The 52,091-nt window shown below is 41.6% G+C and overlaps 2 protein-coding genes across 3 annotated transcripts in view; both read right to left on the reverse strand.

The window, feature by feature from the left end:
- Positions 1-1,244: 1,244 nt before the first annotated feature.
- LOC110527666 (eukaryotic translation initiation factor 6) lies at positions 1,245-16,039 on the reverse strand. 2 transcript variants are annotated; one of them, XM_021609096.2, is made up of 7 exons: positions 15,894-16,039; positions 15,334-15,470; positions 14,253-14,338; positions 13,849-14,024; positions 8,207-8,383; positions 7,757-7,938; positions 1,245-2,070 (listed from the first exon to the last, which is right to left on the reverse strand). In XM_021609096.2, exons 2-7 carry the CDS (start codon positions 15,438-15,440, stop codon positions 2,061-2,063), a joined length of 738 nt encoding a protein of 245 aa, XP_021464771.1. In that variant the 5' UTR covers positions 15,441-15,470; positions 15,894-16,039; the 3' UTR covers positions 1,245-2,060. The 2 variants fall into 2 exon arrangements, with proteins under 2 accessions (XP_021464771.1, XP_021464772.1); XM_021609097.2 differs by lacking the exon at positions 15,894-16,039 and adding an exon at positions 15,776-15,877.
- A 28,765-nt stretch (positions 16,040-44,804) lies between these two features.
- The window catches only part of fam83c (family with sequence similarity 83 member C), an 8,841-nt gene continuing 1,554 nt past the window's right edge, over positions 44,805-52,091 (reverse strand). The window contains exons 2-4 of the mRNA XM_021609098.2: positions 51,255-51,422; positions 50,814-50,938; positions 44,805-47,829 (exon numbers count right to left, since the gene is read on the reverse strand). Of these exons, the coding sequence (XP_021464773.1) occupies positions 46,845-47,829; positions 50,814-50,938; positions 51,255-51,422 (1,278 nt within the window). The 3' untranslated portion in view covers positions 44,805-46,844. The remainder of the gene's footprint in view (positions 47,830-50,813; positions 50,939-51,254; positions 51,423-52,091) is intronic.

Consider the following 52,091-nt stretch of genomic DNA (forward strand, 5'->3'; position numbering starts at 1 on the left):
AAATGGGGACTCGGACAGTTCCAAAAAATTATTCAAAAAAATGTATATATAAACTGGGTCGAGGGCACCCTGCTGCCCTAAGCGACCAATAAGGTCATTTATTCCTGCCTTACTTCATTGTTAAATTAGAGTCATGAGTCACCAGACCTGATCACAGAGATGCTAAATCTACTCTAAAATTTGAGGTATTGGTGCCTCTACAGCCCGAATGGGCCACTTTGATGTGAGTGGGTGCCACAAAAAATTTTTACTCATGAGGGGCCCTAAGCGAAAACATTTTGGGCACCTGGCACGCAAAACATTTTAGCAGCCCACCCCCCTTGATAGAGGGCAAAAAAAGTTTTAGGGTACATTTCCTGTAGTACATATTTTGTCATAGGGCGTAGAGAAAATGTTGCAGTTTTAAAGCGAGTTTTCTGCAATTCTACACGTTGCCATGGGGCGGAGAGAAACATTTGCAGTTTTGAACCCCGACAGTCCCCACCCCCCAACATTTTTGTTTGTTTGGAAATTGATCGCAGATGCCCATCCAGGCTTTAGGGCATTTCAGACAGCTGAAGAATGTGTTTTATGATTGATTACATTTAGCTTCTTGTGTATATTGTATTTTGATGTGTATTGTGTTATACAGGGCTTATGACAAATACCTGTCTCAACTTTGACTTAAAATGCAAAAATTAACATGTTATTCACTCCAAACTGTTGTAGTACTAGGAGTGGGTCTAAAGATGCATTCCTAGTACATGACATTTACTCACAAATTACTGCCAATAGCTTAGTGTTAAGGTATGTGCTGCATGCATATAAAGAAGCTATATACTTTATAGTGCATTTTATAACGTACAAATTAAATGAGATGTCACTGTACTGGGAGTGGGTCTAAAAAAAAATAAAGAAAGTAATGTGTTTTCAATGTAAGTTGTCAGCAGAGGGCACCAAATACCCATGTAGGTGGACTGGGGAGAGTAAAAAAACAACCTTTATCAAACCATATCACTGAAGTTCAGCGCTATAGTGCGATTTCCAATAGAGCTAACTTATGCAATCCCCAAGAACATGGAAAGATTACCTTTAAATTTCGATCATGCTATAACGCTGATCTTCGGCGCAACCGATTCAATCCAGCCCTAAAATAATGTCATCACTCAAAGGTTTGACCACAACCACAAAGTCTCATTCAAGGTCAAGGTTAGAAAATCAAAGCTCAATTGTCAATAAGAAACAGTGTGACAAATACAACATGATCTTATAGGGTAATCCATTTTTTGTATATTGCAAAAAATCAGCAGGGAATATCTCCACATCTCAACCACGTGTTTGCCATGCAAGGCTTAACTGTAATTGATTTGCAGGCAAACTTAATGTACATTTTCCATTTCACATTGGGAACATTAACATTTCTCTAGTTTCCCACAGCAAGGAAACCACCTTAACACCAGTTTCAAAATGGTTAGAAAACGATGAACGAAAACCTGGCATTCAAATTTGACATTTTATGATGCTGTTTTACAGAAAAATCGACATTTCAATAACCAAACATGGTAATTGGACAAAGTTAGAGATTTTCCGGTACTTATGAAAGTAGCCCCCAAAAATTGCGTACTACGTCACATACAGTGCATTCGGAAAGTTCAGATCCTTGACTTTTTCCACATTGTTAACTTTATAGCCTTAATCTAAAATGGATTAAATAGTAATCAATCTAGAACTCCAATTGCTAGGGTGCTGGCCCATATGGGGGAACATGTAAGGAAAATGGTGCAGCACACCTTCAAGAAAAGAGTTGCTTTCAAACTAAGGATTATGTGGCTAATTGAGGTAAGAAAGTATTCTTCTCATATATTATGCATGATCTACACAGACACATCGAGCCCAAAGCGGGAGGTAAATTTCCTAGTACCGGAGCATCTCTTTAAGGAATTGGGAAGTCTAGCATTGACATACCATACACATTTCCAATGCTAAACGTGGAAGGTGTTAACCATATCAAATGACAGCAAGTGTTCTGCAACAGATTTTCAGGGATGACTCAAACCTTTCATTGAAGGCAGAATGGCATCTTATGCGAGGCTGAAAGAGAGAAATAATTTTATATTAGAAATGGTGCTGCAGCAGTATAGCATTTTATCTGCACTGGTAATTGAATGTCTGAAAGTCTCCATCAGCATCTTAATGTTATTTTATAACTTCCCATTGAAAAACGATATCCCCAGTATAAATGCAGTATTGTATACACACTTAAGAGTAACTGACACTTTGACCTACTGTGCAGAAATTAAACAAACCGATAATGTCAAAAATATAACATTTGCCATTTATGCTTCAAAACCAAATTGGAGGTTTAAAACTAGGTTCCATCACGCGCCTAGTAAGTTTATTGTTAGCAGAATTATATGGATGCAGTCACTGCATGATTAATAAAATTCACTAATAAATCACTAGGTAGTCCAAAAAATATTCCTATCAGGTTGTACATCACAGCTAGTACATTTTCTGCTGCTTCCAGCCATTCAGACGATGCACCGTTTCAGTTTCACTTACTCAATATCTTGGACAAAAACAGATGAAAAAAGCAGTGATTGGGAATCAACACAGTCAGTCTTGCTATGCAGTATGTGACCAAGGCTATAGCTCAGGAGTTCCCAACCTAGGGTGCGCCAACGTTTTGTGGGGCGGGTCCTTGATTTGAGGGGTAAAAAAAATATACTTTACAGTTCACGATTGTTTATACCGATCTAAAACAATGCATAAATATTTCTAGCTTTATGCTAGAAAACAGCTGTAAAATGCCAGGGGAAGACACTACTGATGAACATGGGAATATCTTTGATTTGTCTCCATGACATTTAGAAGCTGAGCTACAACCTTCTTTAGAAGGAGCCAAAGAAATTGGACTTTGCTTGGGAAGTAATCTTCCTGTCCCTATCAATTGATCAAATCACTTTCTGTAAAAGAGAATATGTATAAATGAAATCAAGCTGGTGTTGTATTTAATGTAGGTAGGGTGTTAGGTGACACGACAAACAATGGAAGTTATGTGAGAAAAAAAACAGCAGTTAACAAATCCGTTTTCACTAAATGTCAATGTGGTTGTCAAAATACATAAATAATAAGTGACAGTTGTTTCCCATTTATAAAAATTCTAATACTGGTATGATATTTACGCAATATGAGCCAAATGTAAAGTAAGTGCTGCGCAAAGAACGTTCAAATCTGCGGGACAGCCCTTTTTGTCAAACCCGCGGTCTTCATATTTGCTCTTTGCGAAGGGTATTCCTCATCCGTAATGTGACACTGTATCGCCAAGAAGTATGGGAAAGTCCTGAGGGTGTTTCACGGCCATCGGACATCTTTTGACTGGAATCATTCCGATTTTTCAGAGACACGAAAAAAACAGCAGCAGTTACAAAGTAAAGCTTCGTAGCTAAGTTTTGATGAATGGGTTGTCAGGGATTGGTCCAAATTCACGTTTCACAGTGACTATCTGGTGTGACCACCATTTGCCTCATGCAGCGCGACATCTCCGCATAGAGTTTATCAGGCTGTGGAAGGTTGTCCCACTCCTCTTCAATGGCTGGGCGAAGTTGCTGGATATTGTCGGGAACTGGAATACGCTGTCAATCCAGAGCATCCTGTACTTGCTCAATGGGTGACATGTCTGGTGAGTATGCAGGCCATAGAAGAACTGGGACATTTCTCAGCTTCCAGGAATTGTGTACAGATCCTTGTGCCATGCATTATCATGCTGAAAATGAGGTGGATGAATTGCGCGACAATGGGCATCAGGACCGTCACGGTAAGTCTGTGCATTCAAATTGCAATCGATAAAATGCAATAGTGTTCATTGTCCGTAGCTCATGCCTGCCCATACCATAACCCCACAGACACCATGAGGGACACTGTTCACAACGCTGACATAGGCAAGCTGCTCTCCCACACAATACCATACACATGGTCTGTGGTTGAGGCCAGTTGGAAATACTGCCAAATGCTATAAAACAAGGTTGGAGGAGGCTTATGGTAGAGAAAGTAACATTCACTTCTCTGGCAATAGCTCTGGTGGACATTCCTGCAGTCAGCATGCCAATTGCACACTCCCTCAAAACTTGAGACATCTGTAGCATTGTGTTGCGTGACCTTTTATTGTTCCAAGCACAAGGTGCACCTGTGTAACAATGATGCTGTTCAATCAGCTTCTTGATATGCCATACCTGTCAGGTGGATGATTATATTGGAAAATGAGAAATGCTCACTAACAGGGACGTAAACAAATTTGTGCACATTTTAGAGAAATACGCTTTTTGAAGCATATGGAACATTTCTGGAATCTTTTATTTCAGCTCATGTTGCGGTTATTTTTTTGTTCAGTATAGAATTTTCACAAATTCCAGACTCCACGTAATTTCTAAACATCCTATGAATTTATAAAAACAGGAAAAGTAGCGCACCTATGTGCTTACTGGTCACACAATGTGTAATTCTTCCCGAGGGTGCAAGTTCAAACCCCCAAGCTGACAAGGTACAAATCTGTCGTTCTGCCCCTGAACAAGGCAGTTAACCCACTGTTCCTAGGCCGTCATTGAAAATAAGAATTTGTTCTTAACTGACTTGCCTAGTTAAATAAAGGTAAAATAAAAATAAATAAATATTAGGGATACTCAAGTACTATTTGAGAAGGTCCGGTCACAAATTTCCTAGGTGGCAAAGGTCTGTTTGGATATTGTAATTTATCGGTGTAGTAACAAACCCCCACATCGCAAACCTCACCCCTCGTTGGCAGAGCAAACATTGTGCCATTTAAAGCTAATTTCCTGAGATTCTACACATTTTGCCATGTCTTGTGTGTTCATATGATACCCGAGTGACTCAACAAAATCAAATGGGGTCCACTTGGGGTCAAGGCCCATAGACACAATCCGGCTATGATGAACTACAAAGTTTAGATAGCTGGTTAGCCTAACTTACCTATCTAACATGGATTAATAGTTAATCAACTGGATATTTCTGATAGAGATCTAAGGTCTTTCAGTGAATGGACAGAGAAACTGGGGCTGCAGGTAGCCTAGTGGTTAGAGTGTTAGACTAGTAACCGAAAGGCTCTCTCTCTGATTTGGTCCTGCCGTAGATACCTACATGTACGCTACGGTCACAAGACGCAGGCCTCCCAATTGTCCCTAGAATTTCTAAGCAAACAGCTGGAGGCAGGGCTTTCTCCTACAAAGCTCCATTTTTATGGAATGGTCTGCCAACCCATGTGAGAGACGCAGACTTGGTCTCAACCTTTAAGTCTTTACTGAAGACACATCTCTTCAGTGGGTCATATGATTGAGTGTAGTCTGGCCCAGGAGTGTGAAGGTGAACGGAAAGGCTCTGGAGCAACGAACCGCCCTTGCCGTCTCTGCCTGGCCGGTTCCCCTCTTTCCACTGGGATTCTCTGCCTCTAACCCTATTACAGGGGCTGAGTAACTTGCTTACTGGTGCTCTTTCATGCCGTCCCTAGGAGGGGTGCGTCACTTGAGTGGGTTGAGTCACTGATGTGATCTTCCTGTCTGGGTTGGCGCCCCCCCTTCGGTTGTGCCGTTGCGGAGATCTTTGTGGTCTATACTCGGCCTTGTCTCAGGATGGTAAGTTGGTGGTTGAAGATATCCATCCCTCTGACCCCTCCTGTCTCAGCCTCCAGTATTTATGCTGCAGTAGTTTGTGTCGGGGGGCTAGGGTCAGTTTGAAATATCTGGAGTACTTCTCCTGTCTTATCTGGTGTCCTTAGTGAATTTAAGTATGCTCTCTATAATTCTCTCTTTCAAAGGACCTGAGCCCTAGGACCATGCCTCAGGACTACCTGGCATGATGACTCCTTGCTGTCCCCAGTCCACCTGGCCATGCTGCTGCTCCAGTTTCAACTGTTCTGCCTGCGGCTATGGAATCCTGACCTGTTCACCGGACGTGCTACCTGTCCCAGACCTGCAGTTTTCAACTCTCTAGAGACAGCAGGAGTGGTAGAGATACTCTTAATGATTGACTATGAAAAGCCAACTGACATTTACTCCTGAGGTGCTGACTTGCTGCACCCTTGACAACTACTGTGATTATTATTATCTGACCACGCTGGTCATTTATGAACATTTGAACATCTTGGCCATGTTCTGTTATAATCTCCACCCAGCACAGCCAGAAGAGGACTGGCCACCCCTCATAGCCTGGTTCCTCTAGGTTTCTACCTAGGTTTTGGCCTTTCTAGGGAGTTTTTCCTAGCCACCGTGCTTCTACACCTGCATTGCTTGCTGTTTGGGGTTTTAGGGTGGGTTTCTGTACAGCACTTTGAGATATCAGCTGATGTACGAAGGGCTATATGAATAAATTTGATTTGATTTTGATTTGAACGAATCCCCGAGCTGACAAGGTAAAAATCTGTCGTTCTGCCCGAACAAGGCAGCTAACCCACTGTTCCTCGGCAGTCATTGTCAATAATAATTTGTTCTTAACTGACTTGCCTAGTTAAATAAAGGTTAAAATAAAAACTTCCCACGCAGTACCAAATTTCAAAATTGCACCTTGTGCATTATACTATTACAACTGTCAACAGCAGTAAGATGAAAGCCCGACAGTTCCAAAAATAAATATATATAAATAGGGACCCGCATTGACCCCGTTCTGGGTCCGGATCTGTACCACGGTCCACCTGTGAGTCTGGTTATATGAATAATTTTTATTTGATTTAATAGTGCTAAAAACAGTGACAGTTCCTCTTGTAAAAAAGATAAATCGTTTTTCTGAAGACATTCTGAGCATTCTGTACATTCTGAGAAATACCTCCCCAAAAACCAACAAAGGTGATTTGTTATGTCATCAGCCGCAACCTAGAAATGTTTGGCCTACAACCCCATTTTGATATCAGAAAATGTTAATGTGCTCAAAGGTCATGAAGTTGACTGGATGTTTCTGCAGCTCCTCAACAACTTCAAAGTGCAGCCATCGCCTGCATTGTGGGAGGCTCTATTGTCAACCAATCATTAGGTTGTTTTTGTTTGACCCACACGAAAGTGACCAAAGATGTGACTGAAACAGGAACCAACTTTGCTGCAATTCATGTATACAATAATGGATATGGATTTTTTTGTTGTTGTAGGATACACACATATGATTTCAGTTAGTCTGTGTTATGGAGGATAGAGCTATATGCTTTTATATAATTAAACTTTTAGAAAACAATGGCACTACTTTGACACTGCCATGTTGATCTGAGCCTTGCCGTTTGAAAAACACAGTGGCCGACTAAGTTGTCGCAAATGCACCTCCCCCGACTTCACTCATTTACTTTCGTCTAGTTGGCCGAGTTCGCCTAACAAGTCAAAAGCCCTCATTGTCAGGTAAATCACATAATAAGAGGTGAAAAGGAGGCTGTATGGCAACTTTAATAGCCTAGTCAGAAAATAGATTCAGTCTAGTGTTGAACACAGCTGAACGTGAGCAAATTGCTCATGGTTTTATGAAAATCGGATCTCTAAAGGGATGAAAGCAGGGGCCTCAAACATACAGCCCCAAGGGCCAAATGCTGCTTCAAAAACGAAAAGCTGTGACATAAGACGACTTCGCATTATAAATGGATGGAGTGGCTGTGCCTGTCTCTCGGGCTCAAACTTAACCCTGCCTTTTCAGGTCATTACATAGATTGTTTTAGTGGAAAAAGGAAATGAAGCAACCTCTAGATGATGCCTAAAATTTGTGAGTTCTCATGGTGTCAGAAGTGATCACTCACCTGTCAATTAGAGAGTCTCTCATCGTGGTAGCGATTGCACTGGGCTGCGCCTCGCTCAGTCTGAACACACTCTCGATGACGGACAGCTCTGTGCTGGTGGTGTCCAGCCCAGTGAAGGCACACCAGTCATTTACCACCATCCCTGCGGCGATGACCTCGCTACCACGGTTCACTGTTCCAGCCTGTGGAGTGCCAGAAAAGGGGAGATTTGGCAACAACTCAAGAACTCAGCAACAACTTGATGCAATGTGCCCCCCTGGGCACTTAAGTAGATCAAAAACATGTAAACAATATGGCGAAATGTCCACTTTGCCTATCAGAGGGCAAGGTAGATCTATTACCACATTGCTTATATGTATCAGATTGATTCAGATCCACATGAGCCTTGCAGTCGGGGCTAGGGACAATGTAAAAATGAGCATAAGCACCACTATGACAACTACCGCTCACCACCAGAGGCACTTGGAGTAGGGAGGAGAGCTCATCCTGGTCTTCTATGGAGGTTTTGGGGTGTACCAGTCCCCCCTGATTGCTGAAGGCACAGTAGCTCCCCACTAGAACTTGCTCTGCTACTGTCTGACGGAACACCTCCACCTTCAGACTGTCCGCCAGGATCTCCTCAGTCTCCTAAACAAACATGGGAAGTGTGTTAACATCCCCTACATCAGACAACGTACTAGGGATGAGCATGAAAAAAATAATGAAATGCATTACGCCCTTATCTATGGACTAAGGCACGGTCAAAGGTACTGCATCGCAGTGTTGCGGCATCAATACAGCCTGGGGTTCGATCCCAGGCTGTGTCGTTCCCCGGAGTCCGACAGAGAGGTGCAAAATTGGCCCAGCATCATCCGTGTTAGGGGAGGGTTTGGCCAAGGTGGCTTTACTTGGCTCATCGCGCTCTAGCGACTCCTTGTCGCAGGCCAGTGCGCTTGCAGGCTGATTACAGGGGTCAGTTGAACGATGCAGCTGGATTACGGGTTAAGCAAGTGCTTGTTAAGAAGCGTGGCTTGGCGGGTCATGTTTCTGAGGACACATGACTTGACCTTCACCTCTACCGAGCCCATTGGGGAGTTGCAGCGATGACAAGATCATCATCACAAAATTGAGGAGAAAGAAAAGGTGGTAAAAAGGATTTTAAAAATACAACTAAATCAAAAACAACAAAACTAGGGGAGTGGATCAGAAAACCTGATCAACCATCTTTGCATGGTTGATCAGGCTGTTGATTGTGGCCTGTTGTCCCACTCCTCTTCAATGGCTGTGCGAAGTTGCTGGATTTTGGCTGGAACTGGAACACGCTGTTGTACACGTCGATCCAGAGCATCCCAAAAATGCTCAATGGGCGATGTTTGGTGTGTATGCAGGATTTTCAGCTTCCACAAATTGTGTACAGATCCTTGCGTCACGCTGAAACATGAGGCGATGGCAGCGGATGAATGGCACGACAATGAGTCTCAGGATCGTCACGGTATCTCTGCGCATTCAAATATCCATCGATAAATGCCAATTGTGCTAATTGTCCGTGGCTTATGCCTGCCCATACAATAACCGCACCACCACGGGGCACATGGTTCACAACGTTGACGTCAGCAAACCGCTCGCCCACACACCATACACGCTGTCTGCCATCTGCCCAGTACAGTTGAAACCAGGGTTCATCCATGAAGAGTACACTTCTCCAGCATGCCAGTGGCCATCGAAGGTAAGCATTTGCCCACTGAAGTCGGTTATGACCCCGAACTGCAGTCAGGTCAAGGCCCTGGTGAGGAACGGCGAGCACGCAGCTGAGCTTCCCTAAGATGGCTTCTGACAGTTTGCGCAGAAATTGTTTGGTTGTGCAAACAGTTTCATCAGCTGTCCGGTTGGCTGGTCTCAGACGATTCCGCAGGTGAAGGTGGTGGTCCTGGGCTGGCGTGGTTACACATGGTCTGCGGTTGAGGCCGGTTGGACGTACTGCCAAATTCTCTAAAACGATGTTGAGGCAGCTTATGGTAGAGAAGTGAACATTCAATTCTCTATCAAGAGCTCTGATGGACATTCCTGCAGTCCAATTGCACGCTCCCTCAAAACTTGAGACATCTGTGGCATTGTGTTGTGACAAAGCAGCGCATTTTATTGAGTGGCCTTTTATTGTCCACGGCACAAGGTACACCTGTGTAATGATCATGCTGTTTTAATCAGCTTCTTGATATGCCACACCTGTCGGGTGGATGGATTATCAAGGGAAAAGGAGAAATGCTCACTAACAGGGATGTAACAATTGTGCAAAAAATTGAGAAATAAGCTCTTTGTGCATATGGAAAATGGCTGGGATCTTTTATTTCAGCTCATGAAACCAACACTTGACATGTGTTTATTTTAGTTCGGTGTAGTTGGCTATTTAGCAGTCTTATGGCTTGTGGATAGATATTCAGGAGCCTGTTGGTGTCAGACTTGATGCACCAGCACCGCTTGCCGTGCGGGGGCAGAGAACAGGCAGTCTGTGGCTTGGGTGAGTGGAGTCTAGCGATTTTCCAGGCCTTCCTTTCAAACCGCCTGATATTGAGGTCCTGGACATCAGGGAGCTCGGCCCCAATGATGCAGTGGGCTTGGAAGTGGGTCTAGGGTAGTGTTTCCAAACTCGTTTTGGTTTTTGCCTTTACAGTAAAGAGCCGATTCAAATTATCAAAGCGAGATTATTAGTTGAATCAGCTACGTAGTGCTAGCGCAAAAAAACAAAAACAAACGTGCACCCCTTGGGGTTCCGAGGACTGAGTTTTGGAAACTGCTTGTAAACAGGAACCATGAGTACAGAGTCATGATCTAATTTGCAGAATAGGGGACGAGGTAGGGCCTTGTATGCTTGCTTGAGGGTAGAATAACTGTGATCTAGGACTGTAATTGCTCCTAGTGCCGAGGGAGACGTGTTGATGGAAGTTGGACATCATGTGTCTTAATGATGCAGAATTATTATTATTATTTTTAAATCGCCGGCAACCAGAAAAGCGGCCTCTGGATGTAAGTTCTCCTGCTTGTTTATAGCCTCGTACAGTTCGTTAAGTGGCAGCTTATTATTTTTCTTGTCCAGGGGTGGAATGTATACAACAGTCACGATAACAGCTGAAAACTCCCTTCGGAAGTAGAAGGGTCGGCATTTGAACATGTATTCCAAGTCGGTGAAAAATGGGTCGGCTCTTCCACCGCACTCAAGACAGCACACCAGTTGTTGATGAACTCCTTCCCCTCAATTTCCTTAACTCCCCTGTCCACATGGTGAATAAAGAATCCATCAAGTTGGATAGCCATGGGGTGTATCTTGTCCGAGAGCCATGTTTCATAAAAGCAGATAATATTGCAGTTTCGAGTGCGGTTGGTAGCAAATCCACGATCGGAGGTCACCCATCTTATTATCAAGTGACTGTACATTAGCCAGTAGAATTGAAGGAAGAGGTGGCTGGTTTTCCCATCTACTTAATCTTGCCAGAATCCCCCCTCTTGCCTCTAACGCCAGCGTTTAGTCTTGGGTAGCCTGAAAATTGGGTCATAATTACAGAAAGAGCTCAGGGCAGATGAGTCGAAGTCATCTTACTCTACATAGGCAAGATATTTTGCATTTTGCCTACCATTTCTGCATAGCAGCTTGTGCACAACACTAAAATGCAGGATATTTGAGGCAAGGGGCATTTCAATATAGCCTATTCGCATTTTATGACCTATAGTCAATTAGCTGGGAGGGAGGGGTCTATGTCCCTGGAGTTGGAAAATGTCTGACAGAAGTGCATCAATGGTAGCTTTCTGTGTTTAATCACTCTTTATTTCATCCCTCCATCCCATTAATTTTCCCAATGACAAACAATGTCAATATACAACAAATTGTTGCTCACTTATACCCTTTAAACATAAATCATTGGAAAGCTTCGATCCATCATACACATTTTCGTAATGCTCAGGTCAACAGAACTTTGACTTCCAGGAAACATATCAGAATTACCTGTATAAATTGCATTTAAAGGGAAACCCCGATACATGTTAAACAAATGGTTGAACAAATGGGTCTGAAAGGTCATGGAATTACCATTCAAATTGTATATAATTATCTTCTCACATATAATATAACATACATATATATATAATATAACCAATCGCCCTTATTGTGCAATTGACAGAATCTTCAGAAAATCAGCAATTTGGACAGCTTTTTGGGCAAATCCTTACCAAAATTCTGTGAATAATTTAACATATTTATACATCTGGCTCATTTGGTTGAGTATTCTACATCAGTATGAACATTAAGATATTTCTGGGCATACTACAATTACATTTCACACAGGTATGGGAATGTGAAATTGTCCAATAAGACCACATTGTGTTGCTTGGCGACCCTATTGGAAAAAGGATTCTGTGGGGTTAGTGTGTGAATTCTATGGCCCTGTATTTACAAATCTTTATAAAACCCTGTTCCATCTCTGTGTATGCAATTTGGTACCTCGATCACCAGTTACAATCCAAAAACATAGCTGCCCCATTACATTTAATTCTATGGGTAAGCTTCCAACATTCTAACGGCAATGGCACAAGAGAGCTCGACAGCTTGTAGTCATAAAACCCGGAAATGAGTTACCTCTTGTTCATTCAGCCATCCCTATGGGAAAAATGAATGGCAAACAAAACATACATCTCCTAAGGCTTTGTTCAACACAGAACTTAATTCTGGCGTTTATCCAAAAACAGCACTAATTCTCTCTATAGGCTTTGTCCAACGAACCATGGTGGAGTTAGTGCTTACAAAAAGACACCATTACAATCTCTCTCTAGATAGGCAATTTTTAAACAATTGTTGTAGCTAGCTGTTTTCAAAGTTGATTATATTATACATAATTTAAAAAGGTAATTTCATGACCACTTGTCAAAAAAAGTTTTAAAAAATTTATACTGTAATTATTAGTAGCGCGCCCCAGTTTGAGAACCACTGACTTAGCCTATACTCACTGTCCATAAAGCTTATAAAAATACTCATTGAATAAAAATCTAAAATTAAAGACAAATTGGCATTTCAGATTTCAAATAGCCTAAATACACAGGCAAAAATGGTAAGAAGTTCAATAATAAGTATGAGTAATAACAGTAGTGTTCTTAATTAGTCTATATTTCAGCCCATTGTAAGGGATGGGAATTGTTACGACTTATATTAGCTATTGTGGGAAAAAAAACAGACAAATCTCCTTAAGACAAGATGACAGCCAAAATCTGCCCCTACACCCAACCTAAAATTATCTTTCAATGTATTGTCCCCCCACTAGAATCAGTTAAGACATTTGGGTTCACAATCTGATTGGGCAAAATAATGTTCACAATACAGTTCCGACAAATCAGGTCACCCTACCAAATGTCCTGCTGAATGCTGCCTTTTCGATGTTACAGCCTAATGAACCTAGTGCTAAATTGCCAATGGTGAATACATTGCCAATGGTGAATAATGTAGCCTATGGATTTAGGCTCATGCAAGTGGATTGATTAGCTAGTACCAGGCTATATTATCACATGCTGTCAAAAGGAAGCATTCTGCGACAGGGACAGTAGTGACAGCAAATTCATTTGTTGACAATTATGTTTGCAAAACAGTGCTACAAGTTTCCTGTGCTGCTCTTTTGACAAATGAGTTCATGAACTTTGTTCAGCTGAGAACAAACGTGCCTATCCAGTCTGCCGTGGCTGCCTTCGCCACGCTAATCGTGAGGGACGTTTCTTTACGAACGCGCATCCAATCTCTTTGGTCCCAGGAACCTTAACAAAATCACAAGCTTCAATCTGCCGCGGTTCACAGTGCGGTGGCAGAAAATGGTGGATCTCCCGGGTGAAGCTTCCGAGGTTACAACGCTAATGATGTAGAATTGCAGGCGCAATATGCTTCCATTTCAAAGTGATTTGGAGGCACAGTTGAAAGTTGACACACTGAATTAGAAAATAAAAGCAGTACTTTTTTCAACCCCTGAGAAATAAGTATGGCATGGGAAGAGGGTCAAATGCGTGTCTCACGTTTAATGCGTGAGAGTTGGCAGCACTGCAATCATACATGACAAACAGAGGTATGAGGTGTTGTTTTTTCTCACCCTGTCCAGATCAGGATGCACCAGGGCCACATAGTCATTACAGGCTATGACATTCCCCAGTGCTGAGAGCCGCTCCTCGACCCTCTGGATCTTCACCGTGTCTGGAAGACAATTCCTAATGTGCTGCAGCTCCTGGTCAGTAGTGTTGTTGGGCACCAGGAGTCCATGACGATTCCCTGAATAGCACATTTATTGTGGAAGTAGTTGAGCAGGGTTTAAAATTTAGCACATTCGTTGTGACAGTCAAATATCCAAATAATTTTCAGAAAATAGAAAGCGCAGTATTGGTCTTACATAAAGCATAATTGAGTATTCCACTCTCCTGTTGAACTGACGACATTGCTTTGTGTTTCTTTGTGCACTTGCACAAAGCCTAGCTGTTTGACCTACAGAGCTATACTCACCCACACACATTCTTCCAATTATCCGACATCCTGCTATTGAGGCATGTACAACTGGGATGGTTTCTGACAACTCGCCTTCAAAGACACTGAAAACATAGATTTCATGTTACCATGACAGCAATAGAGCCACACAGTGGAGGTGTCAATACTCATAAAACCTAGCGGTCAAACAAGGGAAATGGTTAAAATCATTTTTCACCATTCATTTTTTTCCCCATACGGGATTTTAGAAAATTAAAATAAGGGCTGTGTTTTGTATAGACTTACCCTGGCGTGACGTTTTTATAACCATGTAAATCTCTCTCGGACAAGGTCACTTTTACCTTTAACTAACATTAGATATTTCATACAGAAATTCTTACCTTTGTCTTGACAATTGGAACCATTTCCCTGATTGACCACTAGGGTATTGTGACTCATACTGTGGTACTCTATGCTCATTTAGTACAACATTCCCTGGAGAAAGCTGACAATACTGTATGTAAGCTTTCAATACAATTTTACTTGTCCATTTATTATGGAATTTACTCTTATGCTCTGTCCTCTTGATCAAGACAGGTGAGTGTCCACCGCAGTGCTGATTCATGAGCGTGACTCAGAAATCAAGTGTGCTTTGAATGACACCCAACTCAAGTTGCGACAGTGCAGTAATATCTAACACACAAAACTAAGTAAAGAGATGGAATAAGAATATATACATATAAATATATGGATGAGCGTTATAAAATCTGTCCTTCTGCCCCTGAACAAGGCAGTTAACCCACTGTTCCCCAGTAAACCATCTTTGTAAATAAGATTTTGTTCTTAACTGACTTGCCTAGTTAAATAAAGGTTACATTACATATATACTTTTAAATGTAAGTGCTTTAATATGTTTGGACCCCAGGAAAAGTAGCTAATGAGGACCCCTAATAAATACAAACACTGGTGCCTTTCTATTCGAAAATTAGGTTAGTATCGTCAAGGTTGGTTGAAAATAAATGTACCATCTCAAGCTAGTTAGCTATGCCGCTGGAAGTTCGATCTGATCAGCTAACGTTAGCTAGCAAGCAACGTCTGGAAAAGATGCTACATATCTTACCTATAGAAATTCTCTGACCCACCAATTGCAACTAGGCAATATGTGTTTGTTAATTTGGCGAAGCAGCCTATTTCGTTGTTCTTCTCGAAAGATGCCCTGACAGCCATGTTGAAGTTCACAGTTGAGGAAGAACTTTCCTGAAACAAAATAAAATACCCGTTAATATTACACCATTCCTACCTTGTTACCGTTAGCTGACTATCAATTAGTTACTTCTAGCCAAGCCTAGCTACTCAGTTAACTCATCTCAGTTAGCCCAATTTGCTGATTATAATATGTACTGTAGAGAATCCGAAGATTATACAACAGCTACAAACACATGACAACTACCACCCCATAATTTAAACAAATGAAGACGCAATGCATATGGCTAACGTTAGCAACCTAGCTAGTGGGAGTGGAAATTGCCTCAAGTTTACAAGTTCAGTAACGTTTACTGAACTCATTTTCAAGAAAATCCAAGACCACGGGCTGGTTCCCATACACACTACAGTTATTGAGCTACGTTTGAATGTTTGACATATCGGATTAGCTATGCAAATAACAATAACTTCACCTACTCAAGGTTTGTGGCCTCAGCAAACGTGGACTTCTTATTTTTCCTCACACGTGTTCACTTCCTTGTCAACGTCATGACGTAAACCCCCAACAATGTGTTTGGCCCTTTCAATGCCGTGTTGAAAACTACTGGGAACTCGGAACACTCCCGACTTCAGTAAGTTCATGACAACTGGAAACTCAGAAAACACGAGTTTCGACACAGTCCCGTGCTCTCGTTCTCTGTGGCCGACATAAGTAAGACGTTTAAGCATGTTAACCCTCGCAAGGCTGCCGGCCCACACGACATCCCTAGCCATGTCCTCAGAGCATAGCTATCTGGAGTGTTTACGGACATATTCAATCTCCATATCCAAGTCTGCTGTCCCCACTTACTTCAAGATGTCCACCATTGTTCCTGTACCCAAGAAAGCAAAGGTAACTGAACTGAATGACTATCGCTCCGTAGCACTCACTTCTGTCATCATGAAGTGCTTTGAGAGGCAAGATAAGGATCATATCACCTGCACCTTACCTGACACCCTAGACCCACTTCAATTTGCATACCTTCCCAATAGATCCCACAGACGATGCAATCCCACTGCACACTGCCCTATCCCATCTGGACAAGAGGAATACCTATGTAAGAATGCTGTTCATTGGCAATAGCTCAGCCTTCAACACCCTAGTACCCTCCAAGCTCATGATTAAGCTCGGAGCCCTGTGTCTGAACCCCGCCCTGTGTAACTGGGTCATGGTGAAGGTAGGAAACAACACCTCCTCTATGTTGATCCTCAACACAGGGGCCCCACAAGGGTGCATGCTCAGCCCCCTCCTGTACTCCCAGTTCAGCAATGACTGCGTGGCCATGCATGCCTCCAACTCAATTATCAAGTTTGCAAACGACACAACAGTAGCCTGATAACCAACAATGAAGAGAGCCTACAGGGAGAAGGTGAGGGCCCTGGCGGAGTGGTGCCAGGAAAATAACCTCTCCCTCAACATCAACAAAACTAATGAGCTGATTGTATACTTCCGGAGACAGCCGAGGGAGCATGCTTAGGGTCACGAGTCATGAAGGCAGTCAAATTCCACGTGACCAATTAGTCATGGTAATTAGGCTTCTCCAAGCTCTGATGCTGCTGATGGTCATTAGTAGTCTACTAAACTTGCTAACAGCCTGGTACTCAGCACTCTATTGTCCCTCTAATCACTCAGATATCAATGCAAATGTAATCGAAAATCTAATCAAGCACTTCATGAGAACCCATGAGCTCATGTTGCGTAACATTTCTATAGGCTATGCAATTGCGTGAGAAAACAGAGTGATGGCCTCTATTAAAAAGAGGAGGATCCCATCAGCTTTCTATAGGCTATTATATTTATTTCTCAACTTTCCTAATATTAAGTACATTGCTTCTCTTTACAGTAGGAGCATAGCCTACCTGGTCGGCATAAAAATGAACCACGTGAAAAGCGTCCTCCATTCGCTATTTAAGTGCACAGATACATGTTTTCCCCTTCCACTGTTTCGAGACAGGTGTATGATAATGGTCCACTCTAAATCAAAACAAATTTCACATATTTATTATTTAGTATATTGAAAGACGAGATTAAATCAAGAATAGTCTGATGGGTGACAATATTAGCCTATCACTTGTGAATTACATATTCTCTCTTGCGAATGATGCCCAGCGTAATGCAAGAAACAATGCCTTTTTTTTTGTGACTTTTTCGAATCATAGTTGCACACCTCATGTAGCCTAGCCCATAAGCCTTTATGTTTTGATAAGGTTTGTATTTCAACTAAAGTGTCCAAATAACTTCTTAAAATTAAGCAAATAAATCCGCGTTACAAGGGAATACTGAAAATTTGAGTTTCAAATTTTGGGAAGATCATTTTCACCATAAAAATGAACCTCTCTTTTTTAAATTTTTTTATTTTACCCCTTTTTCTCCCCAATTATTGTCTCATTGCTACAACTCCCGTACGGGCTCGGGAGAGACGAAGGCTGAATGTCATGCGTCCTCCGATACACAACCCAACCAGCCGTACTGCTTCTTAACACAGCGCGCATCCAACCCGGAAGCCAGCCGCACCAATGTGTCGGAGGCTACACCGTGCACCTTGGCTAGCGCGCACTGCGCCCGGCCCACCACAGGAGTCGCTGGTGCGCGATGAGACAAGGAGATCCCTACCGACCAATCCCTCCCTAACCCGGATGACGCTAGGCCAATTGTGCGTCGCCCCACAGACCTCCCGGTCGCAGCCGGTTATGACAGAGCCTGGGCGCGAACCCAGGGACTCTGATGGAACAGCTGGCGCTGCAGTACAGCACCCTTAACCACTGCGCCACCCGGGAGGCCTCAAATGAACCTCTCTTAATAAAAGTATTACATGCATAATCACATTTGTGGTTACTTTTCATAATGGTGTTTTCCAGCAAATGGAACATTCACGCTTACTGCCGTGTGCGCATTGCTGCACTTATAATGTGAAGAAATAGCCTAATAGTCTATCAACATTTTAAGCTAAACATTCTGATCTGTTGCGTCAGCCTCATTGCATAAAATTATTTTTGATGCTAGTGGTTGTATTAATTTGGGATCTATCACATCCCACAACTGTCCCAGATGATGTTTGGGATATTTATTTCTAGCACAGAACAGGTCAACTTTTGTACCATGGGGATAGTAGATTGACGTAGGCTAGTGCTTTTGCTGTTCATTAGGCCTACTAATCTTGTTGACGAAAAGTAAACCTGGACAGTTCTTCCAATATCTTCAATATGTACCTCGGTATTGGTTAAGGACGCGGGCAGTTGCATCCCCGATGTGTCAGTCTTCACTTGTAGCCTGCAAGAAGTACCCGATCACATGATGCTGAGCCATCTGAGTGAGAGGTGCTTCGGAGCAAGCAGCATTCAGGGAGAAGGGAATTATAATGATAATATTTATCCACTGGCTGCAAAAGGCATGGATTTTTTTAGGGGGCATTACGGCCACACAAAGTGCTTGCCTTCAGGAAATTCGAGGCATTACAAAGTGCTTGTCAAATTGTGAATGAGAGACTGATGAAGAGTGTACAGCCTGCGCAGAGCTCATGCTTTTCAAGCATCATTAGTCGCATCATGCAGCCTTACAATGTATTAAAAATAAAAAATATAGCCCAACATTTGTAGAACAAGTAAAGTTAAATTAATCGCTTTAAATTAAGCATTTTGGAGTAGCTATTTCTTTGTTAACCGCTCGTGCGCACTCCCTTAAATCATTTGGAGAAAATATCCTTTCTATTTTATTCAGCTTTGTTAAATTTTATTCTTTATACTATAAAATAATGCCACGGAATTCTAGGCAAATCTTGTCTGCTAAATACATTTATGGAGCCCACAGCAATATGGCCTAATTTAACATAAGGATAATTCAGAGTATGCTATTCTGTTCTTCTGAAATGGACTACATTTTCTTCCTATCATGTTTCTTTAGACCTGTCTAAAATAAATAATGGATTTATTGTGAAGGTGTAGGCTATGTAACATGGATTTATGTTTATGTTCTAAAGATCTGCATCAGTGGCTTGTGGTCAATTACCGTGAGACCGGCAATTATTTCCTTGACAATCACCGGCTGATGAAATTTTGTGGGCTGATGAAATTTTGTGACCAAACTGCAGTTGAGAAGGTGAAAAGCTTCAAGTTCCTCAGTGTACACATCACTGACCATCTGAAATGGTCCACCCACACAGACAGTGTGGTGAAGAAGGCGCAAAAGCGCATCTTCAACCTCAGGAGGCTGAAGAAATTCGTCTTGGCCCCTAAGAGCCTCACAAACTTACAGATGCACAACTGAGAGCATCCTGTCGGGCTGTATTACCACCTGGTACGGCAACTGCACCACCCACAATCGCAGGGCTCTCCAGAGGGTGGTGCGGTCTGCCCAACGCATCACTGGGGGCACACTACTTGCCCTCCAGGACACCTGCAGAACCCGATGTCACAGGAAGGCCAAAAAGATTATCAAGGACATCAACTAGCCGAGCCAAGGCTTGTTCACCCCGCTATCATACAGAAGGCACAGGGAAAAGACTGATTAATATCTGACATCATCAGAATGGGCAGCTGAACACTATATATTGGAAACACTTGATTTGTTATTTTAACTAAAACATTACCAATCTTTGTTCAACATAAATACCTAACTTGTTTTTGCAGTGATTCCGTGACGCGGTTAGCTTTTAACAGCTAGGAACGCTATTTCTTGTCCCGTAATCCTGCCTAACTGACAGGTTAAAGTCTGCTTGAAAGAGCCGCTAAACTAGGTAAACTGCTAACGTTAGCCATCAAGCTAACGAAGTTAGTCCCAGGTGATCTCTAGAGCCTAATCTTCCTGCACCTTCGTCACTGGGGGTACTTGTGTCCACTGAGCCTACTCCTACTCCTTCCCCTACATTTCGAAGTTGCCGTCGGCAACCTTCCGTCCCTGCTCTGGATCAAGAGGGGCTTCTCCATCTGTCAGAGGTCTGATTGTGGGCAGCTCCATCGTAAGAAATATGACTGTTCCTGGTGCAAAAACAATGTCCTATCCTGGAGCTCGAGTAAATTACATTACTAACTTGCTTCCGAATGTACTACGCCAGGACATGGACATCGATTCTATCATAGTCCATGTGGGTTTTAATGACATTATGAAGGGCAGCTCAAACTGGTAGACACTAATAAAATATCGATCATATCTGGCCCTGTGCCCACTTTGAATCGTGACATTGAACGCTTTAGCAGGATTCTTTCTCTTCACAAATGGATACCTTTGTTGACAATTTGGATACCTTTCAGAAACAAAACACGTTTTATATGGAGGATGAGATCCTACCCAACTAATTTGGGTTCCTGGATCATTTCATAGCATTATAAGATTGTGTTGAAACAATGATTTATCAATGAACTAAGCCTTTCTCAGTTAATCCCTACCATTGTGTCGCTGAGGCATCATAATGCTTTAGCAAATGTACATTATACTAGGGGCATTGGTAGACACAATATATATAACCTAATTTATGTTCATCTAACTGCCCTGATCCAACAGCTGTTGTATGCAGCAATCATGTGTCTATGAACCAGATTTATGGTGTTAGCACTGAGGCGGTGTGCCCTAGAAGGAAGTCCACTGTGTGCCGCTCACCCTGCACTAACATAATCAACATCTACTTCTGCTAAGCTTCCCAGTAAAGCAATGGAAACAAGCAAGCACCCCAGAAAAAGAAGTGCTATAAATAGCCCATGTTAACATACACTACCATTCAAAAGTTTTGGTTCACTTGTCCTTGTTTTTGAAATGTCCTTGTTTTTGAAAGAAAAGCAATTTTTTTGTCCATTAAAATAACATCAAATTGATCAGAAATAGAGTGGAGACTGTTAATGTTGTAAATGACTATTTTAGTTGGAAACGGCTGATTTTTTTATGCAACCATCACTCCTGTGTTCCAATGGCACGCCGTGTTAGCTAATCCAAGTATATAACTTTAAAAGGCAAATTGATTCTTTTGACTAGTTGAGTATCTGGAGCATCAGCATTTGTGGGTTCGATTACGGGCTCAAAATGGGCAGAAACAAAGAACTTTCTTCTGAAACTCGTCAGTCTATTCTTGTTCTGAGAAGGGAAGGCTATTCCATGCAAGAAATTGCCAAGAAACGGAAGATCTCGTACAACGCTGTGTACTACTACTTTCACAGAACAGCACAAACTGTCTCTAACCAGAATAGAAAGGGGAGTGGGAGGCCCCGATACACAACTGAGCAAGAGGACAAGTACATTAGAGTGTGTAGTTTGAGAACCAGATGCCTCACAAGTCCTCAACTGCCAGCTTCATTAAATAGTACCCGCAAAACACCAGTCTCAGCGTCAACAGTGAAGAGGCGACTCCGGGATGCCTAGAAGGCCAACATGTGTGACATTTTTATGATGTATGTGATATCAACAGAGAGGTATATTTTCTGGGTGATTTAAATATTAACTGGCTTTCATCAAGCTGCCCACTCAAGAAAAAGCTTCAAACTGTAACCAGTGCCTGTAACTTGGTTCAGGTTATCAGTCAACCTACCAGGGTAGTTACAAAAAGCACAGGAATTAAATCATTAACATGTATTGATCACATCTTTACTAATGCTGCAGAAATTTCCTTGAAAGCAGTAACCAAATCCATGATGTAGTGATCATAAAATAATAGCCATATCTAGGAAAACCAAAGTTCCAAACTTCTGGGCCTAATATGATGTATAAGAGGTCATACAATAAGTTTTGTAGTGATTCCTATGTTGTTGATGTAAAGAATAGTTGTTGGTCCGTGGTGTAAAGGAGAAAACGGACGTTGCACTGGACACATTTATGAAATTGCTTATCCCAGTTACTAATAAGCAGGCACCCATTAAGAAAATGACTAATTGACGGATTGATGAGGAATTGAAAAATGTGTGTCACGCCCTGGCCTTAGTTATCTTTGTTTTCTTTATTATTTTGGTTAGGCCAGGGTGTGACATGGGTGATGTATGGTTTTTGTCTCATCTAGGGTGTTTGTACTGTCTAGGTTTTTTTGTAGATTTATGGGGTTGTGTTCATTCTAGGTGTTTATGTAAGTCTATGGTTGCCTGGATTGGTTCTCAATCAGAGGCAGGTGTTTATCGTTGTCTCTGATTGGGAACCATATTTAGGCAGCCATGTTCTTTGGGTATTTTTTTGTGGGTGATTGTTTCCTGTGTCAGTGTTTGTGCCACACGGGACTGTTTCGTTGCCAGTTCACTTTATTATTTTGTGTTCATGTTTAGTTTTTCTTATTAAAAACCATGGACACCTACCACGTTGCGTATTGGTCCAATCCTTGTTTCACCTCTTCAGAGGAAGACGAGGAAATCTGCCGTGACAATGTTATGGTTGAGAGGGATGAGGAAAAGGAATGGAAAATAAACCTGGCTGCAAATTGAGCAATCATGTGACTAAACTGAATGAAAATAAGAAACTACACTATGAAAAAAATATGAATGACATAAAGAATGATAGTAAAAAGCTTTAGAGCACCTTCAATGAAATGTTGGGAAAAAAGGCAACCTGTTCCATCGTTAATTGAATCTGATGGCTCATAAATTACAAAACCAACTGATATTGCCAACTACTTTAATGATTATTTAATTGGCAAGTCCTCCAAGCTCTAGTTTTGTCGGATCTGGGCTACTGTTCAGTCGTGTGATCAGGTGTGATCAGACTATGGGAGGCGCACAGTACTACATAGAGCCATGACTACATGGACATCTATTCCACATTAGGTAACTGATGCAAGCAGTAGAATAAGATTTAAAGATTTAAAAAACATAAAAATACACCTTATGGAACACTTTGGACTGTGAAGTAACACAGACATAGGCACATGCATACACATACATGATAACAAACGCACTATACACACACACACATGTACACATGGATTTTGTGTTGTAGATTTGTGGTAGTGGAGTATGGCCCAGAGGGCACACATTTAGTGTGTTGTACTTATATTTATTATGGATCCCCATTAGCTGCTGCCAAAGAAGCAGCTACTCTTCGTGGGGTCCAGCAAAATGAAGGCAGTTTATACAATTTTATAAACATTACAATACTGTAAGGTTCTGTATTTATTTTCTTAGTCAACCTTGTGTTCTGTTTTGCTATGTTCTTGAACGTAGCCCTTTTTCTTTGTGTTCTTGAACATAGCCCTGTCTTTCATTTTTCTTCATTCATTTCACCTGTGTTAGTTACTCACCTGGTCTCATCAGCTCCTTATTTAGTTCAGCTCATTCTGTTTGTGCCTTTGTGAGGTATTGTTGGTTTTGACTCTATTAAGGCTTTTCCTAGCTCTGCCTGTTTGCCTACCTGTGTATGACCATTGCCTGTCTGTTACCACGATTCCTGCCTTCTGCAAAGGCGAAATAAACACCTAGAGACCTCTTGTGGCATGTCTTGTGTCTTTTGAATTCTGTAATGAATGAATTGTAATGATTTTACAATTGTATAACTGCCTTAATTTTGCCGGACGCCAGAAATAGTAGCTGCTGCCTTGGCAGCTAATGGGCATCCAGTGCATTTACAAATACAAGGCGATGTCAGTACAGGTGCATCACAGCTGGGACTGAGAAGCTGTTTTTTATTATCTATCTCAAGGCCGTCAGACTGTTTAATAGCCATCACTAGCCGGCTACTACCCGGTTACTCAACCCTGCACTTTAGGGCTGCTGCACTATGTACATAGACATGGTATCACTGGTCACTTTAATAATGGAACACTAGTCACATTAATGTTTACATACTGTTTTACTAATTTCATATGTATATACTGTATTTTAGTCAATGCAACTTAATATTTATGTTTCTTAATTCCATTCTTTTACTTTTAGATGTGTGTATTGTTGTGAATTACTAGATCATACTTTACTTTTAACCTTTGCCGTTTTAAAGCATTTTGCCCATAAACCATTTCTTAAGGTTTATCTTAAAACTTACCTAGCGTAGTGAAGGATTTAATATTGTTTGGAACACCATTCCATTCCTCTGCACCAGTCTTAATAAGGAAGGAGCTTTTTCCAGCCATGCTCCTAATCAAATCAAATCAAATCAAATTTTATTTGTCACATACACATGGTTAGCAGATGTTAATGCGAGTGTAGCGAAATGCTTGTGCTTCTAGTTCCGACAATGCAGTAATAACCAACAAGTAATCTAACTAACAATTCCAAAACTACTGTCTTGTACACAGTGTGAGGGGATAAAGAATATGTACATAAGGATATATGAATGAGTGATGGTACAGAGCAGCATAGGCAGATACAGTAGATGGTATCGAGTACAGTATATACATATGAGATGAGTATGTAAACAAAGTGGCATAGTTAAAGTGGCTAGTGATACATGTATTACATAAGGATACAGTCGTTGATATAGAGTACAGTATATACGTATGCATATGAGATGAATAATGTAGGGTAAGTAACATTATATAAGGTAGCATTGTTTAAAGTGGCTAGTGATATATTTACATATTTTCCCATCAATTCCCATTATTAAAGTGGCTGGAGTTGAGTCAGTGTCAGTGTGTTGGCAGCAGCCACTCAATGTTAGTGGTGGCTGTTTAACAGTCTGATGGCCTTGAGATAGAAGCTGTTTTTCAGTCTCTCGGTCCCAGCTTTGATGCACCTGTACTGACCTCGCCTTCTGGATGATAGCGGGGTGAACAGGCTGTGGCTCGGGTGGTTGATGTCCTTGATGATCTTTATGGCCTTCCTGTGACATCAGGTGGTGTAGATGTCCTGGAGGGCAGGTAGTTTGCCCCCGGTGATGCGTTGTGCAGACCTCACTACCCTCTGGAGAGCCTTACGGTTGAGGGCGGAGCAGTTGCCGTACCAGGCGGTGATACAGCCCGCCAGGATGCTCTCGCTTGTGCATCTGTAGAAGTTTGTGAGTGCTTTTGGTGACAAGCCAAATTTCTTCAGCCTCCTGAGGTTGAAGAGGCGCTGCTGCGCCTTTTTCACAATGCTGTCTGTGTGAGTGGACCAATTCAGTTTGTCTGTGATGTGTATGCCGAGAAACTTAAAACTTGCTACCCTCTCCGGGGGTGTTCCCTCTGCTGTTTCCTGAAGTCCACAATCATCTCCTTAGTTTTGTTGACGTTGAGTGTGAGGTTATTTTCCTGACACCACACTCCGAGGGCCCTCACCTCCTCCCTGTAGGCCGTCTCGTCGTTGTTGGTAATCAAGCCTACCACTGTTGTGTCGTCCGCAAACTTGATGATTGAGTTGGAGGCGTGCGTGGCCACGCAGTCGTGGGTGAACAGGGAGTACAGAAGAGGGCTCAGAACGCACCCTTGTGGGGCCCCAGTGTTGAGGATCAGCGGGGAGGAGATGTTGTTGCCTACCCTCACCACCTGGGGGCGGCCCGTCAGGAAGTCCAGTACCCAGTTGCCCAGTTGTCCTATAGCGCAGTGGTCTGATATTGGCAACACTGGCTATAGTGTGATGGCTATGAGACAAGTAACTTAGGGAAAGTCCATGTATAAATGTAAAAACCATCAACAGTTTGATCTGCACCATCCGGAGATCAACTGGAAGCCAGTTCAGTTCCCTGAGTGATTAGGACTAGGGCTGCGGTGGTCACAAAATTTCCTCAGCCGGTGATTGTCAAGCTAATAACTGTTGGTCTCACGGTAATTGAACGTTAATTAACAAACACATTTAGCATCTTTTGGCTTCCACACATAGCCTTTGCATCTACATTTTTTTAAAGTATAATAAATCCATGTAATATAGCCTAGACCATCACAATAAATCCACTATTTATTTTGGACAGGTCTAAAGAAGCATGACATGAAGAAAATATAGTCTCTTTCAGAAGAACAGAATAGCATCCTCTGAGTTGTCCTTATGTTAGGTCCTGATCTGGCTATTGTTGGTCAATTTCTTAAACAAATTATCAGGTCAATATGATTATCAAACATACATTAGTAATGGAAAGGAAACACAGACTAAGTTTTAAAATACTCCTTTAGTAATACAATTGTAGGCAGAAGTTGGTACAGAGTACAGTACATGATAGCTCTCCCCAGGTTCTGCAAAATGTCTAAGACATTATGTAACTCATATAGCCTCTCCCAGTCCTCCTTGCATGAGTTTCCCTGGCAACAACATTTTAATAAATCTAACCTTCCCCTGACAGCAGCAACCATCTTATCAGCAATTAAAAGCTCTGAAGTGGGTTTGACCGCAACTTGACATTTCATCACAAGTATAGAGTCATAATAAGGTGAACTAGTCCAAGCATCTTCTGACAGGTGGCTGTTTTCATCAGGCCTGCAGTAGCCTTGTGTTCTCAGAAAACCAGTCAGTATTTCTCAGAATCTCAGATCTCCAGACAGGAGTAGTATGTACTGTAGACTGTTCCCGTCTTCTGACAGTGTCTGAAGGGCACAACACTCAAAACGGGTTAAACACACAGAGATCTCCTGAAGAGGAGACCTCACAGTTTATCATAACACAATTTATTAACCCTTTAAAAGGTATGAGGCCTTGGTTTAACCCTCTTCACTATGCCAAATGGCTGTTCATTTTAGCGGACAAAATTTGATTAGAATCCCGTGGCATTATTTTATAGTATGAAGAATACAATTGAACAAAGCTGAATATGCTTAATTTAGAGATATGAATATAACTTTAGTCTTTCTACAAACGTTGGGCAAAAAAAATATATATATATTTTTTTTTTAAATTGCTTGAAAGGCATGAGCTCTGCTTTGTTTTTTGCGCAGGCGGTACACACTCTCATTCCCAATTTGACAAGCACACCTAGAATTTAACGATGGCATCCCCTTTGTGTGGCTGCTATGCACCCTAAAAAAATCCATGTATTTTGCAGCCAATGGCCGTTGTGACCTTCTCCAGCGCGCTCCTAATCATCTCTCACTCACATTGCTCTCAATCAGGTGATTGGGTTTTTGGCACAGGCTACAAGTGAAGACAGACACATTAGAGTCCTATCATGCAGCCTTACAATGTATAAAAAATCTAAACATATAGCCCAACGTTTGTAGAACAACTGAAGTCACATTAATAACTCTAAAGATGGCGCCGGAGGGGATGGCTGTTGTTTTATGGGCTCATTGTTTGTAACTTGTTTTGTACATAATGTTGTTGTTACCGTCCCTTATGACCGAAAGAGCTTCTGGACATCAGAACAGCGATTGCTCACCTTGAACTGGACAAATCATTTTTCTTTAATGACTCGGACGAGAAGGATTTTACTCCAGACACCCAAACAGGCCCTCGTCACCATCATTCGCAAATTTGATTTGATTTGAGAAAGAGACTGAGGTTTTGCGGAAGGAGAATGGGGTGCCTTCTAGGATCCGGCGACAAGTGGCTAATCTGCCTTTGCCATCGGTACTATTGGCCAACGTACAATCACTGGATAATAAAGTGGACGTATATTCTACCAACGGGACATAAACATTTTTAATATCTTATGATTCACCGAGTCGTGGCTGAACGACGACATGAATAACATACTGCCGGCAGGTTATACACTGTATCGGCAGGATAGAACAGCAGCATCTGGTAAGACAAAAAGTTGTGGTCTACATTGCCTTGCGAAAGTATTCGGCCCCCTTGAACTTTGCGACCTTTTGCCACATTTCAGGCTTCAAACATAAAGATATAAAACTGTATTTTTTTGTGAAGAATCAACAACAAGTGGGACACAATCATGAAGTGGAACGACATTTATTGGATATTTCAAACTTTTTTAACAACTCAAAAACTGAAAAATTGGGCGTGCAAAATTATTCAGCCCCCTTAAGTTAATACTTTGTAGCGCCACCTTTTGCTGCGATTACAGCTGTAAGTCGCTTGGGGTATGTCTCAATCAGTTTTGCACATCGAGAGACTGAAATTGTTTCCCATTCCTCCTTGCAAAACAGCTCGAGCTCAGTGAGGTTGGATGGAGAGCATTTGTGAACAGCAGTTTTCAGTTCTTTCCACAGCTTCTCGATTGGATTCAGGTATGGACTTTGACTTGGCCATTCTAACACCTGGATATGTTTATTTTTGAACCATTCCATTGTAGATTTTGCTTTATGTTTTGGATCATTGTCTTGTTGGAAGACAAATCTCCGTCCCAGTCCCAGGTCTTTTGCAGACTCCATCAGGTTTTCTTCCAGAATGGTCCTGTATTTGGCTCCATCTATCTTCCCATCAATTTTAACCATCTTCCCTGTCCCTGCTGAAGAAAAGCAGGCCCAAACCATGATGCTGCCACCACCATGTTTGACAGTGGGTATGGTGTGTTCAGGGTGATGAGCTGTGTTGCTTTTACGCCAAACATAACGTTTTGCATTGTTGCCAAAAAGTAACATTTTGGTTTCATCTGACCAGAGCACCTTCTTCCACATGTTTGGTGTGTCTCCCAGGTGGCTTGTGGCAAACTTTAAACTACACTTTTTATGGATATCTTTAAGAAATGGCTTACTTCTTGCCACTCTTCCATAAAGGCCAGATTTGTGCAATATACGACTGATTGTTGTCCTATGGACAGAGTCTCCCACCTCAGCTGTAGATCTCTGCAGTTCATCCAGAGTGATCATGGGCCTCTTGGCTGCATCTCTGATCAGTCTTCTCCTTGTATGAGCTGAAAGTTTAGAGGGACGGCCAGGTCTTGGTAGATTTGCAGTGGTCTGATACTCCTTCCATTTCAATATTATCGCTTGCACAGTGCTCCTTGGGATGTTTAAAGCTTGGGAAATCTTTTTGTATCCAAATCCGGCTTTAAACTTCTTCACAACAGTATCTCGGACCTGCCTGGTGTGTTCCTTGTTCTTCATGATGCTCTCTGCGCTTTTAACGGACCTCTGAGACTATCACAGTGCAGGTGCATTTATACGGAGACTTGATTACACACAGGTGGATTGTATTTATCATCATTAGTCATTTAGGTCAACATTGGATCATTCAGAGATCCTCACTGAACTTCTGGAGAGAGTTTGCTGCACTGAAAGTAAAGGGGCTGAATAATTTTGCACGCCCAATTTTTCAGTTTTTGATTTGTTAAAAAAGTTTGAAATATCCAATAAATGTCGTTCCACTTCATGATTGTGTCCCACTTCTTGTTGATTCTTCACAAAAAAATACAGTTTTATATCTTTATGTTTGAAGCCTGAAATGTGACAAAAGGTTGCAAAGTTCAAGGGGGCCGAATACTTTCGCAAGGCACTGTATGTATGTTTGTAGACAACAGCTGGTGCACAATATCTAAGGAAGTCTCGAAGTTTTGCTCGCCTGAGTTAGAGTATCTCATGATAAGCTGTAGACCACACTATCTACCTAGAGAGTTTTCATCTATAATCTTCGTAGCTGTCTATTTACCACCACAGATCAATGCTGGCACTAAGACTGCACTCAATGAGCTGTATATTGCCGTAAGCAAACAGGAAAACGCTCATCCAGAGGCGGCACTCCTAGTGGCCGGGGACTTTAATGCTGGGAAACTTAAATCAGTTTTACCTCATTTCTACCAGCATGTTAAATGTGCAACCAGGGGGGAAAAAAACTCTAGACCACCTTTACTCCACAGACGCGTACAAAGCTATCCCTCGCCCTCCATTTGGCAAATCTGACTTTAATTATATCCTCCTGATTCCTGCTTACAAGCAAAAATGAAAGTAGGAAGCACCAGTGACTCAATAAAAAAGTGGTCAGATGAAGCAGATGCTGAGCTACAGGACTGTTTTGCTAGCACAGACTGGAATTTTTTACGGGATTCTTACGATGGCATTGAGGAGTACACCACATCAGTCACTGGCTTCATCAATAAGTGCCTCGATTACGTCATCCCCACAGTGACTTTACAGACATACGTCAACCAGTAGCTATGGATTACAGGCAACATCTGTACTGAGCTAAAGGGTAGAGCTGCTGCTTTCAAGGAGTGGGACTCTAACCTGGAAACTTATAAGAAATTCCACTATGCCCTCTGACGAACCATCAAACAGGCAAAACCTCAATAGAGGACTAAGATCGAATCGTAATACACCAGCTCCGATGCATAGCTTGCAAACTATAACAGACTACAAAGGGAAGCACAGCTGAGAGCTGGCTAATGACACAAGCCTACCAGACGAGCTAAATAACTTCTATGCTCACTTCAAGGCAAGTAACACTGAAACATGCATGAGAGCATCAGCTGTTCCGGACGACGCTCTCCGCAGCCGATGTGTTTAAGACCTTTAAACAGGTCAACATTCACAAGGCCGCAGGATTACCAGGACATGTACTCCGAGCATGCACTGATCAACTGGCAAGTGTCTTCACTGATATTTTCAATCTCTCCCTGACTGAGTCTGTAATACCAACATGTTTCAACCAGACCACCATAGTCCCTGTGCCCAAGAATAATAAGGTAACCTGCCTAAATGGGGTGGCAGGTAACCTAGTGGTTAGAGCGTTGGACTTGTAACCGGAAGGTTGCAAGATCGAACCCCCGAGCTGACGAGATAAAAATCTGTCGTTCTGCCCAAACAAGGCAGTTAACACACTGTTCCTAGGCCTTCATTGAAAATAAGAATGTTCTTAACTGACTTTCCTACTTAAGTAAAGGTAAAATAAAAAATGACTACCAACCTGTAGCACTCACATCTGTAGCCATGAAGTGCTTTGAAAGGTTGGTCATCATTATCCCAGAAACCTTAGACCCACTCCAATTTGCATACAGGTCCACAGATGATGCAATCTCTATTGCACTCCACACTGCCCTTTCACACCTAGACAAAAGGAACACCTATGCTATTCAGTGTTGTCATGAAGTGGCCCTTTTTTTTTATAGCTAGTGGGTTACCCTTCTCCCTCTCCTACACCCAAATTCTGTTATCTCAGGTCGTAAATTCCTGGAGGAGACTCTCTCCCCCTGGCCACGCAGAAAGAAACACCGAGAGAACAAAGGATTTCACATGGCAAACTCCTAAATCCCCAAAATGGGGATTTTATATAAAATGTCCACTTGTGAGGAGGTGGGAATGGTCCGTGGACACTTAAGGGTGACGAGTGTGTTTCCTTTGGTGACCTCAGAGAGGACAGGAAAAACACGACTATGTCTCTGAATATGTACATTTCTCAATTACGGGGTTTGCATCTAATTCTTGTATAAAATGAATGAGTATAGATTAAACTATTTGTGAAATGATGTAATATGTTAAACCTTTAATGTGAAAGAATTGTATTCCCTTTAAAGTTTAACTAAGTCCTTGGCCCACCCCCGTGAGCACAGACATGATCTGGCATCATGGAACTGCCCTTTTCTACAGTTACGAAGAAAAAAAAACTCCTGAGGAAATCAACTTCAGACCACAAAAACCTCAGTGTCCGCTAAGGTTGGAATGGATGTTGAATTCCTAACCATACCACGTGGAGCATTGGCTACAAGGGTGGAAATAGTTAACTCTGAGACTATCGATCCCAACAGAATAAGAGCAAATCTTAGATACTAATTACTAGTCTGCAGCTAGAAATTATGTCAAATGATGTTCTAACCACGAAAGACTTTGATCTCCAGGGGAGCAGAGAGAGAGACACTCCGACGAACTCTCCAACAGACAGACGGACAATTCCAACAGAGATCATGATGACACATTGAGCGTAAATATATATTGGATTGCAGTTATTCCCGAATGAGTGAGTGTTCATGTGCAAAGGATTAGCATTTAAATTAATATAATTATCAACTGTGTAGTGATTACTTGTTTGTCTTTCCCACTGTTCTCAGTCCACACCCACTTCCCTTTGTCCAGTACATCACCGGGGCCAAGCTTCCTGCCATCCAGGAACTCTATACCAGGTGGTGTCAGAGGAATGCCTTAAAAATAGTCAGACTCCAACCACCCTAGTCTTAGACTGTTCTCTCTGCTACCGCACGGCAAGCAGTGCAAGAGCGCCAAGTCTAGGTCCAAAATACTTCTTAACAGCTTCTACCCCCAAGCCGTAAGACTCCTGAACAGCTATTCAAATGGCTACCCAGACTATTTGCAATGTCCCCGCCCCCTCTTTTACGCTGCTGCTAGTCTCTGTTTATTATCTATGCATAGTCACTTTAACTCTACCTACATGTAAATATTACCTCAATTACCTTGACTAACTGGTGCCCCCGCACATTGACTCTGTACCGGTATATAGCCTCGCTATTGTTATTTTACTACTGCTCTTTAATTACTTTTATTTTTGACTCATCTATTTTTTTACTAAACACTTACAACTGCATAGTTGGTTAAGGGCTTGTAAGTAAGCATTCACTGTAAGGTATATTGCAGTGTTGTATTCAGCGCATGTGACAAATAAAATGTCATTTGATTTGCTCGACATATCAATTACTTGGAACTTGTACTTAATGCTCAGGCACCTCCTCCCGTGTTTGTCGGGCCAGCATGTGCCAGTCAGATCCGACAACGGTGTCATACATCTACAGGCAGGGGGGGATTCGGTCCCTCCCCTTCTCACCATGGCTCACTCCTTGTTGCTGTGTATCAGTGAGCATTTGCTCTCACTTCAGGTGACGCATGTTCCCAGTTGTCTCAACTTGGGTGCAAATCTACTATGCAACGGGGGCCCTCATCCTCAGGAGTGGAGACTACACCCCTGGGTGGTTGCCCAGATATGGGCAAGAGGTTTGGCAGGGCCGACGAAGATCTTTACAGATCGCAAGAAAACACACAGTGTTGTCTATTTTTCTCGATTAAGGACCAGATAGCCTAGTTGGGAATGGTTGCTCTTGAGCACCAGTGGCCTCGGATGCTCCTTTATATATTTCTGGCAGGGGTTCTGATTCAGCCCATGTTGGAAAAGGTGTACCAAGAGGGTTTATCATTGATTCTTGTGGCTCCCTGTCGGCCCAGACATGCTTGGTTCGAGGAAATCATTCACCTTTTAGGTAGGGATCAGTGGCAACTCCCGTTGCCCAGGGACCTGGGGCCCAGGCGCACGGGCAGGTTCGGCACACGAAGTCCTGGGGCCTGAGAGGGACAATCTGAGGTCTAGAGGTTTACCTCTGAATGTTAAATGCCACAATTCAGTCATTCACATGTTTTGGAAAGATAGAAGCTCTCAATCCAGATGCCCAGCAGGGACACAGTCATTGAGGGCACCATTCAAAGTATCCAATCTGCATTAAGTACCAATTTCAGTCAACAAAGTATTTCTGCAGGGCAATAAAGGCAGATTGAATCTCTGACAGAGCCTGTGGGAGCAATAGCATACATCACAGTGTCACCTGCATACAGATAAAAGTATATATATATATATATATGTTTTTTTTACAGATAAACCACTATTGTAGATGTACATAGATACAATCATTTGACCAAGAAACGATCCCTGTGGGATGCCCTTTATGTCCAGAAAACCTAATTAAACACCATCAGTAAATACACAGTGTTCTGTATTTTTATGTGTATTGTTCGGTTGAACAAATGGTGGCATATTACCAGCACGGTATTGTAAACACATTGTAGAGGCTGTTTGCAGCTTTTTTACTAAATAAATCCAGCTTTGACAGTGCTACGGACCGTAGTGGTTACGCTTGGCTTGCGAATGCAAATTTAGAGCACACATTCGTTAATATAACATTGTTAATTGGCGCTTCAAATTAAAAAGCTTATTTGAAGTGTTATTTGACTTATCAAAGAGTATTATTTGATGTGTAAATGTTTGACACGTAAAGACCCGAACGGTGTTCTATACTGACCCACCCCACTGACCCACCCCTCAAGGCTATTCAAAGCCCAACATCATCCTCTCAACCTATTTATCCTCCCCATGTCAAACCCCACTCATTTCATGAGCTACATATCCCAGTGCTTGTAACACTGACCTGTAAACGACTCCATTTCCCATGAGTACTTCCATCATAAAACCTTTTTTCACACATTACACCACAGGAGGTCACTGCTGTCGGGCCAAATATAGTTCTCTGTGCTTGCTGAAAGCTTTCCCACAGTGCTATCAGGAGTAGGCTTAAGTGTACAGTATAGCAAATATACAGTATCTAACAAATGTATTACAGTAAAGTAAAATATTTAAGGAGAATACATCATGCCCGTTACATCAGATGAGGTGGTGCGATATGTAAAGATGAAAACAATAACTTCCATTGTTGACAGTATTTCGGTTCATAAACAAAACAATGACATTTAATTAACATTCATGGTGGCTACAATAGCATCTATTGGAGGTTTCAACCTTAAAAGGTAACTCGAATGTTACCACATCCTCTAATTGACAGCTCTATTAGGTTAATCTACTGTATAACCATGTGGGCTTTTGTTGTCTTGGTTTTAGGTGAACTTTCACATGGCAACCTATAGCCACTCACACTCAGAACAACTGTATACCAAACTCTCACATTTACACAAGGATGAATTTGAATTAAGCCCCCTTAATGTTTAAACTTTGCAGAGGGCATGTCCCTTTAATTTCTTCAGTGCTCTAGATATCTTCATGCCACTGGGATGCTTTCCAAAACACCTCAACCTGAAACCTGAGTTTCTGATATTACCTCAATCCCCATATCTCATAATTGACATCTGGACAGAATCTTCTAAAGGTACATAGATGTTTTTGTACTGAGGCCTCTAGAAGTTGCTACAAGTTAACATGTTTTCTGTACAACCTCTATACAACTACAGTTCAAATAGAGGAAAGAACCATGTTGGGTTACACTTTACTTGAAGCACCTTTTTACCAGTAGCGGTACGTGGGTAAAATCACTGGGGAAGCCAAACCAATAAAAAAGCCATATTACAACCTGTGTTGTACTAATTGTATTGTTTGCTCTATAATCTATTAGTTCATATGCCTGTTAGTATATAGGCCTAAGGTCGAGATAACAAGAAGACAGAGTGGCAGAATAAAATAAACCACACCTTTGTGTCATCACAAAGCCGGAGAGCAAACTCTGTCCATTGAAGTCCACAAAGTATATTGTATGTAACAAACAGTTACATGATCTTCAGCATGGTCAAGCAAGTTAATGTTTAAGACTTTTTCGGACTACTGAACAACTATTGATTTAGAACCATTGAGAGTTACCGCCAGTCACAAAGAAAACAGGAGCTGCCTCCACTATTCCAGCACCATTTCGACTTCAACATCATCAAATCCCCTGTGCTTAGTCTAGTACAGTGACAACTAAAAGATACCAAAAACAATTTAATCAAATCAATGTTTGCTAAATATTATGTGGTTGTACATGGTTCTGATTTGTTTGTGTGTGTGTGTGTGTGTGTGTGTGTGTGTGTGTGCGCATGCATGCAAGTAGAAAAACATGTTGACTCACCTTACTTGTAGAGAAATGCCAATGCCATCCTCTCTTTCATGTTGACGAAACAGTCTATGACTAACATACAGTACAGGCTTTTATTTGTTGTTGTCCTAGGCTACCTGGCTAAAATTCTTGCTCGCTAGCTTAACTTCCTTTCATGGCAACATTAGCCTTCTACATCTAGCTACATACTGTAACTATTGAACTTCCATCCTCGCAGTCCATGTATGAATTTATGGTTGGATCAGAATCGCTGTTATAATCATTGGCCAGTAAGGAGAATTAAGTAAAACCATAAATCTAAATCCCTATCTCCATCCATAACTAATTTAGGAAAAGGCCAATTTTATCTAGCTAGCTAGACACCGGAGGGAAACAACACAACAAGATGCAACAATTCAAGTTGCTTTTGTCAATGACGTATTTCTCTTGAAGCGATGTGATCGGAGTGAAACCAAATCCAAACTGGCATCCCTTGACACTTTTTTTTGGTGCACTAGGACCATTCACAGTTGAGCTCACTCAGTTTAGCTCAACGCTGATCAGCCATTATTTTATGTTTTTATTTTAATCAAGGGAGGCCAAATGCTCGGTGGCTCCCCTTGCATGCAATGCTACGGGCGGCAACAATGTCACATGCTTTATAACCAGACAGCATCAGATAGATGGCCTACACATATAGAAACAGAGGGGTGCTATTTCACTTGCTCAAATGCTTTTTCCATGAAATACAATTCATGACCAAAAGTATGTGGACACATGCTTGTCAAACATCTAATTAAAAAATTATGGGCATTAATATGGAGTTGGTCCACCCTTTGCTGCTATAACAGCCTCCACTCTTTTGGGAAGGCTTTCCACTAGATGTTGGAACATTGCTGCAGGCGCTTCCATTCAGCCACAAGAGCATTAATTAGGTCGGGCACTGATGTTGGGCAATTACGCATGGCTTAGTCGGCGTTCCAATTCATCCCAAAGGTGTTCAATGGGGTTGATGTCAGGGCTCTGTGCAGGCAAGTCAAGTTCTTCCACACATAACCCGACGGGGGCATTGTCATGCTGAAACAGGAAAGGGCCTTCCCTAAACTGTTGCCACAAAGTTGGAAGCACAGAATCGTCTAGAATGGCATTATATGCTGTAGTGTTAAGATTTCCCTTCACTGGAACAAAGGGACTCATGAAAAACAGCCCCAGACCATTAATCCTCCTCCATCAAACTTTACAGTTGGCACTATCCATTCAGAAAGGTAACGTTCTCCTGTCATCCGCCAAACCCAGATTAATCCGTCAGACTGCCAGATGGTGAAGAGTGATTTATCACTCAAGAGAACGTGTTTCCACTGCTCCAGAGTACAATGGCGGCAAGCTTTACACCACTCCAGACGACCCTTGGCATTGTGCATGGTAATCTTAGGCTTGTGTGAGGCTGCTCGGCCATGGAAACCCATTTCATGAAGCTCCAGACAAACAGTTATTGTGCTGACGTTGCTTCCAGAGGCAGTTTGGAACTCAGTAGGGAGTGTTGCAGCTGAGGACAGATGGTTTTTACACGCTACACGTTTCAGCACTCGGCTGTCACGTTCTGTGAGCTTGTGTAGCCTACCACTTTGCGGATGAGCCGTTGTTGCTCCTAGACATTTCCACTTCACAATAACAGCACTTACAGTTGACCGGGATAGCTCTAGCAGGGCAGAAATTTTACGAACTGGATTGTTGGAAAGGTGGCATCCTATGGATGGTGCCACCTTGAAAGTTACTGAGCTCTTCATTGAGGCGATTCTTCTGCCAATGGAGATTGCATGGCTGTGTGCTCGATTTTATACACCGGTCAGCAACAGGTGTGGCTGAAATAGCCAAATCCACTAATTTGAACACAGAGAGGTGAAAGACACATTATTTTATATGTTTTTTTCCTTGGTCAATTTTTGTGGGAAGCCTGGCTTTCCTTGGTATCCATGAATACATGCCACTGCCTTTTACCTAGTGTTATATCGCCTACATCTTATAATACAGTAATAGACCACTGTAACACTGTACTAAAGCAATAAAGGCGTAAGAGGCTTTGTTGTATTGTGAATATATAACAGATTAATAATGCTCTATAAGAATATGTTCGGATGGCAATATAGCACTTAATTAAAAGGTGCTTCAAGTAAAGTGTGAGCCAAAGTTTTAAGGGCTCCCGAGTGGTGCAGTGGTCGAAGGCACTGCATGTTAGTGTTAGAAGCGTCACTACAGACCTTGGTTCCATCCAGTCTGTATCACAACCTGCGGTGATCAGGAGTCCCATAGGGTGGCGCACAATTGGCTCAGCGTCGTCCGGGTTAGGGGAGGGTTTGGCCGGGGTAGGCCGTCATTGTAAAATAAAATGTGTTCTTAAATTACTTGCCTATTTAAATAAAGGTTAAATAAAATAAGTTGTTATTCTCAGCTCATCAAATGTGAATGATGACATTTGCCTTAGGATCCACATATCCACTGCTGAACAAAAGAGACAACGAAAAGAGAGCTGAAGAGGACATGATTAAATGGCATTCCAATATTTGCATTTAAAAAGGCCTGTTGGCTCATATCTTGATGATAATGCCTCATACCTCTTTCACTCTCTACCACTATCCTCTGGATAAGATTTGCAGTACAGAAATGATCCTGAGCACTGGGATTCTATCGATATGAATGAAAAAGTACCTTAGTATATAGAAGGAATATTTGTCAGACATGCACATTGTCAACAAACAATATTGTAAATAATAAGAATACTTAGAAGAACTGATCAATCAAGTAAAACTGTACCAACTGTCTACAACCAAGACACTCAGGCTGTATAAACAATGCATATCACACAACAGTTGTGTTACAACTCATATTTGTTGTATTTGTCATTAGCTCAAGTTAGACACAGAAACAGAGTCCTCCTCTATTAGCCTTTCAGTTGAAACTCAATGTGCGAAGGAAGACATCAAAGCTCCTAAATGGTAGCCACCCCAGCGTGCAAGTGCTCAACAGGTTTTGTTGCATATTATCAGTAAACCAATTAAATTAATTATGGGAGGTTCACATGTCAACACCATCTCTTAGTTATACAATTACCTTAAGGCTTGTTTGTGTACATTACATAAAATAATGTCAAATGTAAATGTAAATTTGTGTCCATTCAAAGGCCTGTGTAGTTAATCACATATTTTTTTTAATGTTCTATTATGTATTTGTATTTAATATGGATCCAGATTAGCTGCTGCCAAGACAGCACCTACTCTTCCTGGTGTCCAGCAAAATTAAGGCAGTTATACATTTTGAAAAACATTACAATACATTTTCAACAAATTTCACAACATATTAAGTGTGTGCCCTCAAGCCCCTACTCTACTACCACCTATCTAGTTTACTCATTACCCCTAAACAACCAAAGAACATAAATAGACCGTCTGTCATCGCCCAGTAAGGACGTTGGTAGTATGAACTTTGCCTATGGATTCGGTAGCAGTGGCAGCAGTAGGTTACCTACAGTATGACTCATTCCCCTGTGTCTCTTCTCTGATGAGCAGAGTTAAAGATTAGGAACTGAAAATACTTGGATGATTCATGCTCTATTATCTCTGACACAGATCAATATTGACAAAGCGATATAAATCATTTGCCTCAGTTCCTCTTAAAACTATCCACTTGAAGAGTGTTAATGGGGCATTGTGTTGTCATTCTCTTGTGTAAATGTGCCAAATCAATGATGCATCTGCCATTTGCTGATATGAAAGCGTTCAACCATACATTTACACTTGTATTCCCCATGTTCACTAAGTCTTCTAAAATATCGGATTTAGCTTGATTTTACAGCTCTATATTAGAAGCTATACAATACTGTTTTGTTTACAGTCAGTTGGTGGTCTAAAGAAGATGCATCTAACCCCTAATGGTTTTACTCTTGACTCACAGTATCTTTGACATTTGAATTATAGATGGGTGACTATATAAAGTCAGAAACATTTAGGCTTAATAAACCATAGAGGTGTAAGACTTTCGATCCACTGGGCTAAAAAAATAATAACCCTCCTGTGCGTATGTTGTGAATGACATCACTCAGCAATGTATAAGATTTTGAAATGGATGAGATTAAGAGAAGAAATGTATCATCAAAACACAACCTGATAGAACATAACTGGAACAGAATTGGTTTTGTACAGGGTGGAATAGTGTTGCTAAAACCTATGCTGTGTGGCTCTGTCACACTCCACAGCTGGGAGACAGTGAAACCACAAGCCTGCTGACAGAAACTAGGCTTAAACTGCAGGTATGACGAATGTCAGGAACTAAAACCAGAGAATTGCCGGGTAGTCATTGCTCATTTCTGCCTTCAAGAAGTTCTGTTAAAAAAACACACACAACAATGTTGTATCGGTCACGCCCTGACCTGTCACGTTCTGACCTTAGTTCCTTTGTTATGTCTTTGTTTTAGTATGGTCAGGGCGTGAGTTGGGTGGGTTGTCTATGTTCGTTTTTCTATAATTTGGGATTTCTGTGTTCGGCCTAGTATGGTTCTCAATCAGAAGCAGCTGTCAAACGTTGTCCCTGATTGAGAATCATACTTAGGTAGCCTGGTTTCACTTTTGAGTTGTGGGTCTTTATTTTCCGTGTTAGTGTCTGTGCCACACGGGACTGTTTCAGTTTGATTTACTTCACGTTTATTGTTTTGTTCAGTGTTCGTTATTCATTAAAAAACATGAACACTTACCACGCTGCGTTTTGGTCCTCCGATCCTTTATACTACTCCTCTTCGTCTAGAGGTTTTATAGGTCTAGGTAGTATGTATGTCTATGGTGGCCTGATATGGTTCCCAATCAGAGGCAGCTGTTTATCGTTATCTCTGATTGGGGATCATATTTAGGTAGCCATTTTCCCTTTTGTGTTCATGGGTTCTTGTCTATGTCTAGTTGCCTGTCTGCACTACTCATATTAGCTTCACGGTTCGTTTTGTTATTTTGTTAGTTTGTTCTGTGTTCGTATGCTTACCACGCTGCGCCTTGGTCTCATTCGTATAACGAATGTGACAGAAGAACCCACTACAAAAGGACCAAGCAGCGTGATAAGGAGGAGCAGCGTTTTATGGAGAAATGGACCTGGGAGGAGATACTGGATGGAGCAGGACCCTGGACACAGGTGGGGGAGTATCGCCTTCCTAAGGAGGAGATAGAGGCAGCGAAAGCGGAACGGCGATATTACGAGGAGTCGTACCTAGGAGACAAACCCGAGAGGCAGCCCCAATAAAAAAAAATTGGGGGTGGCACACGAGGAGATTGGCTGAGTCAGGTTGGAGACCTAAGCCAACTCCTCGTGCTTACCATGGGGAGCGTGTGACTGGTCGGGCACCGTGTTATGCAGAGATGCACACGGTGTCTCCAGTTCGCATTCATAGCCCAGTGCGATCTATTCCAGCTCCTCACATTTGCTGGGCTAGAATGGGCATCCAGCCAGGACGGAGGGTGCCGGCTCAGTGCTCCTGGTCTCCGGTACACCTCCTTGGACCAGGATATCCTGCGCCAGCTCTGCATACTGTGTCTCCGGTGCGTCTGCACAGCCCAGTGCGTTCCTGTGCTAGCGCCCCGCACTTGCCGGGCTCAAGTGAGCATCCAGCCAAGACGCATTGTGTCAGCTCTACGCTCCAGATCTCCAGTGCGCCTCCACAGTTCAGTACGTCCTGTGCCTGCTCCCCGCACTCGCCCTGAGGTGCGTGTCACCAGCCCGGTACCGCCAGTACCGGCACCACGCACCAGACCTCCAGTGCACCTCCACAGACCTCCAACGACAGTCCCCGGTCCGGGGCCTTCGGCGAAGATCCGCAGTTCAGAGCCTCCGGCAATGATCCACGGTCTGGTTCTACAAAGGCGGAGGGATCAGTGTAAAGAGGGGGGGGGACTACGTCCAGAACCGGAGCCGCCACCGAGGGTAGATGCCCGCCCGGACCCTCCCCTATAAGTTTAGGTTTGCGGTCGGGAGTCCGCACCTTGGGGGGGGGGGGGGGGGGGGGGGGGGGGGGTACTGTCACGGCCTGACCTTAGTTACTTACTTTGTTTTCTTTATATTTTGGTTAGGTCAGGGTGTGACAAGGGTGGGTATGCTAGTTTTTGTATTGTCTAGGGTTTTTGTAGGTCTAGGTAGTATGTATGTCTATGGCAGATATGGTTCCCAATCAGAGGCAGCTGTTTATTGTTGTCTCTGATTGAGGATCATATTTAGGTAGCCATTTTACCTTTTGTGTTCGTGGGTTCTTGTCTATGTTTAGTTGCCTGTCTGCACTACTCATATAAGCTTCACGGTTCGTTTTGTTATTTTGTTCAGTGTTCGTTCTTATAATAAAAGAAGAATGTACGCTTACCACGCTGCGCCTTTGTCTCATTCGTATAACGAACGTGACAGTATCTGATTGTCAACAGAAACTTGGTGAATAACTACAACAGATTAGCCTACTTAACCCTGTGTATTGAACAAACAAAAGCCATGGTTAGCCCAAGCCTACACAGCTGAGACAAAGACACCCAAATCCAGATGAGGATGGCCAAGGCTGTTCTGGGAAGTAAAATTCAACAGAGTTCAGTGCATAGAGGAGAAAATATAACAGTAACTATCCAGGAAGTCCCCTGCCTGCATCCTTAAAAAGAGGCAACATATTTCAAACCCATTTCCCAAAAATTGGAAATGGCAAAGATACACTTTGTCAAACAGTAGCACTTTTTATTTTATTTACCTTTTTTACAAGAAGAGAGATTTTATTTCTCCATATTAACACAAATCATGCTATATGTTGTTGTTTTGTTGGTAACCAGTTGCTTGACAAAGTCCTACAACTTCAGAAGGATATATATATATACACACACACAGTTGAAGTCTGAAGTTTACATACACTTAGGTTGGAGTCAATAAAACTAGTTTTCAACCACTCCACAAATTTCTTGTTAACAAACTGTAGTTTTGGCAAGTCAGTTAGGACATCTACTTTGTGCATGACACAAGTAATTTTTTCAACAATTGTGAACAGACAGATTATTTCACTGTATCACAATTCCAGAAGGTCAGAAGTTTACATATTCCAGAAAATGATGTCATGGCTTTTGAAGCTTCTGATAGGCTAATTGACATAATTTGAGTCAATTGGAGGTGTACCTGTGGATGTATTTCAAGGCCTACCTTCAAACTCAGTGCCTCTTTGCTTGACATCATGGGAAAATCAAATCAGCCAAGACCTCAGAAAAAAAATGGTGGACCTCCAAAAGTCTGGTTCATCCTTGGGAGCAATTTCCAAACGCCAAACTTCCAAAGTTGTGGCAAAATGACTTAAGGACAACAAAGGTATTGGAGTGGCCATCCCAAAGCCCTGACCTCAATCCCATAGAAAATTTGTGGGCAGAACTGAAAAGGCGTGTGCGAGCAAGGAAGCCTACAAACCTGACTCAGTTACACCAGATCTGTCAGGAGGAATGGGCCAAATTCGCCCAACTTATTGTGGGACACTTGTGGAAGGCTACGCGAAACGTTTGACCCAAGTTAAACAATGTAAAGGCAATGCTACCAATTACTAATTGAGTGTATGTAAACTTTTGACCCACTGGGAATGTGATGACAGAAATAAAAACTGAAATAAATATTTTTTTATCAATCATCTGTACTATTATTCTGACATTTCACATTCATAAAATAAAGTGGTGATCCTAACTGGAAAAATGACTTGTGTCATGCACAAAGTAGATGTCCTAACCGACTTGCCAAAACTAAAGTTTGTTAACAAGAAATTTGTGGAGTGGTTGAAAAACAAGTTTTAATGACTCCAACCTAAGTGTATGTAATCTTCTGACTTCAACTGTATATTTACAAATAAATCATGTATTTTTACTCCTTGGGGTCTAAATGTACACCTGTTGGTGTACAGTCACACCGGTACACTTATTTAATTGACGTTGTGAAACCTTAAATAACGACAGTCAGGTCTGTAATTATATGTCAGGGCACACGGCTTGGTCAAATTCTATTTCTGGCTCATGTCAATCGTGCATCAGAGGGTACCCTATCCAACTCCAGGGCCATTCTGGATCTTTATGTGGCACATTGTTAAATCCATGATGCGAAATGTACAAGTGCACACTTTAAGAAAAGGGCAGAGAAGTGGGGCGCAATCTATATGTGAGCAATACATGTTTTACTGAGAGTATCTGGTCATCGTCATCACCATCATAGTAGTGGGGTAATATTTATCATATAGCCTAAGTATATATTATATATACACACCTCACATGTGACCCGTGATAAGACTATGCAATTTCTATATTAACAAAGCCTGTTACATTTTTTTATCTAACTCCATAAAGATGATTCAGCAATATGCCAGATAGTCTAGTTGAGTTACAGATCCTCCCATGTGGCACAGTTGGTAGAGCATGGCACTTGCAATGCTAGAGTTGTGGGTTTGATTCCCATGTGGGATCAGTATGAAAAAGAACGAAAATGTATTCACTCACTACTGTAAGTCGCTCTGGATAAGAGTGTCTGCTAAGTGACTAAAATGTAAAAATGTACAGGAATAAGAATTGTCTGTCAAAGGCAAATAGATGTAATTACATTGTGAAATGAAGGATTACATTATGCTTAAGTTAGAAAGCATTAACAAGCACTACAAGGCATTATTCTAGGGATGATCCAATAGGGAGAGAAAAACAAAGGTGCCATGGACCATAGCTCATGGGAGTGAGAGAGTATCTCAACAGCGCAGGTCAGGAGCAAAGGAGAGAGACAATGAATCTAAGACTTTTATAAGCATCTGAGTTAGTCGGATTCAAAATCTGAGTGGTTGACCAATTGCATAACTGTTGAGTTAACTTCCACTCAGACTTCAGATCTACAGGATGATATCACAATAGAACCTCTGCTACCCAGAGGTGTGACATAATGGGGGTTGGTGAGATAATGCAGCATTTCTAAGACAACACAGAGGAATCCTTGCATAGTTGATAAGGGTCACTTTGTGGGCTGAAGCCACCCTACATCATCAGTATTTATATTTGGTGGCATACACAGAATTAGATTAGAACCCCAATCAAAAAGAGCTTTATTGCAAATTGTTATTTTCAGTAACACTGTAATCAGTTAATCTTAGCCCTTGTAACAGTTCTAACTCTAGTTCACATATTTAATTTGCAAACTCATCTCTTTAAGATACAATATATAACTTTTTGGGCGACCCGACCAAATTCACATAGAAAGGTGAGTTATAGATCTGTCACTCTCATTGAAAGCAAGTCTAAGAAGCGGTAGATCTGCTCTATGTGCTCTATTTCTACGCTTCCCGTTCACCAGCTTCAAAGTGCTAAAAATACAATATATTTGGTTCTGGAAAATATATTTCACAGTGGTTTAGATGGTACAATGATTCTCTACATTATGCATTGCTTGTTTTGTCACATACAATTCTATTAGTTTGCCTAATTTCAGTTTAACAATCAGGAAATTGCAGAGAGATGTTTGTATATTGCACCTTTAAAGCTGGGCGTACACTACATGATTTTGGTGCGATTTAGCTGTCCAAGACAAGTTGTTGAGATCGGAGACAAAATCCCAATGTCGTTGCCGACTCGGGGAGCGCGGCCGTCTGAGGGCTACCGAAATCTGAGAACTACTGATACCGATCCAGTCTTTGAGCCATCCCGATATTTTCAAACGTTTAATTTTATTCGCACAAAATCTGCAATGCTCTTGTAGTGTGAGATGTGCAACGACAAGTTTTGAGAACAGTAATCAGCAATAGCCAATGAGAGCTTGCCAGAGAAGATGCCAGTGAGATGAAGACGTGTCGCGTTAGTGATGACTACTACTAGTATGCGTTTATACTTACCTTTAACCAAAGTTAGTGTCAAATCATTATAGCTCTGAAGTTCACAGACAATGTAAATCAATTTAAAATGTATTGGCTAGATATTTCAACTTGTATGGCAAGCGTGAATATCTGACTGAAAATGTGTTGAGGCTGCTTTGAACCACAGCTCATTCTAGTTACATTAACAATCTAAACCACATCGTTTTTACGAGACAGCGTGGCAAGTGAAGAATATTGTAGTGTGTAACCCCTACCACCGTCTGTCCCACATAGTTTAGTGTGCGTAACATTACGTTGGCAAGACAAAAAACTAGAGGAAGGACGGTTGTTTAATGTGTGCGGCTCGGCAATGTTGGAAAGTCGTGTAGTGTATGCCCGGCACAACACAAAAACATGCTATTCTACTTTTTACACATGATCAGTGGTTAAAACTAAAGTTCACATTGTGCTCAACAACTACATCAGAACCACAGCTACCCTGTCTAAAACAGTATTCATTCTCTCAATCAAGTATATTATTTTAATGAAATAAATAAAATATTTAAACAAAATGTCATTGCACATCTCACTATTAATATAATTTTCGCACCAAATCATCCTAAAGTATATATATATATATATATATATATATATATATATATAAATATATATATATATATAAAAGACTAACTTAAACATATAGATAGATATACAGTACCAGTCAAAAGTTTGGACACACCTACTGATTCAAGGTTTTTTCTTTATTTGTACTACTTTCTACATTAGTAAAAATAGTACATTAGAAAATAGTAAAAATAAAGAACAACCCTGGAATGAGTAGGTGTGATCAAAAGTAAAAACACATCTTAAAAAAACCCAGTAAAACTCAATTTACAACTCATTTCATACAGTATTAAATCATTAAAGCCATACTGGCTAGTGAAAGACACAGAAATAAGAACACAATACACAGTCATTGAATGAAGGGCCGGCCCTAGCATTTTGGGGACCCTAAGCGAAATGTGTCATGTCACTTATTGGCAGGACCGCCACAGCTTCAATGTCTACATGCAAATGCTAAAAAGCTATCACTACAACTCAGTGTAAACAGGCTAATTCAGGCTGTACTCTACCCTCCTCTAAACTCCTATCGGGGCATTAAGGTACAAAATGCCACTCCGCTATAATGTTCTCTACAAAAGGCAAAAAGGTGTGCTCTGCTTCCTGGAGGTCCAGTGCGATGGGGGTGGGGGAGGTAAAGTACTTTCTCAGCAGAGCCTCAGTTGTTATTCTTTAACTCAAACCTGCTGTACACCTGTTTGGACTTCATCTTGTTGTAGTGGTTGACCAGGTCTAGTTTGCTGTGGCCTAAGGTCATGCGTTTCTGGTCCTTCCGGTTTATCATGGGGGGCGGTGGCGGGGGAGTCTGCTCGCTCTCCGGCTCTGTCTGGGAGAGGTCTGGCCCCCCAAAGGCTGTGCTGTGAGGAGGAGACCTCCTGAAGATGTAGGTGTCCTTCTCAGTTGGGGGGAGGAAGTCCTTCTTGGTTGGGGGGAGGAAGAGGTCGGTGAGCTTGTTGAGGACGGGGTTGGAGGTAGTCCTCTGCTTGGCAGAGAGTTTGCTGTCCGGCATTGGAGACTGTGTCTTGGGGCTACTGTTGAAGAGGCTTGACTTTTGGTCGTATAAACCAAGAGTCTGAAACTTGGACGTTGTTCCGCCAACGTTTGGTTGGCGGAACTCTGTGGGGATGGACTTGGACCACTCTATCCCGTCCGATTGGCCGATCCCAGAGGAAGCGTGCTCTGTAACTGGGCTGTGATTGGTCCCATTGGGGGAGCCTCTTGTGCCTTGGGCAGTCTGATTATGAAGGGAGGGAGTTAGTGCCCCTCCTCTCCTCTCAGGGCTCAGGTGAGAGTTGCTGGTCTCTTTCTTGTCATGACCTTGAGTGACCTTGTAAACCGTATTGGTCATGCCAGGTGCTGCCTTGATGCTGGACATGCTGCAACTGGATTGGCTGCTGGAGTTTTCTGAACTCAGAACCCTCTCCCTATCCCGTGACCTCTCGGGGAAGAAGTCTAGCCCCATGTTGGGCGCAGTAACAGGGTAGGGGTAGTAAGGGAGACTCTCCTCATCTGGGTTATGGAAACAGTCAATGATCTGAGAGTCAGCGTACAGGCAGCGGAATTCTCGGTCGAAGCTCTCAGTGATCTGCCCAGAGAAGTGCATCACCATGTTGCTGTGGACCTGCGCTGAGAGCCAGCTGAAACTACAGGAAAGGGAACATGATCGAAAACAATGACATCTTCAACAACAAGTAGTTGTACAGTATGTACACACAAATGTACACAGTACATAATGGGCTAAATATGCCATACAGCAAATACATCCCTACCCAGTAATGTTCTACTTAAAAACAAATGACCTGTAGTGCATAAAAACCTTTTAAACTCACAAATGGTTTGCACACTATTTATAAACCTTCAGAAAAAGATAAGTGCATCCTGTGCAACTGGTAACTAATTCTGGTGAGAAACCAACATATCTTTTGAACAGCTTTAGACGACATGCAGCAAGCAATATGACAGTTTAGTAACACTTTACTTAGGGAGTATAGTCATAAAACATTTGTTTTAAGCATGTCTGAGGCCTTATAAAAGTTTTATAAATCAACAAAAATGACTGATAACTCTGATTCATTATAGCATGACACACATTATAACTAGTTCAAAGATACTTATGACAAGTCTATTAATTAGTGATAGGGGAAAAATAGATGGTAACATATCGCAATATTGTTTTGGATGATATTATATTGATACTTTGACTCCAAGTATCGATTTGAAAAATATATAAAAAATATATGTATTTATTTATTTGCTATGTAGGGTTAGCTTGCGTTAGTTGGCTGTACCTGCGCCACAACTCTGGTGTTTTTCATCCTATAGCTTGTTCTCCATCTTCTTTTTAAATAGTGAGCTAACATGTTTTTCACACTTTTTTATTTTTATTTCACCTTTATTTAACCAGGTAGGCCAGTTGAGAACATGTTCTCACAACTGCGACCTGGCCAAGATAAAGCAAAGCAGTACAACAAACAACACAGAGTTACACATGGAATAAACAAACATACAGTCAATAACACAATAGACAAGTCTATATACAGTGTTTTAAATGAAGTAAGAAAATAAATAGGCCATAGTGGCAAAATAATTTAAATTTAGAAAATAAAGTGATAGATGTGCAGAAGATGAATGTGCAAGTAGAGATACTGGGGTGCAAAGGAGCAAAAATAAATAAATAACAATATGGGGATGAAGTAGTTGGGTGGGCTATTTACAGATGGGCTCTATACAGGTGCAATGATCTGTAAGCTGCTCTGACAGCTGATGCTTAAAGTTAAAGTTTTATTTCCATGACTGATCATAAAATTATATTGTCTCTCCGCAGCAGACATATTGTGAGCAATATGTTTGGGACAAATCACAATAACATCTCAGTAATGAATTGCAATAAATATAGAATCGTGAGAACCATGAGAATTGCAATACATATCGTATTGGCACTTAAATATTGTGATAATATATTGTGAGGTCCCTACTTAGAATGCACTATGACCACATAATACGTTATGCCTGTATAATAATACCCGTGTTATCAACAGTTTCTTAGGGGAAGCATGTTTTCAAAACGACCAAACAAATATGAACAGGCTAACTTTGAATTCAATTTGAATACTGAACCAGAAGAACAACCTGGGTACATAGCATCTCAGTGTTCCTCTGTATGTGAGCAATTGTTTTTGTTTGAAGTACTACTGATTTCCCTTTCATTGTTGTAAAGCCTGTCATACGGATGTGCTTGATAGTCAAAATAGCTACCACTTCCAAATATAAAAGTGTTTTGTTTGAATTTCAAGACGAACATAAAATGGAACTACAAATATATTTTCAGTAAACTCTACAGGTAAATGCTTTTGCATTGACTGAGGGCTTGGCACATGCGTACAAACCTCATTGTTTGCACACTCACCCCCGAGTTAAACCCTTGTAGACCTCCCTACCCAGTAATGAATCATCATCAGCTGAGAAAACAGCTGACACTTCTATCTTCCTGTCTGAACATGAAGGCAAAATCTAAACATACAAGCTACATATTCCCCATAAAGTGAAGTGAGACATAGAAAAAGTGTAAGGCCAAGGAAGAAATGTACACATTAATCTCAAGTTCCTCTACACACCTTCCTCTAGGCGTCATCAAGCCCATAAAACGCTCGAGGGCTCTCAAGAACAAGTTTGTTCAACTGATACTAGTTTTGTTGGCAGTTGACAAAACTGCCAACACATTGCATTTCAAAATGGAGGGTGTATGTATGTTTTGCATGAGATTAAGTGACAAGAGCAATGAGCAATACAGTGTTGATAATAAGTGCATGTATGCACTTCTTCAATTGTTAAAACACACTTACTGGGACTAATTTTATAACCACTTCTATCATGGTCAAGTATTATTTGCTTGTTTCAAATGCTTCCACTTCTATCAATCGTACAAGAAAAGCACTTCACTCCAATTAGGGGAGGGGTGGTATGGTTAGGGGAAAATAAAGGAAAATATATACATTTTTAAATATATACAGTACCAGTCAAAAGTTGACACACCTACTCATTCCAGGTTTTTTCTTTCTTTTTTTCTTCTATTTTCTACATTGTAGAATAATAGTGAAGACATCAAAAGTATGAAATAACACATATGGAATCATGTAGTAACCAATCGTTATTAAACCATTTATCTGTAAAAACTGCTTACAGACAACCATCAAAGTCTGCTCTCCATCTAATGGGATCACAGCTACCCTGCCTTGCCTGACACAACAAACACTTGCTGCACAAGGTGACCTTCCTCCTAGAGGACCTATCCCATCCACTCTCCAAAGAGTTTGACCAATTGGCCTCTGGGATGCCGGTACAAGGTACCAAGGTTCAACTGAGGGAGAGCACAAAGCACTTAGGAATGGGATGTTTACCTAATGACTCAAATTACAGCTATGTTTGCCTGAGTCACCTTACTAGATAATTCAGAGTGCCACCCAATGTTGGTAGACAATGTCCAGAGCAAGGCTAGCACTTAGCTGAAGCAGCATACTGTGCAATATAGGAATTCTCAGTTCACGCTTATTATGCTTTAGATTTACTGCAAATTAATAGATAAATAACTGATATGTATTTTCCCAGGAGACATGAGTACAATCCTTACCTGTATGACCCAGCAATGACTTCCTCACAGTCTATAATCATAAACTTTTCCTGGACCTGCCCGGTGAATTTTTTCCCACTTTTAGTGCAGTATGTATCTCCACACACACTGCGGATTCTCATGTTCTGAAAAGGTAATGAAAATGTCAAATTTTGTGGAAATAATAACACCAATGAGATTAACAATATCTAATGAATCATGATGTATGTTTGCAGGTAATAAATGGTATCAACCCATCTTCCATTTTCACACTGAAAAAGTGTACCACTGCACATTGTATAATGAATGCATGCACACACACACACACAGAATAAGAGAGAAAGAGAAGCAGAAACACAGTGAGAGAGAGGGGGAGAAAAGAGGGAGCGAAATACAGAGTAGAAATAGTACATTCTATTCAGCAATCCATCAACCCATGCACCCACCACATCCCATACTTACACCCAGGTGAGAGTTCTGGATGTCCAGTGCTGCACACATGTCAACAAAGTAGTTGAGATTCTTCTCATCCAGGAGAATGTACACAGGGACCTTGCGTTTGTTCGAGGCCTCCATCAAGTCACACAGCAGATCAACGTCTGTGAAGAGGTCCATGACCAACGCTATGACCTGCACATACAGGGAAAAGTTGATAAATACAAACATTTAATTTGATAGATGGACAACAGGATACAATGCTGCTATTTTCTATTTGGTAATTTTATCTATAGGCCTATAATAATATATATTTTTTATATCACATCTGTATTTTGTACCAGCCAAGTATGAATGATAATTAAAACGATCATGCAATTTTAGAATCAGAATCACCAAGTACATGTTTGGTGTGCAAGACAGCTAGGTGTATTAAAGCAGTGTTTTTCAAACCTCTCATCAGGGACCCCCAGCCGTTCTATGTATTTGATATATTCCAGAGCTAGCACACCGGATTCAACTTGCCAACTGATCATCAAGCCTTTGACTAAGTCAATCAGGTGAGCTAGTTCAGGGTTACAACAATATTGTGAAACGTCTGGGGGTCCCAGAGGAGAGTTTTTTTTAATTTTTTAAACACTGTATTAGAGGGTGTGCAGGAGAATGGGAATATACCCTTTTTAGCCTATTGAAAAAAGAGGAATATACCCTTTGATGAGCACAATATAATGCTCTCTTAATGAGGTTTACATATAGGGCATTAAAACACTTGGCTTTTTAAGGCATTATATAGTATTGGTCCTAATGCTATATGAATGTAGGAATATATGATTAATACACCTATGGTGTGCATTACAATGCATT

This window comes from Oncorhynchus mykiss, chromosome 7, assembly GCF_013265735.2.
Source record: "Oncorhynchus mykiss isolate Arlee chromosome 7, USDA_OmykA_1.1, whole genome shotgun sequence".
NCBI lineage: Eukaryota > Metazoa > Chordata > Actinopteri > Salmoniformes > Salmonidae > Oncorhynchus > Oncorhynchus mykiss.

Coding starts and splice junctions, on each gene's coding strand:
- LOC110527666 (XM_021609096.2), bottom strand. CDS start 15,440: ATGGCTGTCAGGGCATCTTTCGAGAAGAACAACGAAATAGGCTGCTTC. Junction 8,384..13,848: donor TGCATCCTGATCTGGACAGG/GTGAGAAAAAAC, acceptor ATGTTTGTTTAG/GAGACTGAGGAGATCCTGGC. Junction 7,939..8,206: donor TACTCCAAGTGCCTCTGGTG/GTGAGCGGTAGT, acceptor GGCACTCCACAG/GCTGGAACAGTGAACCGTGG.